Consider the following 60,948-nt stretch of genomic DNA (forward strand, 5'->3'; position numbering starts at 1 on the left):
AAATGAAATTTTCTTCTGAATTTTATTGTATTTTCATGTCTTATCACATCTTCATATCATATCATTCATAACTCTTCATGTAATCTGATACTTATTTTTAGTGTATAGTGTGAGGTGAGGTCCTAAACTGTTTTCTTTACAAATTTTTTTTTCTGATTTTGACTTTTCTACTGTCATACCCACCCCTTCTGTCATGTATTTGTGAATATTCTTTTCTCTTATATAAATACTGTGGTCTAAATAAGGTTAAAAATAGAATGTAATATGAGGTTAAATATGGCAGTTGGGGGTGCATTTCTAAGCCATCCTTTTTATCTGGCTGTTCTTTCTTACACCAGCTCAACAGCTACCATGATTTTAGCAGACATTTGAGCATCTGTTAGTATTAAAATGTATGATAAAATACCACTCCAAATTCTTTATTCTCAAAAGAAATTAAAGAGCATCTTAGGAGTATTTATATGAGGCAATATAAATATATCACTGAATAATCTCAGCAGAAACCGAACATAGATACTTAACATCAAATTTCAAAAAGATCCAGATGCAAAAAAAAAAAAAATTATATGAAAGTAAGAATGACAGAAACACCTGTCTTGGGACAAATTGTTTTTCCATTTCCTTTGGGCCTATAGATAAGCTCAGCCAATTCTTAATTCTTCTGGTTAAATCTGCTACCAAAATGCAGCTGGAACTCATGGGTCATCAATCTCTTATTAGCCATAATTTTAGCCTTGTCCCCAACCCAATGCATTAGCAGAATCTGAACAGAAAGCGTGCTTTGTGTAAACAGCACCTCTCCCTTCCATCTCTAACCATCTTCCCTGGGTAAGTTGTAAACACAGAGATCCTCAGTGTTTCACATGGGCAAGAAACACAGCAGCTAGAGCTCAGATAACTTACCTGGAGCCAGACATCCTGGTGTGTGAAGTTACATGGGCCTTAAGAAGCATCACTACAAACAAAGCTAGTAGAGGTAATGGGATTCCAGTTGAGCTCTTTCAAATCCTAAAAGATAATGCTGTGAAAGTGCTGCATTCAATATGCCAGCAAATTTGGAAAACGCAGCAGTGGCCACAGGACTGGAAAAGGTCAGTTTTCATTCCAATCCCAAAGAAAAGCAATGCCAAAGAATGCTCAAACTACTGCACAATTGCACTCATCTCACAGGCTTCAGAAGTAATGCTCAAATTTCTCCAAGCTAGGTTTCAACAGTACATGAACCAGGAAATTTCGGGTGTTCAAGCTGGGTTTAGAAAAGGCAGAGGAACCAGAGATCAAATTGCCAACATCTGTTGGATCATATAAAAAGCAAGAGAATTCCAGAAAAAACATCTGCTTCATTGATTACGCCAAAGCCTTTGACTGTGTGGATCACAACAAACTGTGGAAAATTCTTCAAGAGATGGGAATACCAGAACACCTTACCTGCCTCCTGAGAAATCTGTATGCAGGTCCAGAAGCAACAGTTAGAACCAGACATGGAGCAACAGACTGGTTCCAGATTGGGAAAGGAGTACTTCAAGGCTGTATATTGTCACCCTGCTTATTTAACTTATATGCAGAGTACTTCGTGTGAAATGCCAGGCTGGATGAGGCACAAGCTGGAATCAAGATTGCCAGGAGAAATATCATAACATCAGATGTGCAGATGACACCACCCTTATGTCAGAACATGAAGAACTAAAGAGCCTCTTGATGAAACTGAAAGAGGAGAGTGAAAAAGTTGGCTTAAAACTCAACATTCAAAAAATGAAGATCATGGCATCTGGTCCCATCACTTCATGGCAAACAGATGGGGAAACAATGGAAACAGTGATAGACTTTATTTTCTTGGACTCCAAAATCACTGCAGATGGTGATTGTAGCCAGGAAATTAAAAAAAAACACTTGCTCCTTCAAAGAAAAGCTATGACCAACCTAGACAGCATATTAAAAAGCAGAGACATTACTTTGCCAACAAAGGTCCGTCTAGTAAAAAGTTTTGATTTTTCCAGTCGTCATGTATGGATGTGAGAGTTGGACCATAAAGAAGGCTGAGCGCCGTAGAATTGATGCTTTGAACTGTGGTGTTGGAGAAGACTCTTCAGAGTCCCTTGCACTGCAAGGAGATCAAACCAGTCAATCCTGAGGGAAATCAATCCTGAATATTCATTGGAAGGACTGATGCTGAAGCTGAAGCTCCAATACTTTGGCCACCTGATGCAAAGAGCCAACTCATTGGAAAAGACCCTGATGCTGGGAAAAATTGAAGGCGGGAGGAGAGGGAGTCAACAGAGGATGAGATGGTTGATGGCATCACCGAGTCGATGGACATGAGTTTGAGCAAGCTCTGGGAGTTGGTGATGGACAGGGAAGCCTGGAGTGCTGCAGCCCATGTGATCACAAAGACTCAGACATGACTGGGCAACTGAACTGAACTGACTGAAAATTCAACTTTTTAGTATACAATGAAGGCCCACAGGCCAAATCTAGCCCACAGATTCTTTGTGTACATACAAAGTTTTAAGAACCGAGTCCCGCTAGTTCTTTCTCTTACTGTCTATGCAATGGCAGAGTTGAACAGTGAGGGGCAACAGAGACCGTGTGGGCTGCAAAGCTGAAAATATTCACTCTCTGTCCCTTTAGAGAAAAAGTTTGCTGATGGTGCTGTGGAACATCTACTTCAGTAGACAATCGCCTTACTGATTGTCGAGACAGACTCTTATTTCTCTTTTACTTTCACCCCAGTAATTCCCATCTGCTTTTAATTAGAATCAAATCCAGACCTCAGCCATTCACATAGAAGACCAGAGGCTAATGCAGTCTCCACTAGGCTGCAGTCAGCAGTGAAATTCAGTCTGATTGTCAAGGTCTGAGACGTGTTCAAGCTAGGAGTAAGAAAAAAAAAATCAAGGTATGGAAATGGAGAAAAGGGCAAGGTGCCTCTTTCATTGTGCTATTTCTGATGTATAAGAGAAGCCTAGTCGAAGGTGAAAATAGCAGTGAGGAAATATCCAAGTTTCAGGATGTCTAAAATAGATGCATTATTTTTAAGTGCATTGCTTCTGTCAGTCTAAAACCTCTTCAGGTAAGAGCCGAGACATTTACAGGCCTTTGCCATCTGCAAGGTAATTGCTGGCTCTATCTAGCCCAAGAGGTTCATCCTGAGCCATAAATTGAGTGACACTTTGTACCAATAATCTTGTGTTTCCATAGCAGTGAATGAGAAGAGCAAACCGAGTGGATGGTGATAATGTTCTGGGCTTACACCCTGTCTCAGACTTCCAAGTCCGAAGCATGTATATTGTTATTCAAATCATTTCCTACAAGCTCAGCCACAACCTTTGGTGAACAAAATTGTAGGAACACTTCATTTATCCTATTTTACCAGAAAATGAGGTGTTCTATATAGGTAAAGTTTCCAAAGAAATAAATGTGGAGTTCAGAATTCTTTTAGTTTGAAAATAATTTTTTTCCCAAAATGTACTACTTTACTTTGTACTAAATGCAAAGCACTAAATTTTTTGTGTGACCAAGGGCCATCACTGGGAGTATTTATGGCTCTGTCAAGAACCATCCTTGCCCTTGGAGGAATTTATAGTTCAGGTGTCAGTAAATATTTTAGGCTTTGTGGGCCACATACAGTCTTTGCTGCATATTCCCTTACTGTGGAGAAATATAGTTCTAGCTGGGGACATTATGCTTTTTGGAGGATCTGAGTTGACTCCTCAAAGGATGAGTGACACATTTTGTTTTCAAAGGTAATTATGTATCCAGAATAGATACAGAACTCTTACAACACAACAACAGAAAGACTAACAACCCTAACTGAAAAAGGGACAAAGGTCTTAAACAGATGTTTCTCTAAAGAAGATATACAAGCAGCCAACAAGCACCTGAAAAGATGTGCAACATCATTAGTCATCAGGGAAATACAAATTGTCATGTTAGTGAGGTGACTTTTATACTACACCTAGGGATGAGGGCTAGTTGCCAGGAGAAACAGCCATGTGACTAGAGGGTTAGAACTTTCAAGTTCATCCCCTGACTTCCAGGGATGGGAGAGGGGCCGAGGATTGAGTTGAATCACCAATAGCCAGTGATTTAATCATCCCTATCTAGATAAGAAAGCCTCCAAGAAAACCCAAAAGGTCAGGATGCAGAGAGCTTCTGGGCTGTTGGTGAGCAGGTGGAGATGCTGGGTGAGTGGGGTGCTCAGAGAGATCATGGAAACTTCAGGCCCTTTCCCCTTCCCTTGCCCTCTGCCTCTCATCCATCTGGCTGTTCTTGAGTTACAACCTTTTGTAATCAACCTAGTGAGTTCTCAGAGCAGTTCTAGTACATTAATGGAACCCAAGGAGGGAGGGATTGGAACCTCTGACATGGGTCTTGGGACTGGTATCTGAGAAAGAAATGAGGGGGAATTCCTGTGGGACTGAGCCTTAACTTGTGAGATCCAATGCTGTCTTTAGGATCGAGAGGATCAGAATTGAGTTGAATTGTAGGACACCCAACTGGTGTCTGAGAATTGCTTGGTGGTATAGGAAACCACCCGCACACACACACACACACATTGGAACTGGGTGTTAATTCATTTCCCTGTTTTTCTAGAAAGGTTTTGCTTTTCTTGTTTCCTAGTCCACCTGGAATTGATGTTTATTTATGGGGAAAATTAGGGCTCTACCTTTAGAAATGAGGAGGACAGCAGATAAGATTATCTCAGAATTTTGCATTTTGTTTGGTTAGTTGGTTAGTTTGGGTTTCGAAATTCAGTTTTCTTTTCAGGGGAGTGAATTTTTCCTTTTTGAAAAAAATATTTTTTATTTCTTTTAATTGAAAAATGATTGCCTTACAATATTGGTTTGATTTCTGCCATACTTTAACATGAACTACCCATAGATGTACATATGTCCCCTCCCTCTTGAGAGTTACTTTTATTCTATTTTTTTCAATTATCTTTGCACATATGTTGCTGTGGAGAATGGTTTTAACTGCAGATTTGCAATAGAATTGATTCAAGAGTAATGTTCAGAGCCTAACATTATGGCCCCTTTCCTTTCCATGGACATCCATCTCTGTTACCAGACTTGGTCCAACGGGGACTTGATCAAGAGTGTACAGCTATAGATGTGAAGAAAATGAAGCTCAAGTCAAAGAATAGGAAGGAAAAATGCCTGAGTGGTGACACCATGATGACATGGGCATTTATCAACATATCAACACTTATCAACAATCCAGATCTATGCCCACTTGACCAAGTCTCATAGAACTTGGATCTGGGACCAAGTTGTTGGGTCCACCATAAAAATTGTTCTTGCATTACAGTGCATGTAGTGCAGATAAAATGTTGGATAACAAGTTCATCCTTGTCCATGGTGAGTCTTAATTCACAAGTTTCAACAAGGAGCAACAGAATGAGGGTGATGGATGCTCAGAGACCTCAGAAAGCACCCAAGTTCTTAGAGCTTTCAACTCCCTTGAACCACTGGCTGGAATCCCCATGTAGACTAGGAAGGTATGGAAAGAAATAGTGAAACTGCCTGCAGTCCTCATACACATCTGGCCTGGCAGGCTGACAGAGCCTTTGTGTCTCCTTTATCTCTTCAGCTTGTGCCTCTTCCTGTGAGATTTAGCTCCAGCCCACTTCATGCCCATCTTTTTTCATTTTTTAATGTATTTTAGTGAAATATAGTTGATTTACAATGTTGTGTTGATTTCAGCTGTATAGCAAGGTGATAGTTATATATATATATGGGGTTCCCTGATAGCTCATTTGGTAAAGAATCTGCCTGCAATGCAGGAGACCCCAGTTCGAATCCTGGGTCAGGAATATCCACTGGAGAAGGGATAGGCTACCCACTCCAGTATACTTGGGCCTCCCTTGTGGCTCAGCTAGTAAAGAATCCGCCTGCAATGCGGGAGATCTGGGTTCGATTCCTGGGTTGGGAAGATCTCCTGGAGGCGGGAGAGACTATCCACTCCAGTATTCTGACCTAGAGAATTCCATGGACTGTATAGTCCATGGGGTCGCAAAGAGTTGGACACGACTGAGTGATTAACACTTTCACATATATGTGAAAGTGAAAGTCGCTCAGTCGTGTCCAACTCTTTGCGATCCCATGGACTATAGCCCACCAGGCTCCTCTGTCCACGGGATTCTCCAGGCAAGAATACCAGAGTGGGTTGCCATTTCCTTCTCCAGGGGATCTTTGCCACCTAAGTATTGAACCCCAGTCTCCCTCATTGCAGGCAGATTCTTTACTATCTGAGCCACCAGGGAAGCCCATATGTATGTATGTGTGTATATATATATATATATATACACACACACATTCTTTTTTATATATTCTTTTCCATTATGGCTTATCACAGGATATTAAATATAGTTCCCTGTGCGGTGTAGTAGGAGCTTGTTGTTTATCTATTTCCTATCTAATAGTTTGCATCTGCTAACCCCAAACTCCCAATTCTTCCCTCCTCCACCTCCCTCCCCCTTGGCAACCACAAATCTGTTCTCTATGTCTGTGAGCCTGTTTCTGTTTCATAGATACGTTCATTTGTGTCATATTTTAGATTCCACATACAAGTGATATCACATGGTATTTGTTTTTGCCTTTCTGACTTATTTCACTTAGGATGATAAACTCTAGGTCCTTCTATGTTGCTGCAAATGGCATAATATTGTTCTTTTTATGGCTGAGTAGTATTCCATTGTGTGTGTGTGTGTGTGTGTGTGTGTGTGTGTGTGTGTGTGTGTGTATTTACCACATCTTTTTAATCTATTGATGGACATTTAGGTTGTTTCCATGTCTTGACTATTGTGAATAATGCTGCTCTGAACATATGGGTGCATGTATCTTTTTGAATATGTCCAGGTATAGGCTTCCCTGGTAGCTCAGTTGGTAAAGAATCCACCTGCAATGCAGGAGACCCTGGTTGGGTCTGGGAAAGACCCTAGACTTTCATTTTCACTTATGTCCAGGTATATGCTCAGGAGTAGGATTGCTGGATCATATGGTAATTCCGTTTTTACTTTTCTGAGGAAACTCCATACTGTTTTCCATAGTGGCTGTACCAACCTACCTATTCACCAACAGTGTAGGAGGGTTCCCTTTTCTCCATACGCTCTCCAGCATTTGTTATTTGTAGAGTTTTTATGATGGCTATTCTGACCTATGTGAGGTGGTACTTCATTGTAGTTTTGATTTGCATTTCTCTAATAATTAGTGATGTTGAGCATCTTTTTATGTGCCTCTTGACCATCTGTATGTCTTCTTTGGAGAAATGTCATTTAGGCCTTCTGCCCATTTTGCAGTTGGGTTGCTTATTATACCCATCTTTATCCCACTGTCTTACTTTCTTTTCATTGAACTACTTTTTGAAAATGTTGCATTTTTAAAAAAACAGATTTCCATGTTGTTATGGGTTGAATTGTGTCCCCTCAAAAGAAACATAGAAGTCTTAACCCCAGGTACCTGTGGATAGTACTGGAATGCAGTAGGCCCTAAATCCAACATGACTGGGGTCCATAAGGAAGGGGGTAATTTGGACACAGACACAGAGAAAGAACACAGCCATGTGAAGACAGAGGCAGAGATTGGGGTTAAGCCACTCAAAGCCAGGAAGCTAAGAAGCTTGGAAGAATGAAGGATTCTTCCCTAGAGCCTTCCTGAGGGCCATGGCCCTGCCTGCTTGGTGATTTAGGACTTCTAGCCTCTAGAACTGTGAGGGATTGGATTTCTGCCATTTTAAGCCACCAAGTTTGTGATATTTTGTTCTAGCAGTCACAAGATCGAATCCACATGTTTACAATCTGTCTTCTACCCAGACCCTGGCCACATCCACCACAAGCATGAAAACAAGGGTGAAGACAGGTCCTGTATGTCCAGTACTTAGAATAGCACCTAATGTATAGTTGGTTCTCATTAAATATTTCTTGGAAAGAGTGACTGTAACATGCTTTGCCAGCACCCTCTTCCTCTTCCTCTCTTCCCATCCCTTGACTCTTGGCAAGTCTGACTCAAGACCCTACCAAGAAGCTCTCCCCAGTGACCTCTAACTGTTTCCATGTAGCTTCAAGCTGTGCTGTCCAGTTCGGTGGTGCATTGGGTTTGCTGAGCACTTGAAATATGCCTTAAGCTCTGGAGGAACTGAATTTTTTATTTTCTATCATTCTAATTAATTTAAATTTAAATATAAAAAGAAATGCTCAATTCAGTTACTGGAAAATGTTTAAGTATGCTTGGAACATCTGGGGTATGTGAATCCACTTTTTTCAACTGTCATTTTCATGAAAACCAAATGCTAAGTGAGGATGTCAGATAAAAATTTAGCATCCAAATTGAGATGTGCTTTGAGTGTAAAAGACACTGAATTTTGAAGATTTCAGATGAAAAAAGAATATGTGTTCTCACTGATAGTTTTATATTGATTGCATTTGGAAATGATAATATCTTGAATATATTGGGTTAAATGAAATAGATTATTAAAATTAGCTTCACCTATTTATGTTTTAATGTGACTACTAGGATATTTAACATTATAGAAGTGGCTCACACTGTAATTCTGTTGGAGAGAGCTGGCTTAAGTTAACAGTTCTACAATTAAATGGAGCCTGGTTTGAGTCTCCACTTACCAGGTCTGTGAACCGGGGCAACCGACACACTTTTCTGAGAGTGGCTTTTGTCATCTATGGCTTGCATGGTCTTGTTACACTTAAAAGAAATAAATAAGGCAATTTGTACAATGAATGGCATAGAAAGACTCGATATGGTAATTCATTCTGAATTGTATTATAATTATCGCTTTTCCTGATGTGAGCATTACAGTGTTTCCACCTGTTCTGACCTGCAACAGGAACCTCCCTGTTAAAAATGATCTTGACTTGATCCTGGTTGGCTAGCTAATTTGCAGGACTCAGTACCAAATGAAAATGTGGGGGAAAAAAGGATCAAGTGCTCTTAAAGTCATTAACATATAAGAAGTTTTCTTTCCTTCACCAGTTCTCTCTCGCCCTGTGGCCATTGTATTTGCTATTCCAAGCCTGGTTCCCCCCGGGGCATTCCTCCAGCATCTGTGGGGTACTCATGATTGAGTACAGGCCCTCCCAGACAAGGGGGACCCTGGCCTTGTAAATGATGTGATCACACATGTTTGTGCACCACCCATTGGCTACCATGTTCCTGCTCCAGCCCTCCACTGGTCAATGTGACGGGCTAGGCCAGGAGGCGGGCAGTCAGTCCATCTCCCCTTCCCAGGGGACTGTCACCACATCCACAGTGGCCAGGCATGCCCCCAAGGGTGAAAGGCTCCAAGCAGGACACACTCAGAACCCGGATTGTGGCATGTTGGGGGAAATGCCCTTCCTCCTGCATTCCCCTCCTACCCTGGGCGATGACAGCCACCCACTCCCACCCCAAGATGGAGATGTCGTTTGGCGCGACTGGCTCCAAGGCTTCCTCCATCCTCCAGGGCTCACAGGGATCAAGCCAAAGCCGGGACTTTCTCATCCTGCACCCTCCCTTTCCACCTCTCCTGGGAGCACTTCCGTAGGAAATCACTTGCTCTCAGATTCTCGTGTCAGGATCTGCTTCTGGGGAACATGAGTTCCGACAGACCTTCCTTTTACTGCTTTTAGATAATAACATCATTTTTGAGGACTGCCATGTACCAAGCATGGTGCTGGACGTTTTATCCTGTATCTGCCTTGGCGTGGAACAGAGCAAGCAATGATGATTTGCTTGGAAAGAAAAGCACAAATGTGAAAGAGCAGTCATCATTTTGCAGAACGGAGCGCTTAAATTAAGGGAGTAAAGTGACACGTCTTCAATTAGCAAGGCTCCCAAGACAGAATTGCCCCGTCATCAGTGTACTGTTTTCAGTGTTATTCAGGCAGTCAGACAGAGCTCCTTAGGATTTAAAGAAGCTGAAGACTTTATTTGCTACCTTTAAGCCAAAATATTCTTAAGATAAACATACAGACTCGCTTAGACATGACCATATGTGACACCAAGAAGCAGAATCGTTTATTTTACTCTAATGGAGTAAATGAAAGAAACTCCACTGGAAAAAATACACTATGTGTGAAGGCAGAGTGCAGTCTTTCTTTTTCTTAAAAGCCACATTTTATTCAGATGAATAGTAATAGTACCAGTTATCCTAGAGAGAACAGAAGAGAAAAAAAAAAATCCTCTCTTTTAAGTAGGCAATTGGATCATCAAAGAATTTCTTTGATCCCCAAGAGTCTACTTAAATTAGAGAATTATGTCTAACGCTCTTCATTCCTGTCATCATCCAGAAAGTAATTTTTCTGCTTTAAAATGAAAGCGCGATTTTTTCCCTTTTCAACTCAAAAAGTGAGCAACTATACTCACAGGAAGGTGAAAATGCTGAACAAAGTGTTTTTTAAAATTGGGCATAGGTATATTTTATGTAAATCTTGACAACTTACAAAAGTTCTGTTATGTTCATTTAATAAGTCTGTATTTTAGGAAGCTTGGAACATATAATCCTAAACAAGTAGGATACAAGGTCAAGACAATTGAAAAGCCTATTTAATCCATTGAGTAGCTAAATAGAATATAATGTCATCATAATTTCTAACCAATTTCCATGTATTTCTATGGATAATTCATCCGGAATGTTTGTTTGATGTGCCCAAAATCTGGCTTCTTTGCAATAGCATCCTGAAAAGGGGCTATAAGGGGTGCAGAAGGTAGTCCAAGAAAAAAATGTTTGTTCACTGTTTATATCTGCATAGGTATTATGTAGATACTTTTAACTTTGTTTTTTGGATACATATTAAATTTTCAAGGTACAAAGTTCAAAGTCACAAAGGAATACACAGCAAAAAGTCACCATGTCCTCACCTACCCATTTCTTCTCCCATGTTATTAGTTTCTTGTGTATCATCCAAAGGTTTTCTCTGCACACACAAGCAAATGGGAATCCATTCTTTCCTTCTCTTTTTATATCCATATCATAAAATGGAATGTCCCTTGCTTTTTTGCACTTAATAATAATGGTCTTTTAAATCAAAGGCTATTAATAAAGTCTTTGAGGGTTTCCCTGGTGGCTCAGTGGTAAAGAGTCCACTGGCCAATGTAGGAGACACAGGTTCGATTCCTGATCCGGGAAGATACCGCATGCCACAGAGCAACGAAGCCTGTGTACCACAGCTCCTGAGCCTGTGCTCTGGAGCCCAAGAGCCACACCTGTTGAGCCATCAGGCCCCAGAGCCCGTGCTCCACATGAGAAAGCACCGCAATGAGAAGCCCGCACACTGCGACTAGAGAGTAGCCCTGCCTTGCCACGAATAGAGAAAAATCCACAAGCAAAATAAATAAATAAGTCTTTGAACCTCAAATTTAATTCAGTACCACAACAGGAGATTCCCAAAGTGACAAGCCCTGGCTGGACAACCAATATCTGAATCACCAAAAGCAGATGTCTCAGCCCAGCTTAGACCTAGAGACTCAGAACTGTGTGTGTGTGACCTGAAGTTATGAGCCAAAGAGCACTGGAGTCAAATAGATATGGGTTAGATTCCAATCCAATCTCTGAGGCAGGAGGGATAATGGTGTCTACCTCCGTGTCCCTGGAAGGGGTAGAGATAAGATGTGTGTTCACAGTAGGACACTGTGTCAGGATCTGACGTGTCAGCCCATAGCCTCCGGGGCTTCCCAGGTAGCGCTAGTGGTAAGGAACCTGCCTGCCAATGCGGGAGACATAAGAGATGTAGGTTTGATCCCTGAATCAGGATGATCCCCTGGAGGAGGAAATGACAACCCACTCCAGTATCCTTACCTGCAGAATCCCATGGACAGAGGAGCCTGCAGGCTGCAGTCCATAGGGTTGCAAAGAGTTGGACATGACTGAAGTGATTTAGCACATGTAGGCACCCACGCCAGTCCTCTCCCTGGAAGTTCTAGCAGCTGCTCCCACCAGTCTCACTTCTGGCCAAGTAGGGAGCTTCTTCCCTGTCCCTCCCTTTCTTGCCAACTTGTCACATTGCCTTGCTGCTGCTCAGTCACCCAGTCGTTTTCAACTCTGCAACCCTATGGACTGTAGCCCGCCAGAGAATCCCTCTGTCCATAGGATTCTCCAGGCAAGAATACTGGAGTGGGTTGCCATTTCCTACACACCCCCTTACCTTACCATTAACTGAAGAGATAGATCGTGAGTAAGAGGTTCATGGGTAGAATTCTTCCAGCACTTTCATTCAGGGGGGTAACAGGCACAAACAAACAAATAAAGTATATATTACCACACAAACTAAAAAGTAAACAAAGAAGATATAAAGAAAGAGAACATTTGCAGGTGGTAGCTGAGAAAATCTCTGAGGAGTTGACATTTCAAGGTCACCAAAAAATTACCAGTTGATGTCAGACTAATGCCCGTGCTGAAAACAATTTGCAGTGTTGAACGTGGAATGGAAAACAACCATTTGAAGGCACCACAGGGTATCTAAGACAAGCAGGGCTGGAAGCTTTGAGAAAAGAGGAGCCCTGAAAGTGAGTTCCACATTCACCTCAGCTTTTCCCTGAGAGCATCTCACATTCATGGCCCCAGTGAGCTGACAGACGGAGTCATGGAGAAGGAGAGATGGAGGTCACAGTCTGAAGCTGCCGGAGTGACTGGAACTTGACAGGGGGAAAGTTTCAGAGAGACTTTGAGCCCAAACTCTGCACAGAATTTCCCCTCAAGGGACTGGCTATCTCTAAGCTGTCTATGCACAGGGTGAAACTCTAGGAAACCCATCAGCAAACAGGAACTGAGGCAATTCCCTGGAGGCCCAGTGGTTAGGACTCAGCGTTTTCACTCCTGGGGCCCAGGTTCAGTCCCCTGAGGGGACTAAAGTATAGCCAGAAAAAGAGAAAATAGCAATTGACAGGCTAAGGAGGCAGGCAGAGGTGGCGGCAGCCACACAGTACTAGAAAGACAGAAGTAAGTGGCAGCTGCAACTCTACCAAGGTAAAGGGGCCTTTAGAAATACCTCGCCCTGGTAAACACTCCTTGGCTATGAGTGAGCACATGCAAATATGCTCTAGGATTAAGGGAAAAACTGAAATAGACCATCCCTCACAAAACCTAAAAACTGAGACTTCATAAGACCTGAGTGAGCCACTGGCATTTTATTTGCCTGCCAACAGAAAAAAGTTCACCCTCTTGGGTAGAGGAGAATATCATTCAGAGCCTCTATAGTTTGTTGCCCACAATATCCAGCATCCACCAAAAAAATTATAGACCATGCTAAAAGTAAAAAAACAGGAGCAATGACCAAAATCCAAGATAAATAAAATGAGCAATTTAAACAGAATGGGTGATTTATGGGTGATTTATGATATTATAATCTTAAAATAATTAAGATTAATAGAATCTTAAAATAATTAATATGAAAAAGATAAAGATTCAGCTGATGGGTTTAATACTAGTTTAGATACATTTGGACAGAGGATGATAAATGAGTTGTAGTTGTTTAGTCACTCAGTCGTGTCCGACTCTTTGCAACCCCATGACTGCAGCACACCAGGCTTTCCTATCCATCACCAACTCCTGGAGCTTCCTCAAACTCATGTCCATTGAGTTGGTGATGCCATCCAACCATCTCATCCTCCATTGTCTCCTTCTTCTCCTGCCTTCTATTCTTCCCAGCATCAGGGTCTTTTCAAATGAGCTGGCTCTTCGCATCAGGTGGCCAAAGTATTGGAGTTTCAGCTTCAGCATCAGTCTTTCCAATGAATATTCAGGACTGATCTCCTTTAGGATGGACTGGCTTAATCTCCTTGCTGTCCAAGGGATTCTCAAAAGTCTTCTCCAACACCACAGTTCAAAAGCATCAATTCTTCGGTGTTCAGCCTTCTTTATGATCCAAGTCTCACATTCTTATATGACTACTGGAAAAACCATAGGTTTGACGATATGGCCAATGAGTAGATATATATAAATTGATGCACAGAATATAAAAAAATAGAAAATACAGAAAGGAGCTTAATAGCCATGTAGAACATAGAAAATAGGCCTAATGCAGGTGTAACTGGACTCCTAGAAAGAAAAGAAATAAAGAGAATGGAATACAACCAATGTTCTAAGCAAAGTGGTAACAGGTAAGAATTTTTCCAATACTGATTAAACCAATGAAAGATGCCAACCCACAGAGTCAAGAAGCTCAGTGAACTCCAAACTGAATAAATGCCAAAAACACATGTAGGCGTATCTTAGTTTAACTGTTAAAATGGAAGCTTCATGGTATATTTTCGGTCTCTGGTTGGGACAAACATCTCCCTCAAGGGAAAAGATGAGAGCTTGTACGATATTTGTGTATCAGATGAGAATATTTCCATAGAACAAGAAGGTCACTTTTACATGTGAGAGAGAAGTAAGGCAGGGGGAGGATGACTGAAGGAGTGAAGTGCTCCAAAAAGGTAGAAGAGGATGGGATCCAGAGCTCAAGTGCAAGGGTTGGAGGGAAGAGAACTATTGCAACCCAGTGGTAGGGCCTATGCATTTGTAAGTGTGTGTGTGTGTGTATGTGGAGTGGGCTTGCAAAAAATGGAGTTATTCTATACATCTTGTTTTGTATCCTACTTTTTAAACTTTATGCATTATAAAGGACTGTGTGAAGTGTTAGTTGCTCAGTCATGTCTGACTTTTTGTGACGCTATGACAGCCCGCCAGGCTCCTCTGTCCACAGGATTCTCTAGGCAAGAATCTGGAGTGGGTTGCCACTCCCTTCTCCAGGGGATCTTCCTGACCCAGGAATCAAACCTAGGCCTCCTGCATTGTAGGTGGATTTCTTACCATCTGAGCCACCAAAGAAGCCCACATAAATGCTATTAGGGCCTCTAGTCCTTAGCACTTCAATGCCTATAACCCACCATCTTCCCGCATCATCTCCTGTATCTCCTTTCCCAGAAGGCTCTCTGTGGCATTGTAGTTGCTCTGACCACCCACTGGCAGACTAGAAGTGCCAGGGAATGAATCCCTCCTAGGAGCAGCTCTCAACAAATGACTGAAAGGAGGTGGTAAGTAAAAATACCTCAGGTCCCTTTCTCCTGAGCTGAGGTAACTCTAAGATATGGTTTTGCATTGGCTTCCAAAATCTCATCACTTCCCATTCATGATACATAGCTTGTTGACCCTTTATTGCCTGCTTCTTTATTCCTGGCTCACTTCCCCATTCTTTACTACAGTTTCCTTCACCGACCCCCCCCCCCAAATAAACTATTTGCATCTGAATTCTTGTCTCAAGAGTCTTCTAAGGGAATCCAATCTAAGACATATTTAGTGAACACCCATAAATTGGAAAATTGCCAGATTGTAATTGGCACTATATGTGTTTGCTATTATTATTACTATTATTATTGTTACTACTATCTCCATTTTTAACTGTTGGTAACCTCACCATTAATAGTTGTCCTAAAATGCCTCCTACCTTGTTTTGCTAAGGGAGAGTTTTATTCACCAGGAAACTGAACTTGCCCCATCATTTCCATTTCCTAGGCTACAGCAGGTCTTTACCCTAGCAAAATTCTTAGAAATTGAATCGCCTGTATCTGAATTACATTTTTTTGTTGTTGTAATCATTCTCCAAAGCCTTCACACTCTTCTCTCTCACTCACATATAAGGCATGCATTATTAATTAAATGACAACGTTATTATAGCCAGTAATTGAATTACCCCATAGCTCCTGCCTGCAGTAATTAACATCTATCAAAATAAAAGAGGAGGAGTTGTGTTGCCCTTATTACAAATGGTTTGGCTTCATGGGGCTTTGACCAAATTAGACAGAATCAAACTAACGGGTGTTTGAATTAAGTGAAAGGCATCATCCTTGCATTGCACTTATTTGTTTCCAGACATGAACAAATATCAAGAGTCAGCTTTAGAGTCCACTAATTTTTCCTTAAGAAACTTCTTCCTTGCAAGTGCAAACCCAGGAACAGGACTATGCTTTTAAACTGACAAATGGTGTTCTCATCAGACTATATTTAGGAGCTGTTCTACACCCAAGAAACTACTTAGAGATAAGTTAAGAATAACCAATTAAATCGAAAAACGATTCTGCAGCCACTATACCAATTATGGGCATAACCAAGGAGCAGTCTGTATGCAAGAATACTTGTAATATCAGGATGGTGTCAGAGTCGGTCAATAGCTATCAATTTTGATTAGCGTAAAGCAAAACAGTAACACGAGGAAGTGCTGAGCAGGCCAAAAACTGAATCAAATGGAAGTTCTCTCATGAATAGGCAAACAGATGGTCTTCCAAACAGAGATGCAATTATATACAGAAAAATCAGTTAAAAAAAAATACAGACCACCCCCAAAATAAAAGAACTTTTCACCAAACCACATCCCCATCAGTATTCAGAGCCCCATGAACCACAAGAATGTAATGAAATCTGTATTTGTAACAATATGCATGACAGCTGTAGACTTCAGCAGAAACAGACTACTTTCCTTCTCTACCTGAATTCACAATGACAAAACCTGCCTTAACTGGAATCTTACTCTCTTTAGACACTGTTTCCTCACTCCAGTGCACAATCATGCATGCTACTATAGCCATCACTCACCGGTTAGTTAATGGCAGCTTAGATGAACTTGTTCTAGTTAGTTCAGGCTGTTTGTACTAGCTGAATGAGGACTAGTCCTATTTCCTCTCAAAAGTGTCCTGATTTGGAAGATAAATTAGGGGTCCTGTGGTGTCCACATCGAAGGATTCCAACATATATTTTCATTCTCTTCTGATATGACATAATAAAGAGTTCTAAATCTCAGTTAGCATTCCTGAACATTTCGGAATTTCCTTTCAGATGGTCGATATCTCAGATGCTAGAGCATGGTAGGCTTAAGGAACAGATTAAGGGGAGAAGAAATGAATTAGGGAATGAAAGAATATCTCTTGGTCCTCATACAAATTTGACATAATTTATACAAGTTTCTTGATGAGGTGTTCCTTCTCTTAATATGTAAATGATGGTCTACTAGATTGAAGGCAGGGATAAGTAGTATGCCTTTATTCTGAACTCTCAGGTGGCTCAATGGTAAAGAAGCCGCCTGCCAATTCAGGAGAAATAAGACATGCAGTTTCAATCCCTGGATCAGGAAGATCCCCTGGAGGAGGGCATGGCAACCCATTCCAGTATTCTTGCCTGGAGAATCTCATGGACAGAGGAGCCTGGCGGGCTCCAGTCTATGTAGTCGCAAAGAGTCAGACACGACTGAAGCAATTTAGTATGCAAACGCAAAGCATTATTATGAAGCTGAGGCGCTTCCATGCTTAAAATTTCTTCAATAATGAAAGGGAGTTGTCCTTAAAGAAAAGTGAGTTTCACATGTACAAACAGCTCTTTAATTTCATCACAAATAATTTGAAAATAAAACTCTGTGACAACCTAGAGGAGTGGGATGGGGTGGGGGGTGGGAGGGAGGTTCAAGAGGGAGGGGGCATATGTGTCCTTATGGCTGATTCACGTTACTGTATGGCAGAAACCAACACAACCTTGTAAAGCAATTATCTTCCAATTAAAATAAAAATAAAATCCTCTAGGACCCATCTCCCAAAATATTGGAAATAAAAGCAAAAATAAACAAATGGGACCTAATTAAAATTAAAAGTTTCTGCATAACAAAGGAAACTATAAGCAAGGTGAAAAGACAGCCTTCAGAATGGGAAAAAGTAATAGCAAATGAAGCAACAGACAAAGAATTAATCTCAAAAATATACAAGCAGCTCCTACAATTCAATTCCAGAAAAATAAATGACCCAATCAAAAAGTGGGCCAAAGAACTAAACAGACATTTCTCCAAAGAAGACATACAGATGGCTAACAAACACATGAAAAGATGCTCAACATCACTCATTATCAGAGAAATGCAAATCAAAACCATAATGAGGTACCATTACATGCCAGTCAGGATGGCTGCTATCCAAAAGTCTACAAACAATAAATGCTGGAGAGGGTGTGGAGAAAAGGGAACCCTCTTAGACTGTTGATGGGAATGCAAACTAGTACAGCCGCTGTGGAGAACAGTGTGGAGATTCCTTAAAAAACTGGAAATAGAACTGCCATATGACCCAGCAATCCCACTTCTGGGCATACACACTTAGGAAACCAGAATTGAAAGAGACACGTGCACCCCAGTGTTCATCGCAGTGCTATTTATAATAGCCAGGACACGGAAGCAACCTAGATGTCCATTGGCAGACGAATGGATAGGGAAGCTATGGTACATATACACCATGGAATATTACTCACTATTAAAAAGAATACATTTGAATCCGTTCTAATGAGGTGGATGAAACTGGAGCCTATTATACAAAGTGAAGTAAGTCAGAAAGAAAAACACCAATACAGTATACTAACGCATATATATGGAATTTAGAAAGATGGTAATGATAACCCTGTATGTGAGACAGCAAAAGAGACACAGATGTATAGAACAGTCTTTTGGACTCTGTGGGAGAGGGCGAGGGTGGGATGATATGGGAGAATGGCATTGAAACATGTAAATTATATGTGAAACAGATCGCCAGTCCAGGTTCGATGCATGAGACAGGGTGCTCGGGGCTGGTGCACTGGGATGACCCAGAGGGATGGGATGGGGAGGGAGGTGAAAGGGGGGTTCAGGATGGGGAACACATGTACACCCATGGCGGATTCATGTCAATGTATGGCAAAACCAACACAATATTGTAAAGTAAAAAAAAATAAGTAAATAAATAAAACTGAAAAAAAATAGATAAAAATAAAAATCTATGACAAATAAAAAATTTTTTAGAAAAGAAAAATTAATAAAAGTAAAAATAAAGCTGCATAAATATCAAATAAGATCAGGTGGATGTAAGAACATTCTAGAAGTCAATAACCTCACTTTTTCCTCAATATAACAGTATTCTATTTGGCATTTACCTGTCTCAACAGGATCTTCTAAGTAATCATCCATCAAGATGATAAAGTATTGAAAGAGGCTGGCTACAGGAAGTAGTGGGCTCTTTGTACCTCGAGGTATACTAGAAGAAAATAAATAACCAGCTCTCCTGAGTGCTATGGACATTCATCTTCTGAACCAGCTGATTTTTCAAGTTACTTTCCAGCCATCCAAACTCAATGATTTGTTGGAACTTTGAAATCTTCTGTAGGCAATAGGCTAATACAAATGATATAGCATTAAATACATTCAAGGAAAATGCGACCTTGCATAGACATAAATTTGCAAATGGCCAAATTAGAAAAATTAAGCTCGTGAGCTTAAACAATAAAACAATTTATTTCTTAAAAATAAATTATAGTCACTCACAGGAGAAAACTTGGAAGACACAGATATAGCAAATAAGAAAAATCACTCACTTCCAACATGGTTAACATTTTAGTTTATGTCTTATGTACAACTGGATGACTAATGTATACACCCATGTGACTTCCACCAGAATCCAGAAGTAGAATATTTGCATTTCCCCCCAGAAGCCACTTGAGGTTCCTTCCAATCAGTCCCACCCTCCATAGGCAAACACTGACCTGATTGCCATAACTGTAGAGTAGTTTTGCCTGCAAACTGCATAAAAATGGAATCCCACAACAAAATGCTCTTGAGATTCATTCACACTGCTGCATATATAAGCAGTTAACTTTTTAAAAATTGCTTAGCCATTTCCCACCATATAAATATAGTGGCATTCCGTTGTATACCCCATTTTGTTTCATCTGTTTCATATCGATAGCCAAGGGTAAGTAGAGTATAGACTCGGTTGTAGAGGAGAGAACTGGAAAGTTCTCAATCCAGCCACAGAGATGAAAGCTATAGTCCTCACTCACTTTCCTCACAAAGGTTTTGGCAGGAAAGGAGATCAACCAGACTTGCAAAGAAGCCGTTCCCAGAAGTGATTATAAAATTCAAGGACATCCGAGCGACACAAAGAATGGATGCTCTGAGGCACCAGCAAGATTCCCTGTAAGGACTGAAGCACTCATTTCACCAACTGCCAGAAGTCCTAGTGGCTGATGACCCTCTCCTGAAGAATGCTGACCTACCCAAGGTTCCAGTCCCTCCCTGGGAGAAGCCAGCAGCCAGTGAGTGGTCAGAATGAGGTATAAAAGCCAGGCCACCTTTACCTCAAGGCAGGGTGGTTCTAAAGGGCTCTCTCTCCATTGCATGATTCCCCGACTGGTCGATTGAAGCAGCCCGTTGCAGCTCTTCAACTTTTCCCTCTGCTTATTTACACTTCTTCACCACTCACGGGTCTTGTTCCTTTGAGTTCTCTCCTGTCAAGCTTCTACAAGCACATGTCACAGTCTCAGAGCCGCTTCTTCGTGGAATCCGAATCACAACGAGCAAGTTTTGAGGTGAGGTAAAGTCTTCCAATTTTGTTCTTCTTTTTCAAGATTGTTTTTATAATTCTAGGTCTGTTGCATTAACATGTAAATTTTAAAATAGGGTCATCTATTTCTACCAAAAAGCCTTCTGGCATTTGGATTGGAATGGTGTGGAGTCTGTGGATCAGTTTGGGGCTGAGGCTAATGTTTTTCCCATATGGATATCCAGCTGTTCCAGGAACTTTTTGAAAAGATTATTCTTGCCTTCATTGAATTACCTTGACATGATCATGTCATCTGCAAATACAAACAATACAATGTTAGATGCAAACTATTTATATAGAGAATGGATAAACAACAAGGACCTACTGTATAGCACAGTGAACTATATCCAATACCCTGTGATAAACTGCTGCTGCTTCTGCTGCTAAGTCGCTTCAGTCATGTCTGACTCTGTGTGACCAAATAGATGGCAGCCCACCAGGCTCCTCTGTCCCTGGGATTCTCCAGACAAGAATATATAATGGAAAAAAATATGAAAAAGAATGTGTGTGTGTGTGTGTGTGTGTGTGTGCGTGTGTGTAACAGAGTCACTTTGCTGTATAGCAGAAGTTAACACAATATTATAAATCAACTATACTTCAGTAAAATAATTTTTAAAAAAATACAATGTGGAATAGAAGTTGTGAGAGCATATATACTTGCCTTCTTTCCAGTTTTTAGAAGAAGCATTTGCTCTTTCACCAGTGAATATGTTAGCTATAGGTTCCCCTACCATGACCACCAAGCAGAAATGCCATTTTTATTAAATACCAAATTCCCCTATATTCATGGGCCTGTTTCCAATGATCTGTCTTTTCACACAATAACATCACCATGTTTTCATCACTATAGTTTTATTGGTCATTTTTATATCAGGTAGATCAAGTTTTTCTTTTTTTATTATTTTCTTGGTTATTCTCCACCTGTTTATTCTTCTAGATAAATTTTAGAATACTATTTATTTGTGCAATTTTTGTTGTTCCTGTTTTTTCTTTCTTGCTGTCTGTGTTAGTCAAATGTTGTTTTATTATTCCATTTTAATTCTTCTTTGACTTTTTATCTATAATTGTATTATTTTTATAGTTATTCTAAACATTATTATATGCATCCTGAACTTATCAAAAACTATGTAGATTTAACATTATACCACTACACATAAAATATAAGACTTTGTAACACTCGAATTCTAATATAATATATTCTTTTCATATATATTATTAATGCCAAAGAAAAATATTACTTTTGCTTTAAAGAGTTAGTTGTATTTTAAAGAAATTAAAATTAAAAACAAAAAGAAAGAGCCTTTGCATTTATGCAAATATCGATCATTTCCAGTTCTCTTTATTCTTTTGTATTTGAGGTAGCCTTTAATGCCATTGACGCTGAAAACTCAGCCTCTGTGCACTGGCTCCAAATGAAATCTTGAAGACAGAGTTTTGGGAGAAGTAGGGAAGAATAGCTTTACTGCTTTACCAGGAAAAGGGGGACACAGTGGACTCCTGCCCTGGAAAACTGTATGTTTCAACCCAGAAGGACTCGATGAAGAGCTTTTATAGTAATGGTTCAGGAATGCGATTGTTAAGATTAGGGCATGTGCAGGGCCTTCCTTAATCTGGTGGGCTCTGGATAAGATTCTTTGGTTCCTTTTATCTGGCCTCAAGTGGTCTTCTCTGAAATGAAGAATGCTACATCTTGCATTTGCTGGGGGTTTTCGGTCTGCGAGGGTTTCCCAGGTGGCCCTAGTAGTAAGGAACCTGCCTGCCAATGCAGAAGATATAAGAGACACGGGTTTGATCCTTGGGTCGGGAAGATCCCCTGGAGGAGGACATGGCAACCCACTGCAGTATTCTTGCCTGGAGAATCCCCAAGGACAGAGGAGCCTGGTGGGCTACAGTCCATGGGGTCGCAGAGTCGGACACGACTGAGTGACTGAGCACACAGCACTTTAGCTTTACAGAAGAGCTCAAAGATCCTGTTCTGTGTATACCAGGCCTCTGCCCCAAGGCTTCTTGGCTGCTCCTCCATTGTCTCTGCATCCCTTCCCTTCCCTGATTAGCAACTGTTAGAATCTGCCCTTTGGAACTTGGAGACCTTGGAGGCTGGAGTCTGTTCCCTACTCATAAGGAACAGGGCTCACAAAAAAAGTTTCCATGCCCAGGAGCCCCACAAGGTCTTGCTCAGTTTCACCATTTCCCTTGGCATAAAGAAATTCCTTTTTTCATTTCCTGTACTTCATTTCTGCTTCGAACATATTCCTTCATCATTTGTTCTTCTCAAAATATATTTTTAATTTTTCCCTTTTATTTTTAAAAGACACTTTCTCTGGATATAGATTTGTGTTAGGGTTTTGTTTTTTTTTACTGAATATAGAATTCTAGTTGAATTTTTTTTTCTTTAGGCTCTTTCAAAATGTCATCCCATGATCTCTCTCTTATATCTGATGAGAAATCAGACATAATTCACATTGCTTTCTGATGTGTCTCCCTCTCCCATACTGCTTTTAGGATTTTCTCTTTACCTTTGGTTCTTTTCATTTTGACTGTAATGTGCATAGATGTAGTTTTCTGTCTAGTTTTCTTTCTTAATGTCCACTGAACCTCTTAGACCTGTAAAGTAATGGTTTTCACCATTGGAAACTTTTCAGCTATTATTTCTTCAGACATTTTTTTTCTGCTCCTTTCTCTCCAAGCCTTCTCAGACACCAATTACACATATGTAAGACCATTTGATATTATCCCACCCGCCATTGAAGGTGGCTCATTTTTTTTCAATCTTCTTTTCACCTTACTCTTCAATTTGATACTTTCTATTGATTTCTCTTTAAAATACATTTATCCTTTCTTTTGCCAATTCCAAGCTGCTATTAAGCCCATCAGTGAATTTTTCATTTCTATTATTGTATTTTACAGTTTTAGAATTTCATTTGGTTCTTCTTTAGGTTTTATTTCTCTGCTTTAGTTTCCCAGCTGCTCAATTATTATAATAATTTTTTATTGAAGTTCTTGGATGTGATTATAATAGCTCCTTCAAAGTTCCTGTCTGCAAATTTTCATCCGTTTCATTCACTGCTGCTTTTTCTGACCATAGGTCACACATTTCTGCTTTTTTTCATATCTTATAATTTTTATTACATATCGGACATTATAGATGACATATGTTAGAGAATCTAGACTCTGTTATCTCCTATGAAATATTGTTGATTTTTGTCTTACCAGGTAGTTAAATTACTGACTGATAACGTTGAACTTCTGGAGGCTTGGTTTTACACTTTCATAAAGAGTAGATCTGTTTTGATTTGTCCTTAGTCTTAGGATTAATTTCTTAGTCCTATGACAATTTTAACACCCTGGGCATGGGCTTTCTGAAGTTTCAGCAGAAATCCAATGTACTTGCCAAACCTATAAAACTTGGCAGGACTCACACTCTAGACTGTCTCCCTGGTTATGAGCTGGAACTTAAATCTCTGACCACATTTTTGATCTTTCCAGTTTTTGCCTTCCACCAGTATACTTGGGTGCTCCCTCCTGATTCAGGAATCAGCCTAGGATGTCAGAGGGGATTGTACACACATTTGTATGAATGTGAGAGATACAGTTATAGGATTTAAGGAGGAATTACATGCAACCACCTCTATGACTCCCTCCTTTCTAGAATTTGCCACTCAAATTCCAGCCAGTCTTGTATCTCCTAATTTGGTCTCCTGACAACTCTAGCCAATATGATGTCAGCTTTCTGTTTGAGTTTTAGCATAGACTAGAGATTGCCTTTCGAGGAAAATCTGTATAAACTTGGATCTTACCCAGTGCAGTTCCCTTGTTTCAAGAGTCAAACCCAACTTCTACAGCCTTTTTGTCACTTTCTAGTATCCTCAAATAATTGCTTTGTTAACATTTTGTCAAACATTTGCAATTTATACATGTAGGAGGGTTAATCCAATCCAAGCTACTCTGTCATCAGTAAAACTGGAACGCCTTTAAATATACTGTTCGATAACTTGCTTTATTCACTTAACGATTTAGCTTGAACATTTTCGCTTACAGTTAGAATTTTCTTCTACAATGTAGCTTTTCAGATTTAAGCATATTTTTTCCAATGAACCTCACTGCATTTGTATCTGAACCATGGAAACTGATAAAATATATAACTTTAGTTTCCTCATAAGATTATGATGCCAGTCTGGTTTGAGGCATCATGGAGATGGTGAGAAAATATTAGTAATCTTTTGTGGAAGTCCAGAATTTCACAAGCTATTCTGCTGAGAGTTCAAATAACTTGTTGGTGATTTCTGTCTTCTGACTGATGAACCAACCTTAGGGATATTAAAAAAACTGTGACTCGCGCTCTAAATGGAAACCTCCTCCAAAAAAAGTAAATGTTCCTTGCACCTCTCAGATATTTTCCATTTCTCATCATGTGCTCTCTTTCTCCACCAGTATTTTCCTCATGGGAGCTCTAGGAAAAGGTGTAAGGAAGAAAAAAATTGACACTAATGACAACCCTTTACCACACATCAGAGCCCACCATTACTTTATATTTCAGACACACTCCATGATTTATAAACACAGTAAAACAAGAGAGCTTGACAGGATGTACTGTCTGTGGGGAACTCGTCATACCTAAAACTGACTTATAAAATCCTATCATTCAGAGACAAACTGGGGTGCTTCTCTTAATACAGTTTTGGCAGCTTTCAGCACTTAGAGTAGATAAAAGTTTCCAGCATTAGTTATCAGCTCTGACAAGATTTATTTTCAGGTTTTATTCTTTAAATTCCAAAGTTTTTTAGGCAATTTCATCTCCTGGAAAAGAAAATATCTCTGTACAGTTTATGTCTGTGTTTATTATTCACCATGGAGAGTAAACTGCTGAAATGAACACTGCTTTTCCTGGATTATTATTCTGCTACTGGGGTTTTAGAAGTGGAGCTGTAGTGGTCTTTACTCAGGCCACCGGAGCCCTTGCATTCAAAATCTAAGCATACTGGAAAATACAAGATTCCCCAGGTCTCAAATCATTAAATATTGAGCATCAGAATCTACAAGCATCCCACCATGGTTCTCTGTCTCTTAGATAGAAATACTGGTTAAAAATTCAGGTAATAAATTTGATGAATTATGCCATCCTACTTATACTAAACTGTTCCTAAAAGAAGTATATATTCTGAGGGACAAAAGGCATGTTTGTCTTTATTTTGATCAACACACTTTCAGTTAGCCACATATGAGTGCATGCATGCTAAGTCTGACTCTTTGCGACTCCCTGGACTATAGTCCACCAGGCTCCTCTATCTGTGGGATTCTCCAGGCAAGAATACTGGAGTGGGTTGCCATGCCTTCCTCCAGGGAATCTTCCCGACACAGGGATTGAACCCACAACTCTTATGTCTCCTGCATTGGCCGGCGGGTTCTTTATCAGTAGCGCCACCTGGGGAGCTGACGAGTGGCTTGGACCAAACACGTGACCGCTTAGAGGTAAGACAGCTGAATTGAAGGTGAGGCGGTCGTTTGGCTTGGTTTTGTTTATGAATGAATAAAACACTTTCATTTGAATCTTCAAGTTTAAGTTACCGCTTTGTCCATGAGGAAAATCAGACATCTCTCTGCTGACCACTAAAGTGGCCTATACCCTATGAATTTCTCACCTGCATTTCTTTTCCAGACCCTCCTCTGAGGCCTATGTTTTCATAGCCAAATGTTCCATCAGGGTATTTTCTCAAATAAGGAGAGTTCTATCCCCAGGAGGAGTTCTGGTATCAGCTGACAAGAAGTAGAGACAAGGGAACCAAGGCTTGAAGAAGTTTAGAAATTTTGCCCCAAGTTAAGCAGGCAGTAAGTGACAGAATCAAGATTCATTCTCTAGGGGCTTCCCTGGTGGCTCAGTGGTAAAGAATCCACCTGCCAATGCAGGAGACACAGGTTCGATCCCTGGTCTTGGAAGACCCCACATGCCACAAAGCCACTAAGCCTGTTTGCCACAACTACTACTGAGCCTGAGCCCTAGAGCCTGGAAGCCACAACTGCTGAAGCCCATGCACCCTAGAGCCTGTGCTCTGCAACAAGAGAAGCCACCCAATGAGAAGCCCACTCACTGCTACTAGAGAATAGCCCCCGCTCGCCACAGCTGGAGAAAAGCCTGTGCAGCAACCAAGACCCAGCACAGCCAAAAATAAATAAGCAAATAAAAATAAAATTTAAAAAAATTCATTCTCTAGAGTTGCACTGTCCAGTACAGAAGCCACTAGTCTCATGTTGCTATTTCAATTTCAAATGGTACTTAATTAAAATTAAATAGAATTAAAATGTCAGTTCCTCACTCTCACCAGTCACATTTCAAATACTCAAGAGCTCGTGTGGCTGGTGGTTCTTGTACTGGACAGTCCAGATACAGAACAGTTCCATCGTCCCAGGAAGTTCTCTGGGACAGGGCTTCCTCAGATGCTATATATACTTCCCAGACTCTGCCATCTCTTGCACAGATGCCGCCATTGGAGATGGTGGCACTTTTGATGTTGGACTGCCATCTGCTGTGCCATTTAGAAATGACAAGAAGCACAGTGCAGAGATACAAGTATGGAGTCTTTGGGAAAAAATCAGCCTTGTTTCTCTGGCAAGTGTGCTCAGGGTGCCTCTCACTCTGCACAGGTGCCCACCTTTAGGTGAGGAAATTGCCAGACCACGCTCTCCAGTGTTGCTGCTGGCCCTGGAAGACTGTTGAGACTGCTTGTCCTCCTTAAACCAAAGTTTCTCTTCATAATCAAGGTACTGGCCGCTTTATGAACCTTACAGGTCTTTTGGACTTCCCAGGTGGCACTAGTGGTAAGGAACCCACCTGCCAATGCAGGAGACGTAAGAGACGTCAGTTCAATCCCTGGGTCAGGAAGATCCCCTGGAGGAGGCCATATCAACCTAGTCTGGTATTCTTGCCTGGAGAACCCCATGGACAGGGGAGCCTGGTGGGCTACAGTCCAGGGCGTTGCACAGAGTCAGAGACGACTGAAGTGACTTAGCATGCATGCAGGTCCTTTAAGAGCAGATGCGTTTCCTGCTCCTGCTACCCCCTTAAAAGATCACACAGAGCAGTCTGAGAGGAGCAGCTATTAATGGTGTCACCTTGATTAAAACATGCCTACTCCCTCCCTCTGTGACAGTCCACACTGGACTCTTTCTGCTTTCTCTCAACTCTTTTGAATTCTCTGATTGTTACTCAAACTGCCACCGTATCTCTCTTTGTGTGTGAGTCTTAATCAAGAGGGTGACATAATCAGATATGCCTTTTTAATTTTTTTTCACTTTTTTAAATGGAAACATACTCAATTTACAATATCATGTTAGTTACAGGTGTCCAGCATAGTGATTCCATATTTTTATAGATATACCCCATCGTACATGATGACAAAACAATGGCTAGGATTCCCTGTGCTGTACAATATATCCATGTTACTTATCTATTTTATATGTAGTAGTTGATATCTCTTAATCTTCTACCCCTAACTTGTCCCTCCCTATCTCTTCATTTGAAGCTTTGACAGCAGGAGGGATGATTCATCGGGATTGAATACCTTTAAGCCAGTGGTTCTCAACTCCCCAGGGCAATCACCTGGGAGCTTGGAAAAACCCCGATGCACAGGCCTTCTCTAAAAGGGAAACAGGAATACAGGTGGCATCTAGAGAATCCTCAGAGAATCCCTATGCCAGTGAACACTATTCCATTCAGAATACAACTTTTCTGCCTCGAGGTCAATCTTTCTCTCTAGCACCCAACCTGTTTCGTGATTGAGTCCACCGTCCCAGCATCTTGCCTTACACACAGGAGGTACTCGGTGAGTGTTTGAATGTGAGTGACTAATATGTAGAAGGATTCCTCTTTTCATAATCTGACATGCAAAGATATTTTTAAAGGTCTACTTTTGATAGTCAAAAAACGTCCCTTCTCTAACAATCAAATTAGTTCGATGGCATATCTTTGCATTTAAAAAGTGGTAAAGTAGAACTTAGGGAAATCATTTAAGTTAGCAGAAGATGGACCTTGCAAGTTGTCTAATTAATGCTTTGGGAATTAATGGCATTCCAATTTTAAATAAATTCTCTGAAGTAAGTGCAAGAGCCCACTGAAACCGCCTTCCACATATTTGGATGAATTTGGCTCTCAAATGCATATAAACTAACCAGAAGACGAATGAAAATAGAAACAAATGTTACTTTTTTTTCAAGGGGATTTCCTTGAAGAACCCCTAGCAGTTTCAGAGCTCAGGGTGGAGGGGGGCGGTCCCTGGCATTTATCAGAACTGCCTGTCGGTGGTTTTTCTCAGGCTTAACCATGGAAGTTTTAGGAGCTCAGAACTGGTAATGATTCAAAGATGCTCATCCACGGACCTTGTAGAAAGAAGCCATGGTTATTTCCAAGAAGAGGGATCTTTCCTTCCTTCCTTTTGCTTATATTTCCTGTTTCTCATACAATAAAAATCTATTATTAGTTAATAATAAATTTACATCTACCAGCTTAATAGTGAATGTTGGGTGTTCTGTTTTTATTCAAGTATAAATTAGGACTTTTCATTTCTATTGAAAGATGGCTTAAGTGGTCAAACTAGTGCTCACTACTTGGTTGGAATCCATCTCTTTATTGGGAGCATTCTTCAAGTTTAAACCTTTGATGATAAATATTAATCCATGATAGAATATTTTGTCCATCACACAAAATTTTCCAGTTGTGTATTCCTTTATTCATTCTTTGTAGATAAAGAAAGACTTCAAAATGGATCTTGCAAGTAGCTTAAGAAAATAATCCAAACATTGAAATTTGGTATGCCAGAAAATCTATCTGTAACGGTAAAAATTTGGAAACAAATGTTCCCAGATAGAAGACGGTCTAGCAAATTATACTGTAGCAATTAAAAGAATATTTTGAAGCCATTTTAAACATTGATTATGAAGAATAACAATCTGGAAAATGCATATCAAATAACATTTTTAAAAAACAATATATCATCAACACCACACTGATATGCCACTTCATACTCACTAGAATGACTAAAATCAAAAAGATGTGTAATAACAAATGTTAAAGAGATGGGAATACCAGAGCATCTGACCTGTCTCCTGAGAAATCTGTATGCAGGTCAAGAAGCAATAGTTAGAATTGGACATGGAACAACAGACTGGTTCCAAATTGGGAAAGGAGTATATCAAGGCTGTATATTGTCACCCTGCTTATTTAACTTATGTGCAGAGTACATCATGAGAAACGCTGGGCTGGATGAAGTACAAGCTGGAATCAAGATTGCCGGGATATCAATAACCTCAGATATGCTGATGACACCACACTTATGGCAGAAAGCAAAGAAGAACTAAAGAGCCTCTTGATGAAAGTGAAAGAGGAGAGTGAAAAAGTTGGCTTAAAACTCAAGATTCAGAAAACTAAGATCATGGCATCCGGTCCCATCACTTCATGGCAAATAGATGGGGAAACAATGGAAACAGTGAGAGTCTTTATTTTGGGGGGCTCCAAAATCACTGCAGATGGTGACTGCAGCCATGAAATTAAAAGATGCTTGCTCCTTGGTAGAAAAGTTATGGCAAACCTAGACAGCATATTAAAAAGCAGAGACATTACTTTACCAACAAAGGTCCATCTAGTCAAAGCTATGGTTTTTCCAGGAGTCATGTATGGATATGAGAGTTGGACTATAAAGAAAGCTGAGCGCCGAAGAATTGATGCTTTTGAGCAGTGGTGTTGGAGAAGACTCTTGAGGGTCCCTTGGACAGCAAGGAGATCCAACCAATCTATCCTAAAGGAAATCAGTCCTGAATATTCACCGGAAGGACTGATGCTGAAGCTGAAACTCCAATACTTTGGCCACCTGATGTGAAGAACTGACTCATTGGAAAAGACCATGATGCTGGGAAACATTGAAGGTGGGAGGAGAAGGCGATGACAGAGGATGAGATGGTTGGATGGCATCACCGACTCAATGGACATGAGTTTGAGTAAGCTCTGGGAGTTGGTGATGGACAGGGAGGCCTGGCATGCTGCAGTCCATGGGGTCGCAAAGAGTCAGATATGACTGAGCGACTGAACTGAACTGAACAAGTGTTGGTGAAAATGTGGAGAAATTTGAACACTCCTGTATTGCTGATTACACAGCCACTTTGGAAAGCATTCTGGCACTTCCTCAAAAAGTGCCATGTGACCCTGCAATTCCACTCCTAGATATATACCCAAAAGAATTGAAAACAAGTGTTCAAATACTTGTACACAAATATTCATAACAGCCCCATTCACAAGAGCCAAAAGGTAGGAAAAAACAAATCTCCATCATCTGATAATGGATAAATAAAATGTGGTCTTTCCATACAATGTTAACTTTAACAGATATAATGCTAAATGTTATACAGCTGTAAAAAGGAGTGAAGTCCTGATACATGCTACAACCTTGAAAACTTTATGCTATGTGAAAGAGGCCAGACACTTAAGACCACATATTGAATTAATCCATTTATATGAAATGCCCAGAATAGGCAGATCTACAGAGACAGAGAATCTCTAGAGCAGGGAGGATTGAAGGGAAATAGGGAGTGATAGCTAATGGGTATAGGATGTCTTTTGGCGGTGATGAAAATGTTCTCAAATTGATTGTGGCAACAGTTACACAACTCTGTAAATATACTAAAAACCATTGAACTGTATACTTTCAATGGGTGAATTGGATGCTATGTGAGTTATATCTCAGTAAGAAAGCTGTTATTAAAAACACACCTAGCTATACGCACAGTATAACTAGAGAAAAGTACATGCGTAGAGAAAAAAAATTGAAATTTTCAAATGTTTTGTAATGTGATTATATAATTATAATGACAGAAGTTTTTAATGAACCCAATTAATGGAGAGCAATTAGCACAGGAATTTCCAAGTTAATTTTGTGAGCACTCCATATGGTCTCCAGTAAAGATTCATTTGATCAGTTTCAAGCCAGACTTAGAACATCTGGAGAGGAGGACTGAAAAAGTAGGAGAGAACTTTCCCTAAAAGTCAAATGTAGAAGACAGATTAGGAAGGTGACTGGCAAGCACGCGGTAGGTCTGCATTCATATTAGCCAAGCAGAGATTTCTCGTGTTACATCTCAGCCCCTTCTCTCTTCTCCCTGGCAGTTTTATTCTCTCCTGTAACTTTGACTCCTTCTGAAGTCATGATCCCAAGGCTGTTTCCAGCATGAAACTCTTTCCTGACTTTCAGACTCCTGTAGCTATCTGCCTCTTGTAAATAATAAAGCTTATTAATAAACCGCATTCATTGCTATTAACCCTCTTCTTTCAGAATCAGCATACTAAGAATATCTTTGACATTTTTTGGACCAAAGGCAAACTTGTTTTTATTTGAACACTCCCCCTCAACACAGGGGCCATGCTAGTGGTAAGATGTGAGGGGAGTGTGAAAGGTGGGGGAAGGAATTTAAAGTGGTCTTCCATTTGGAATCCAAAACAGATACATCTGGAAGACAACCCCACCCTGCAAGCCCTTTCTCACGCCTGTCACCAAGTCAGGAAATATTAACATTGAGATTGTCCACCCACAAACAAATGCTGGAGAGGGTGTGGAGAGAAGAGAACCCTCCTATACTGTTGGTGGGAATGTAGACTGGTACAGCCACGATGGAAACAGTATGGGGGTTTCTTAGAAAATGAAAAATAGAGTTACCATATGACCCTGCAATCCTACTCCTGGGCATGTATCTGGAGAGCAACATGGTCTGAAAGGATACATGCACCCCATTGTTCATTGCGGCACTGTTTACTATAGCCAAGACATGGAAAAACGCAATCTAAATGTCCATGGACAGATGAATGGATAAAAATGTGGTACATATATACAATGCAATATTACTCGGCCATTAGAAAGAATGAAATAATGCCATTTGTCTCAACATGGATGGACCTAGAGAGTGTCATACTGAGCGAAGTAAGTCAGACAGAGAAGGAGAAATATTGTGTGATATCCCTTATATGCAAAATTTAAAAAGACATGATTCAAATGAACTTATTTATATTAAAAAAATAGACTCACAGAGAACAAACTTATGGTTACCAGGGGGGAAGGATGGGGGAAGAGATAATTAGGGAGTTGGGGACAGACATGTACACACTGCTGTATTTAAAATGGATAACCAACAAGGACCTACTGTATAGCACAGGGAACTCTGCTCAATGTTATGTGGCAGCCTGGATGGGAGGGGGATTTGGGGAAGAATGGATACATGTATATGTATGACTGAGTCCCTTTGCTGTCCATCTGAAACTCACAACATTGTTAATCAGCTGTACTCCAATATAAAGTAAAAAATTTGAAAAATAATTGAGGCTGTCAAGAATAGGATCAAACAAATCATCTCAAAGATGCTGACAAGAAGCCACAAATGCCTCAAAATACAAGGAATTTTGGAGATATTTTGGAGATATTTTGCTCCCTGCTCTGTGTTCATGTTCCACACACATTAGCCCATTTAAACCTCGCATCAACTGCAAAGCAGGTGCTAATAACATTCATATATTCAGATGGATCCAGCCCGGCATAGTAAGTTGCTCAAGATTACACAGCTAGGAAGTGAGAGAATGAGATTTCAGGTACAGGCAGTCAGATTCCACTGCCTCACTCTGGAGATCAGAGTCCCTTCACCTCGGCACTAGTGACATTTGGCACCAGAAAATACTGTGCTGTGAAGGATATCCTGTGTATTGTAGGGTGTTTAGTTAGCAGCATTGCTGGCCTCTACCCACTAGATGTCAAAAGCGACAACCTGGTAGTGACAACCAAAAATGACTCCAATGTTGTCCAATGTCTCCTGGGGGTAAAATTACCTCCAGTTGGGAACCACTGCTATAGCCGGGGAGAAGACAAACGAACAAACCTAACTTAAGAGATTAAATAAAGTGCCAATCTGTGATAACTAGTAAACAGTCCAACCTGTATTCAAATTTAGGATGACCTAATGGCATATGCTTGGAGAAGGCAATGGCACCCTGCTCCAGTCCTCTTGCCTGGAAACTCCCATGGACGGAGGGGGAGGAGCCTGGTAGGCTGCAGTCCATGGGTCGCTAAGAGTTGGACATGACTGAGCGACTTCACTTTCACTTTTCACTTTCACTCATTGGAGAAGGAAATGGCAACCCACTCCAGTGTTCTTGCCTGAAAAATCCCAGGGACGGGGGAGCCTGGTGGGCTGTCACCTATGGGGTCGCACAGAGTTGGACATGACTGAAGTGACTTTGCAGCAGCAGCAGCAATGGCATATGCTACATTGATCAGCATGGCAGGAAAACCAAGAGTAGAGAAAAAGACAGGAGGAACAACAGAAAATAAGAGTATTCTTTGGGAACGATTTGCTTTTATTTAAAGGAAAACAAACAGAGTTGTCCCTAAAGACTATTAAAGAAACAGACTGTTAAGAATTGTTCAAGAAGGAGCCCCTAACCTACTTAAGCTTAACTAAGAGTAAGCAGTGTTTTCTAAGCTCCGCTTTGTATTAAAATCACCTTGAGAGCTTTAAAAAATACTGATATCTGAGTCCCAGCCCCTAGAGATTGTAACTTAAATGTTCTGGAATGTGGCCAGGGTTGGTAGTTTTTAAAAGCTCTCCAAGTACTGCTAGTGCGAATCCAAAGCTAAGAACCACTGCTATAATAAATGATTCAGCTAGTACTTTATTCCTATGGGTCTTACCAATTATGCATGTTAAATTGATTGCATTTGTTTAGCTTAAAAGAAAACCAAATGGTTAGCTAATAAATTGAGTATATACATTATTCTCAACAATTATCGAGCTACTGATTGATCATCAAATTTGTAGATGTTCATAGCATCCTATAACCAGAAAGGAAAGTATTCTCTAGTTCCTAACCTTTTCTTGTCCCCTGTCACATTTCCAGTAGAGAAATGAGCCAAAAAAGATGAAAAAGATATTGATTATTTCATAATTTTTCACTACATTGTAAACATGTGATGGAAGAATTTTTAAATTATTGGATAAAATGTAGTTTGGAATTGTTTAAGGGCCCTAAATAGTTTCTTTTGGATTATTCCAATATGTTTGATGAAAATATTTTTTAAAAATTTAACCTTGTCCCTACCATCATGAACAATCCAGAATTCAATAGATGTTTCAGTTTCCAAAATGTGATTTATTCAAATAACAAAAGGACATTGTCATTTTCATTAATATAGCTTTCAAACTATGGAAAAAAGAACCATGTACTCAACTAACTTTCTATCAGACAGTTGTTTTCTAATCTAGACACAACAGTGCTATTCATTCCAAATATATGGCCTTTCATTCCCTGGACAGTCTACACCTGCCCAGAGTAAGCAAGAAAGCAGGTTAGACCTTCCTGTCATTTCTCCAGTACTAATGATTGTTTCTAACCATGGTGAACAAAAATTTATATTTCAACCACTACTCTGAAGAATAGGGGGTGGGTTTGCTCTGTGTGTGTGTGTATGTGTGTGTGTGTGGCTATTGACAATTTTTGTGTGTATTTTTTTAATGAAAAGAAAGTTTAGAAGTGTAATCAGTTCTCCCAGACCCTGGAAGTTCATAAATACCTTCAAGAGTTGGGGTGGAATTCAACAAATTATGATAGAAACTCTCTTCAGAAGGGTGTCTACACACCCAATATGGCCACCGTTGAGTTGAAGTCTTACTTTAGACACCAGAACTAAAACAAAAATAGCACTGGCCCTGGGTAACAGAAATAACCGAATTTATGTACCACATATATTCACTGAGAGTTAAGTGTTATTTAATTTAGTTGATTACATTTAATTCCATTTTAATTGAACAAATGGTCCACTCTACTCCTACAGTTCTTTATTTTACAAAAAAAAAATTGGAGGGAGGAAATATAAATGCATAGTTCTTTTGAGTCTCCATGGCATCTAGCAAACTGCTTTGTATGTTAAAATATGCCTTATATATTCAAAATCTATGCTATTTGGTAGTTGGCTGAGGGAAAAGATCCTTGAATCACATCATTTATTATTCTCCGATTTGTTTCGTGCAGTATCTGCTTTGCCACGTTCCATTGTTCCTTTGTAAACTGGAGGTAAATTTGTGCCGGGATGAAGCCTGTGAATGGCAAGGATGAAGTGGCACAGGGAAAGAATGCAGCAGATGCAAGCGTGGGCTTTTCCTGAGTATTGATTGAATGACTCTGCTTTCAGTTTCCATTGATTTGTTTCCTTTTTTAAAATTTTTTTTTAGTGAAGTATAGTCGATATACAATGTTGTGTTAATTTCTGCTCTACAACAGGGTGACTTGGTTATACACACATCTACATTTTTTAATATTCTTTTCCATTATGGTTTATCCCAGGAGTTTGCATATAGTTCCCTGAGCTCTGCAGTAGGACTGTGCTTTGTTTCTGAGTCTCTATTTTATTTGCCCTGGAGCAGTATCTCCCTTGTGCGTAGGTCATTTCCCTGAGACCTCCGTGTCTCCAGGAAACAGCCGAGAGCTGAGAAGGAAGTCAAAATAACTTCTGAGCAACTAAAATAGATGTGCCTGTGTCTCCACTATCCAAACACACAAAGCCAAAAGCTCTTTGGAGCTCTCTGCACATAATTCTAGCAAACCTGATTGTATGATTTTCTAACAGGGCATATTAGAAGCAGCAAATGTGGTGGGAGATTAGGACAGAAAGGCTGCCAAAGACTGAGATGCTGGCAACCACAAAAATGACACCTGACAGGCGGCAAAAGAGAAAAAGACCGCACAGCAAAAAAAAAGAAAACCCGTCAAAATACATCAAGGAAGTCAAAACTCAGCAGAGATTTGATCATTCCATGTAGAGGCAAATAACCCTATACTTCAGCTACACATGAAAACATCATTGTATTCTAGCATGGGAAAGAAATTGACATTTATTACAGTAAGCATGAGACAGAAAGAAACTAATATGTTCAGGAAATTGTAGAAGAAGGCAGAAGAGTATGCAATACGTTTTAGAAAGATTTCTAGCCAAAACAGTTTTGTGATTGTTTTTGTGTTAAGAGGAATAAGAATCGGTACACAGGAAAAAATCGGATCCATAAGTCATTTACACATGCCACTTCTTTCCTAGCATGCTGGATTCATTAGGCATTATTGTATTTTGAACAAAGCATGAAAATCTCTTTTAAAGTGTCAGGTTCTGCAAATATCACTATGACAGCAAGAATGTGATTTAGGAAGGAGAGAGACAAATACATAGACTGAAATACAGAAAGAAAGAGACTGCTAACTCTCTGCTATGGCAGAGCTTAGTACCATGCCTTTTCACAGCCACATATGCTGTCAATTTCAATTATAACACATAACTCATTCTGCTTTTGAAGAAAGTCATCATTATCATTCATCAGATCATGCACTTATGGAATATTCATAATGTTCATTCTGATGCCTGCCTAATATTCCATGTTCCTAAATTGCTTCCAGTTTCACCAATTACCCATAAACAGTACTGTAATAAACATCTACACATATATAGCTATTATGTCCTTTTATAGTTTTGAATTACTATCAAAAGAGAAAATTCCTCAAACTGACATTAGAAATAGCTCTAAAATGAGAAACTTTCCTGGTGGTCCAACAGCTGAGACTCTGAGGGGGCCCTGGTTGGATCCCTCGTCAGGGAACTAGACCCCACCTGCAACAACTAAAGATTCTGCATGCCCCTTGAAGATCAAAGATCTCGAGTGCCACCACTTAGACCTGGTGCAGCCAAATAGAGAAATCAAAAGAAAGGAAGAAAGAAACATTATCTGAAGAGTGACCTACTTTACAAGGTGGCGGTAAAAAAAGAAAAGTCGTAGCCCTATCAAAGCCCTCTTCCCAGATTAGCAGCGATCTGAACCTCTCACCTGGAGCCTGCTTCCTCCCACCGCCCAAAATTGCCCAAGAACCTGGAGATTCATTCAGTCAACCGCTCCACAGATAGAAAACTGCAGGTTCTGGCTGCCATCTGGTGGACGTTTCATGACAGTGGCTGTTGAATTCAGATCCATGCATCTAAGGAGCTATGGCTGTTACACATTGAGCACAGCCGTGAAGAGGACCCGGTGGGCATCACTGTTCCTCTATTAACAGATGAAGACAGGCTCAAAGAAGTAATGACTAGATCAAGGTCACACAACAAGAAAGGGATAAAGTCAGATCTTCCATCCCCTAGAATAAGTCTTTGTCCATTTCATGAGCTCTTGTGTATGAATACAATTATCCATGCCAAGCAAAATCTGAAAACAGTGGGGGAAACATTATGAATCTGATTTTCTCTTAATCCATATGAGGGATACTGCACAGTATCTGTAGGTAGGTGTGCTTTACTTCTGTGTCATGACCTGTAAGATATCTTGTGAGAACAGAAAACATGCCATGTGTGAAATGAAGCTCTCAGAAACCCTGCCACATTGTTGGGTACCAGTGATTTTAGCCAGGTGAAGTTAACAATATTATTTAGAGATTGGTGGTGTTCAGTCGCTAAGTCTTATCAGGCTATTTGCAACCCCATGGACTGCGGCATGCAAGGCTTCCTTTCCACTGTTTCCCAGAGTTTTTTCTGTTGAGTCAGTGATGCCATTCAACCATCTCTTCCTCTGTCACCCCCTCTCCTTTCCCAGCATCAGGGTCTTTTGCAATCACTTGACTCTTCACATCAGGTGGCCAAAATATTGGAGCTTCAGCATCAGTCCTTCCATTGAATGTTCAGGGCTGATTTCCTTTGGGATTGACTGGTTTGATCTCCTTGCAATCCAAGGAACTCTAAAGAGTCTTCTCCAGCACCACAGCTAGAAGGCATCATTTAGAGATGAATTTTTACCTAATCTTGAGGTTGTTGAAGATAAAATAACTTTAAAAAACAATGTGAAAGAACAGAATTGGAAATTCACTTGGCAAAAAAAATATTATGGAATTTTTGGTGTACAGTTACACTCATTTCAATGTGATGACATATGTCACTCTAGTGTTAGGGCCGTAAGAATAAGGCACTTCCCTTTACATTTCTCCATCAATAGCTATGTACCATGTGCCCTCTGGTGGATGAAGAGGGTACTGTTTTGTGGGTTTAATCCATAGACATAACAGTGCTTTATAATTAGAGCTATTTAAGCAAAATTTTTTATTACTTGAAACCTGGATAACCTTTCATAAAGTGGTTGGTTCTATCCCACACAAATCCCCTAATGATCTTTTTAAATTACTGATAAAGAATTTCATCTACCAAAGATTCAAAACCGTTAAACATGAGCTCAGAAAAAAAACTAAAGTTCCCCCCTCCAAAAAAAAAATCTCAGAATGTTTAGTATGATCAGTTGACCAGGACCCTCATTACTTCTCAAAAAAGTACTGATCGCTTAATATAATAATATAAACAGGGATTAATCTTTTGCTTGTTTTCCACATCTCAAGAAGTTTCATAAGAAGCCCTTCATCATCCTATTTAAGTTTGCAGATATCCAAATAATCACAATTATTGTCCCATTTCATTTCTTTTTTAAAAGTTTACTGAAGTATAGTTGATTTACACTGTTGTGTTAAATTTCTGCTGTATAGCAAAGTGAATCAGTTATACATATATATATATATATACATATATATATATATATATATATATATCCTTTTTCATATTCTTTTCCATTACCTTTTATCACAGGATATTGGGTATAGTTCCTTGTGCTATACAGTAAGACCTTATTGTTTATCCATTCTATATATTAATATAATAGTTTGCATCTCCTAATCCCAAATGCCCAATCCATCTGTCCCCAACCCTGTCCCATTTCATTTTTCCCTTGCACGTAACCAGTATTCATTCCCATGTAGTATGATAGGCTGTAATGACACAGAACCAAATGAGGCCAGGCCCCAGCTCTCGGGTGTTGTCCCATTAAATGAAAGATGCTGAGAAGTAAATGTACAACTGTAGAATCACATGTGTCGCGAGCACTGCATGGCCCAAATCTCCCTTTGATAAAGGACTTGTCCCAGTAGCCGAGAGCCACCTCATCCATTGCCATGCACATTTCCAGGGGCTCAAGTCTACTGACTGCTCTGTGTAGGCAAATATAGGCCTGGCCATCTTGGCCCTACTTCGGACCATTCAGAAGGGTTGTTCTTGCTCCTGAGATGTCTGTGGGGTCCATGAAGACTGCTATTAGGCCACATCCAAGTTCAGCTCTTTTCTCTACCCCAGTGGTTCTTAACTGGCGGTGATTTTGCACCCCCCTCTCAGGGATATTTGGCAGTGTCTGCAGATATTTTTGGTCATCACAACTAAGGGGAAGAGGGGTGGGGTCGGGCTTTGAGGAATGAACTCGAGAATGTTTCCAGGCAAGGGAACTGGCTCCCAGCCAGTTTCTGCACAATACTCAGGTGACAGAGGGGTGCCTGAGGGATCCAAAGAGGCCCACAAGGTTAGCTTTGACTTCCCATACCTGGCGGGATGTTCCCTATTTGTGCATCCCTGAGGGGGGCTCTGGAGCTGGGTGTCACAGCCCAGGATTATTCTGAACTACTTCCATCCCTCCCAGGATTCACTGACAGGAGCCTGCCGTGACATCGGGCTTTAAGGACCGTGGAAGTCAGTGGCTCTCTTTCAAGGAATGGTTCTCAACTGGTGGGGCAAATCTGAACCTCCCCGTCATGGGCGTGGGAAATTTGGCAACCTTTGGTTGTGACAAATGGTGCTACTGGCATGCAATGAATAGAGGCCAAGAATGCTGCTAAAAATCCTACAGTGCCCAGGAGCCTCAGAGGTCAATTGCGCCAAGGGTCAGAAACCCTGCTTTGATGAGTCCCTCCTCTTAAAGAACCCGTTAAAGCTTTGCTAAAATCCAGTTAAGGCTTATTTATAATTTGAGTTTTAGGCCAGAGATTAATGAAAGAAAATATCAGGCAAGAGGGTGAGGAATGGTAGGATTTATTTCCACCAGACGGCGCCAAAAGACAGGTAAAAATATCAGGCAAGAGGGTGAGGAATGGTAGGATTTGTTTCCACCAGATGGCGCCAAAAGACAAAAAATATCTGGCACAAGCATGATGCATGGTAGGATTTATTTCCACCAGATGGCGCCAAAAGACCAGTTTTTAAAAATCCAACCTTCAGAAGCCAGTTTCTCTGCAAGGTTAGATGTCTGGAGTAACAATGACCATCTTTTCAAAAGGGATTGTTACTTTTTAAATGCTTTTTTGTCCTCACCATGGATATTTTCATGCATGTGAGTGACAATTTCATTATTATTATAATGAAAACTCTGCCTGGAAGATGATAAAAACAGGGCCACCTCCTCAGTCAGCTGTGGAATTTGCACTCCCTGTAGCAACCAGTGTGGGGGAGACTCAAGCTATCTTCTCACCTTCTTGATCTCACTTTTAGCTGGCTACCTGGCCAGCAGACAGTTCCAAGACTCCTTTACCCTTAGGATGGCTGAGTGATGACGTTCTGGCCATTAGTGGGATTGGAGTAGAAGTGTAGGAAACAGTAGTAGTTAAAGCAGTGATTCTCAACTGGGAAGAGGTTGTCACTTTGCCCCCAGGGGACATTTGGCACGTCTGGGGACATTTTCTGACTGTCAAAACTGGCGGGGTGGGGGGAGGTGTGTACTGGCATCTAATGGGTAGAAGCCAGTGATGCTGTTAATCAAGGTACGACATACAAGAGAACTCCCAGAATACAGAATTATCCAGCCTCAAATGTGAATTATGTTGAGGTGAGGAAACCATACCTTACCAGTGGTCCCCAACATTTTCAGTACCAGGGACTGGTTTCGTGGAGGACATTTTTGCCATGCACCTGGGCGGGGTGGGGATGGTTTGGGGATGATTCAAACACATTACATTTATGGTGCACTTTATTTATATTATTATTGCATCAGTTCCACCTCAGGTCATCAGTCATTAGATCAAGGAGGTTGGGACCCCTGCCTTAGATGGAAGTGGCTTCACCTTTCTCCCTTCCCACTGGCTAGAAGAAATGTGCAATGGTGTACCATCTTGGACCACGTGTGCCAAGGTAGCAAACCAAGGAGTCTGAACCTATAAGATAGGTGGAATTTGAGTCCCTGGCCTGTCTCCCTTACAATTCTGAACACCTTACATCCAGACAGAGAGACTATATATGAGTGTGTATATACACATATTCACAGTACTATTGTATATAAGTCAGAACTCCAGTAACTACATGACCTGAAACACATCCACTCCAGGTCTGCTTTGTTGTGCTTTTCCTATGTGGGCCCCCTGAGCTCTTTCTCCCTGGTACCTTACCCTTCTCTCTTTCCTTCCTCCCCTGATGTGGTTTCTTCCCTCTGGTAGAGATTGCACCAGGACCCAATTGATTTATCAGATTCTATCCATACCTGGCTTTTCCCAGAAGACACCACATCCCTACTCTCCCCTCATCCTTCTATCCTTAGATATCTTAACTCCTCCCACATCCTCCTTCTGAAGGACAAATCTTGTCTAAAATCAGTTCAGTTCAGTTCAGTCGCATCCGACTCTTTGCGACCCCATGAATCGCAGCACGCCAGGCCTCCCTGTCCATCACCAACTCCCGGAGTTTACTCAAACTCATGTCCATTGAGTCGGTGATGCCATCCAGCCATCTCATCCTCTGTCGTCCCCTTCTCCTGCCCCCAATCCCTCCCAGCATCAGGGTCTTTTCCAATGAGCCAACTCTTCGCATGAGGTGGCCAAAGTATTGGAGTTTCAGCTTCAGCATCAGTCCTTCAAAAACCACCCTCAATATAAACACACTTTCTGGTCCTTACCCAGCTCTATTTTCTGCATAGAACTTACCATTGTGTACAATGATGTTATTTATTGACTGTGCTCTGCTCAGCAGAATGTTCACTATTTGAGGTAAAAAAAAACTGTCTTGTTTACCACTATATATCCAGTAAATGGATTGACACTGTCCCATAGACATATGTAATATGTAATATGCAATATGCATGCCCCATATAGCATGCTGAATGTTCTAGTAGCCACATTAATAAAGTAAAAATATTAAAGGTGAAATTAAATTTAATTTAATCTTATTTAACCTAAATGGTCCTTCCCTAACATGTTGTCACTATTTCAAAGGGAGATAGCTTCCATTCTTTTTCTCAAACGAATTCTGCAATAACCACTGTCTAATTTACCCTTAAAGCCCACCTCAATACAGACTACATCTCAGGCTCTCAACAGCCACACAGGGCAAATGGCTGCAATGGACTGTGCAGATATGGAATTATACCCTACCACAGTGGGCATCCATACAGATTTGTTACTTTTATTCCACAGTATTTGATTCTTCTAGAGTATAAGAATAACATGGTAATAACGTTCACACCATTGATAAAGCCTAATAGAACTAGCCATCTACTCTTATTAGGTATTTGTTTCCAATTTCCAGTTTTTGAAATAATTCTGCAATGAGCATCTGGTTTATCTGTGTTTTTCTTTAGGATAAATTCTCAGAAGTGAACATTCTAGTACAAAAATATGCCCCCTCTCTGCTCTTGCTTCATTTTGCCAAATTACCCCAGGAAGGTATGCGACTTAGATTTCCAGTGATTTGTGCTTGTTTATTATTGATCCTTTGCGACCCCTAACAGCAGAGATATTGCTAATTATTGTGATGATAAAAATGCTAATTAATAGGCACTAATTTTTGTCTGCTATCATACACCAGGCACTGTGCACTGGTATTAGTCACTTTTTCGCGGCAAGAACCCAAGGCTTAGGGAGGCTAGAATCGGACTCAGATGCATCTCTGGATGACTATTTCAAAGTCGGGGTGTTTCCTCCTGGGCCACAACCACGCTCCATTTAAAAAAAAAAAAAAAGGAAAGGTTAACTAAACACAACGGAACGAAGGTGAGAACGTTAACGATAACCCTATGTGCAAGACAGAAAAAGAGACACAGATGCATAGAACAGACTTTTGGACTCTGTGGGAGAAGGCGAGGGTGGGATGATCTGAGAGAATAGCATTGAAACATGTTTGTTATCAATTGTGAAACAGATCGCCAGTCCAGGTTGGATGCATGAGACAAGTGCACAGGGCTGGTGCACTGAGAAGACCCAGAGGGATGGGGAGGGAGGTGGGAGGGAGGTTCAGGATGCGGAACACACGTACACCCATAGCTGATTCACGTCAATGTATGGCAAAAGCCACTACAATATTGTAAAGTAATTAGCCTCCAACTAATATAAATAAATAAAATAAATAAAAACAAAAAAGAGAAGAGCAAAGAGTTAAATGCCAAGAAACTGTTCTGGACACGGGACCCGCGCAGAGACAAGCATACCCCGCCCACTGCCCGATCCCACCCGAGTGCCGCGATCCGGTCACTCTAACGGCGGTCCCCACGCTCCGCCTCAAGAGGAGGAGCCCCATTCCGCGCCACGCCCCTTGCGTGGTGCGGAACGTGGTGCTGATGTGACGTCACCGAGGGGAGGGCGGGAGTTCCGGCGCGTCGCAGCACGTGATCCTCGCCGGAAACTTTCTTGTAGTCAGTCCGGCAACGGCCTCCCACTAGCCTCAGCAGCATTCCTAACGGAAATAGGTCCCAGCTCGCCCACCGCGCAGGATTTGCAAGCTACGAGCCCTCGAGGTGACGCGTCCCCTCCGGGACGGTTGGGTTTCATTTGGGGAGTGAAGGAAGTGAAGGAGGCCCCTGAGCCTGACTTCCTCTAAGGCCAGGAGAGCTTAGAGTTTGGCTATCACATTGTCGTATTTATCACCACCCTGCGGCAAAAGGTGGGCCAGAGGCCCATGAGACCCCCCCCTAAATCAGTGAGAGGGAACGGGTTCCAGAGCCTCTCAGCTCTGCCGTGCATCAGAAATCACTGGATGGCTTTAAAATGCCCGGGCCTCCATCCCAGACCAGTTAAGTTAAAATCTCTCGAAGTGGGGCCCAGGTATCGGTTATTTTTATGAAAGCCCCCCATGCGATTCTGATGTGCCAGGTAACACTTTAAGCTAGGTCTGAAAGGTGAACTCGCTTTGTCCACCCAGCCCCCTATTGGAACAGAAGATAGCCCAGGTCAGCCTCGTTCTTAGAAGGATGTCTAGGATACTGGCCCGTCTACTCAAAAATTGGGATTTTCTCTTTTCCCTTGCATGTTGAACTCTATGGGAGATCAGAGGTTTTGATGGAAGTTATCTGGAGAATATTTGGCGCCTACAGTCTTCTCTGCTCCTTACCTGTGGAGGTGGAGAAGGTCTTTTCCCTCTTTTCTTCCTCAGTAATTAAGTGAAGTCAAACCAGTGGCCAACAAAGTACGTTTTAGCTCTGAAATCTTGAGAGTTCCTTAGTATAGACCAGATGGTTCTGAACAATCTTTTTTTTTTCAGGAATGATTTTTAAAGTTGTTTCACAGGATAGGTTCTGTATTCAGCTGTTTTTCACCTTAAGTCAGAACATTACTTGAAAGTCTAGACTGAAGATTAATAACACAAATCACATTTCTGGCATTACTTTCAGAGTTCCCATGAATTGTGGGGTGGGTGTAACCTTTACAAATACAGTTAATACTAATACAGTTTATAGGAACAGTCCCTTTGGGATGGCATTGTGAACAGAAATCGTGTATTTTCAGACTGTTAGCTAGTAACTCTGGATTGGCATAACTGAAGGCAAGTTCACAGTTAAGTTCACAGATCTCTGATTATTCATTGCTGTGCTGGGCAAGTATATAAACTAAAGCTCCAGAGAGAATTTTCATTCTAAAAGTGTTTTATAGATGGCAAAGGATTATTTTGTTTTTTAGGGTGCAACAGTCAAGGATAGGGTGAGATGAGAAGGATAGGAAGAAAAATTGAACAAATAAGCATAGCGTAGAGGTTGGAAAATTCACAAAATAGATGCAGAGCTCTTGGAACTTCATTCTAAGTAACTATTTCCAAGTGACTGGTTCCAAATAACTAGTCATGGTTAGAGCTTTTTTGGTTAATTTCCCATTGCCTGTTTTGTTCATGAGTCAGGAGTTAATTTTGTTTGGGGGCGTCCTCATATTTCACACAGGGAATTGGTGAGTTAGTGACATGGGGATTGGTGAACTTGGGAATAAATACATTCACAAATCCCTCACCCTTGCTGACAAATGAAACAGTGCCATTCAGTGGGTGCAATATGATTTGTATGAAACAGAAGAATTGTTAACTGTCCTTTCAGCCTTTCTGCTTCCCCACCTGTGCCTTCTTTGTGATATTGCTTCTTTCTGCAACAACCAGAAGAGTAAACTGGGGTTTGGGATGGAGGGAATGAAGAGGAAATTAAACTCAGGTTTGGGGCTCCTTCACCCATCAGTTTGAACTGTTAGAGGCAGAGAGGGGCAGGCCTTCTGAACCCCAGTTCGTGGGCTTGTAGGAGGCCTGTTCCTGGCAGAAATGGAGCTTGGCCTGCTGAGGGTGGGAAAAGGCTGTTGAGACTTGAGCCATCTCTGATGTCCAAATCACTGAGCCGCGACCATGCCAAGCCGCAGGAGGGAGCCTCTGAGGGCAGCAAGCCAGATGAATTTGCCAGCCTCAGATTGTAGCTAGGGGTGACAACAAGAAGCTGTGCTCCCAAAAAACCTCCTTTTCTCATTTATATTAGTTGAGGAAGTTGCTACCAGCATGTTTGTTATTGGGAGACATCTTTGTAGGGTTACTATCTCTTAATCCAGAGATTCCGTACAACTGCATGTGACTCAGTGGCTGTATTTCAGATTCCTCTACCATGCAGTCATTCATTTTGAGCAGTCTTCAGCAGACCCGGTTTTTTCAACCTTGAAACAATATAAACTGAAGGCCTAATTAGATCCCCCAAATTCTATGGTTGCCTCGAGAACCAAATTAGTGAGAGCCTTATGAGGAAACTCGCATAACTTATTTAATGACCAACACTGAATGTGTTTCTTTGCAAAACTCACAAAGTAGAGGAGTCTTCTTGTATTTAATCGTCAGAATCCTAGTGGGAAAGCAGGATAGAGAGGAAAATCCAGTTAGAGAATATCCATTATCATTTCAAAGGCAAATTGCGTTTCATCTATCTGGTTGCTATGATGTGTCCTAGACCCTATATTTATAAGAATCTAAATAGGCAGTTAAAAAGATTGTATACAGTGTGACTATCTCTCAACAAAGCCACATTGCTTATCGGTGGAAATTTGCAACCACTTGGTGGAAATTTTCAAGGACTCAATGGAAATAGTCACGATTTATTCATTGAAAACCAAAAAGCTCTTGTCTGTTGTTGGTCCTGTATAGTTAGGCATTTTTAAATGTATCTCTCAGGATAAGCAGAGTCATTGAAGAATGAGTGCATTTTTTAAGAAGGGCTATATGGGAAAATGTATCATTCAAGACTCAGAGGCACTGTCTTTCGCCTGTGGGCCTCGGCAGTGTTTCGTGAATGACCTCAATGCTGTTTTTTTCCTTCCTCTGTTGGCTGAGGACAGACAATGAATTGGGTCTCTGTGCTCGCCTGGGCTCAGCTGGGCAGTGACTATTGTGCCATTGTCCTCCCTGGGGAGGGCTGCCCAGTTGGTAGGGCTGTGGGTCCCAGCCTCCCCTGACATCGACCCTCTCTTTTCTTTCAACTCCACCTCCCACTAGGAGAAGAGTTGCCACGCAATCCACGAAGCCAGGCGCCATAAAAGTACAAGACGCTCCTGGGAAGGTGGGGAAAGATCGAATTAAAGACCACTGAAAGGGCATCTACCGTCTGCTGTTCCCATAAGCTTTCTTTTCTTTGAGATGGTAGTAATGTGTGAAAGTGCTGTGGTAGTATCAAGAATTCTTTTAATGTTGGCTTTTCAGAAGCCCCAGCAGTTTTATTAGGTCCTTAAGCTCTCTGCGTAGAAGGAGTACCCAGTTTTAAAAAGTTAACAGGGCCCGTTACTCAAGGAGGTTCTCACCTTCCTTTGGGTGTCGACAGATGCGGACAGCTGGGAAGGATATGGGTTCCTTCTTCCAGAGAATAGACACTCAAAATTCTTTCCTGCTTCCTATCCCTTGTTGGGTTCCTGCTAGGCCCGGCAACTTGTAGGATCTCCATCAGAAATCGGGGCACTGCATATACTTTCTAAGCCCTGTTGATTGATCCTGTTTTCCAGGAGTTAGAATTTTGTTTTGTTTTGTTCTTAATTAAGTCTTTAAGGTCTATTTAGCTCTTTAAGAAATAGTCTGATTTGCTTATTTAGTTACAGACAGGGTTCTTTTGTCCCCAGTATTAGGAACTGGTCACCATGATTGCTATTGGTCATAATCAGTTTTCTGTTTTGCACTGGTCTTATTCTGAGCCTGATAGCTTCTGAGCTGTGTGAGAATCTCAGTTCTTCCACTGATTTCTAAGTGCAAAGCGAGGAACAGGTGCGATGCTCAGCATACTGAAGGCAGGGTCTCTACAGCATCATAATGGATTAACATTAGGCAGAGGTGGGCAAGTGATGGTCCATGACTAAGAATGCTGTTTACATTGTTACAGGGTGGTCTTTTTAATTAAAAAAAAGTGGGGGTAAGGCTGTGTAGCAGGATATATGGCCTACAGGCCCAGAGTATTTGGTCCTTTAGAGAAAAAAATTTGCTGGTATAAAATATCAAGAGTAATACTGGAAATAGCCAGCTAACAATAGTTATAAAGGTCTCTGCAAGCTATTCTTTCTTTAGACATGTTTTTCCATACTTTATCGTATTTGATTTGAGAGAGAGAATTGATTAATTTGTCATTCATTCTCAGGGACTATTTTTTCAACCTAAAGAAAACTTTTTTATTTATTATTTTTATTGAAGTATAGTTGATTTACAATGTTGTGTTACTTTCAGGTATTCAGCAGTGACTCAGTCATATATTCTTTTTCAGATTCATTTCCTTTATAGGCTATTACAAAATATTGGGTAGAGTTCCCTGTGCTATACAGTAAGTCCATGTTGGTTATCTGTTTTATATATAGTAATGTGTATATGTTAATCCCAAACTTGTAATTTATCCCTCCCCTCATTTCCCCTTTGATAACCATAAGCTTGTGTGGGTCTCTTTCCGTTTTGTATATAAGTTAATTTGTATTATTATTTTTTTAGATTCCGCATGTAATCAATACTCTTTTTAATTGAGTATCTATAGGATTTTAGGAACCTTAAAGATACTTAAAATGTAAAAGGATATGACACATAGGTTTTGGAATATGAGAAGGGAAAATAATAAAGCCAAGGACAGAATGAGCAGCATATTGAACATAGAGCCTGAGGACTCTAAACATGCTGGAAGATGGCAGCAGATTTGACTATAAGTGTCCCAGTGGCCAGACAATGAGGAAAGCATAATCCGTAAAATCGACAAAGTTGCCTGTATTCCCTGATGGATGTAAATTCATCTTTCCTTCATGGCCTGGGTCTTAAAAGAGGCCAGCCTCTCGGCAGATGAATTAATACGCTTTATAGATAGTCGGTACCCAGGGCTGAATCTGAGTGACTTCTGATCCAAGTGCAGGAACTGGCTTTCTTCATCCCCGCCCCTTGTCCTAGCTGCTTTCTTAGAAAGTGCTCAGAGTGCCTTTTGTGATTTCTGAGGTAGTGGGACATGGCAGTCCTTCTGTCAAATTATTTGTTGAGTCAAATGCATACGTAAGTAACCACTTCTCAAATTAGCACTCCCATCCCTTTTTGATCACAGCCATTGACATTTGAACTGCCCGGCAAACATGATGAATTACACTCGAACCTCTTAAACAGTTGTCTACTCTGTCACACATGCCTGACTTCTTGCTCTGCAGAGGGGAGCCTCTCATAAGCCATCTTGTGTATTTGCAGAATATTGGTACTACTGCTTCTAAAGCCAGACTGGACTTTCCTAATTATAAATAAAAACAGGGTTGTCCAGGATCTGCAGTAGTGTTCAATCACAGTAATATTTATTACATATTGGAAGATGTCAGATCTCCCAGTTTGAAATAATTAATATTTACATTGATCTGGTTCTGAGTATGTATTTTCTAAGGTATAGAAGTCTGGATTCAAAACTCTTAATTTCCCCAAGATGCACAGATGTCTCCTAGGCTTTTCTAATTTAATTCCTATGCTAATTGTTAATCTCTGAAACAAATTTTATTAAGAATCACATGGAGTTCACTGTAATGTCATTATGTGGTTCAGGCACTCAGAAAACTGTTCAGATTTCAGTGGTGGAGATAGAAAACCCGAGGGGAGTGAATTAGCCACTTAAAGGCTACACCTTACCCTTTAGCACTCAAGTATTAATATACACTGATTTCTACTATAATTTCTCTTGTGTTCATTTTACTTCTATAGGTGGTTAGCTCCTTAATTGTATTGATTGTTTTCATATATATTTCTTCAGTAGCCTATAAAGCATATAGCAGTTAGCCACACTTTCAGATACTTGCTCATGTTTTAAGCCTTTATAGTTTCAAACTAATGTGAACATTAGTTTACACTTGTATTTTCACTGCATTTGTTCACTTTCCCCCAGTTTACATTTACTATGTGTGTGTGAATTTAGAACAGGTAACAAGAAGTGTGGGCTGTGTTTAAGATAAATTTACAGAAGACCATGTCAGCCCTCTTGGAAATACTCTATTTGAAACCTTATTATATTTAAAAAACGTGAATCATTCTGTTTAGGCTAAATCTTAAAAGATATGGTTGATTTAACTTACCAGTTTTCCACATTAACCATAGCAAAACATCTGATGGAGATTACAGAATAAATCGAGTTTACTTCTTAAGGCTTGAAGATTTTCAAGTTCTACTCTATGATTAAGTGAATTAGGAGAAATAGGACTCCTTCAGTATCTGATTTCCAGAGTTTCAAAACCCAAGTACCTGTTTGCTCAGCATCACGTTGTGTTAGGGGTTTCATCTCATAGATGCTTAAATTCTCATGCGTTACAGGCTATTGCTTTTGTTTAACTTTTTTCTTAGGTACATTCTGGTGTATGCTGGCGCTTTGAGCATCTCTGAACCCTTCCTTGAATAGGAGGGGGAAATTTTAAGTCTTTTAAATAGGTTGTAAAAGGTGCAGCTGCAAATTAAACTTTACCTTGAGGTGTTTCCTGCCATATCAATAAATCACAAGAGGTAGATATTGGGGAAATAGCCACAAATCTCACACCACTGGACTGACCAGATGTCTGCCCTGGACTTGTTCTTTTCTAGTTTCGGGGCTCAGTTTGGACGTTCACAGTCAGAGATGGAGGCAAAGGTAAGATTTTTCTTTTTAACTCATGAGAGGGAAAAAGGTACATTTTCACTTTTAGAAGTCTTAGTGTCTAATTGCATGATGGAATAGACCAAAGGGATACATCAGAAAGCTATAAGTAAAACACCATGGGGTGCATGGCTAGTCAGCTTCAGTCCCAGGCACTGAGGGCCCACAGGTGTTTAGGGGCCAGAGAGGGAGGGACCAGAGAACATCATCCTCAGTAACCCCCGTGCTTCTTGGCAGGCATTTCTAACTTGGAATCAGTCAGTTCATTACAGCAGATTGAAAGGTCCAGGATGATAGGCAGTGGCTCCTCATTGCTCCCTGCGTGTCATCTAAAAATGATTATTATTAGCTTCTGTCCCTAGTTTATCATGGGCTGTCACCTCAGACTAATTGTTCAGTGCCAACCTTGTGTGCAACAAGTACTTCAGAACAAGTGTGCACTCATGGGTGTGGACCTGTCTTATATCCTCTTTGGCCCCCAGGCATCCTAATGAGGAGGAGGTATTCAGTAGATACACAGTAAAAAGGTTAGCTGATTGACTGTTTGAAGGTTTCTCTTGAGGCTGAACCCGTGTGGTGTCTAGCCTGCAGTCTCCGTTTTTCGTAGCCGGCACCCGCAGAAGATCCCAAGTCTTGGTCCTCTCATCCAGTCTATGCAAGGTACTGGCAGCATTACCATCAAGCCATGGCGTGGATGTACTGCCACCAGAGTGCCTATCAGAAGGCGGTGGAATCAATCCTCACTTCCCCGTGGTACCCAGCCACTGGCCTCGCCCAGAGTGCTGCCGCCAAGGGTAGCAGAAGCTCCAAGCCTCCCTCAGCCTCTGGGGACGCCTGCTGCGGGCGTTCACGTCCCGGCAAGCCGGGACCACGACGACGCAGCACAGAAAAGCCAGCCCAGTTCGCAGAGGACAACGAGAGCGAGTCCGACGACGGCGGCATAGTGTGCGACCTGAGCAACATGGTGATCACGGACGAGCTGCGCCAGTACTTCGCGCAGACCGAGCGGCACCGGGAGGAGCGCCGTAAGTACAGCCCGCCCCACCTCAGGCCTGTCTTCCTGCCCTCATGTGCGAACTTCTAACCCCTTGCTTGGGTCCAGGTAATATTCAAACCCAATCCTAAGTCTGGAAAAGCTCTCGTGATGTGGTACCTCATTTACATTAGTTTTCCAGAGTTGTTTCAATATAGGACTTTCTTTTAAAAAATTCTTGTGGTAGTGGTGGTGGTTGTTTAGTGGCTGGCTCTGTCATGTCCGACTCTGCAAGCCCATGGACTGTAGCCTGCCAGGCTTCTCTGTCCATGGGATTCTGCAGGCAAGAATACTGGAGTGGGTTGCCATTCTCTTCTCCAGGAGATCTTCCCCACCCAGGGATCAAACCTGCATCTGCGGTGTCTTCTGGGTCAGCAGGCAGATTCTGGACCACTGAGCCACTGGGGAAGCCCTTTTTAAATTCTAAAACAAAACTTATCCTAATAGTACCTCTATCACTTACTAAATTTTAGGCAGCACACTGGATGGAGTATTTGCATGCGTGTGTGTATGTGTGCATTCCCTAACCTACACAACAGTCCCTCAGGGCTTTAAGCCCATTTCACACATGAGGAAACTGGACTTTTCTCACATGTGAAACCTCAGGTTTCTGGACTTGTTCTATGATACCAACTAGTAATTTGCCATTAGGATTCAAACCAAAGTCTGTCCAATCCCTGTGCTTTTTCATCTAGCACAAGCTTAGGAAGTAGATTTTGTCCCTGAGACCATTAGGTTCCTAAAGTACTGTTGCCAGCTCACTGGTACACAACTGAGAGACTGCCCTGGTGCTGCAAAGCCACCAAATCTTAAATCTCAAGCTCCCTTCAGAATGGAGACCAGTGAGAACCTAAACAGAGTAACAAAATGCCTGGTACTTACCCTCTCTTGTTTGATCCTTCACTGTGGCTGTCTGTCCCTAGGGTTAGAGAATTGTGATAATGGTCTTATATCTTCAGTTGGAAAGTAGGAATTTTCTTTTTTTAATTCCTTACTAACTTGCCACCAAAAACTAAAGTTGCTCTTTGTACTTTGCTTACTATTAAGATTCACCAACCCATTTACATTTTAAGTGTCTCTAACAGACATACAAATGCTTTTCTCCCTATGACAACCAGTGTGTGTGCTTTGTTGCTCAGTTGTGTCCTACTCTCTGCGACCCCATGGACTGTAGCCTCCAAGGCTCCTCTGTCCATGGGGATTCTCCAGGCAAGGATCCTGGAGTGGGTTGCCATGCCCTCCTCCAGGGGGATCTTCCCAACCCAGGGATCCAACCCAGGTCTCCTGCATTGTATGCTGATACTTTACCGTCTGAACCACCAGGGAAGCCCATTACAACCAGTAGGCAGTCTCAATATTGTTTTTATTGCATTCTAATCATATATATTTTACTTAGAATTTTCTAGTAAACAGGGGCATAGAAACCTGGGGATGTGTGATTTTCATTTACATCTTGATTGATCTGTATTTTCCTAATGATGGGTGGGCATTTACTGATGCCCCCTGAGTGCAAGGAACTGAGCAGTGGGCTGTGTGTAAAGCCTCATGGCTTTTAGTGTCTGCCTGTGGTTCTCACTAAACTATTCATTCAGTTGGTTTACTTCCCTTCTTTTGATTAAACTGTTGACTTCTTTTTGCATATCAGAAAGTACATCCAAACAAGTCTTTTTAAAACTACTTTCTACTACACACAGAATACATGTCTTTCCATGATCTTCAGAAATAAATTTTAACTTTTTTCAAAATACATTGGAAATAACCATTAGTCTAATTTAAAAGTATATAAACAGATGAGGGAGGGTTGTCACTGGAGCATGTCCACTTGTGTTTGGAATGCTGTTACAGGCTTTTGAAAAAGAAAATATGAGGAAGCCAGTGCTTATTTCTCTTGTCCTTATCCAAGGCAGAAGAACATGCTTTTCCTGCCAGAAAGAGTGCTACTTTTGTGATAGAAGTTGTAATTAAGGATGGGAGCAAAACCCAGCCATCTAAAAGGCCATTTTGAATGACCTGCTAATTTAAAATAAACCTGAAATATCATCTATACCCAAGTGAGGAGTTAGAAGTTTATGAATGAGTGTAGAAGACAAGAGCATCTGCCCTGGAAGCATTGTCAGGTCCCCGGGAGGCATGAGAGTTGTCTGGCGAGGGTGAGAACAGGCTTTGGTGTCAGAATTGAATCTTCTCACGAAAGACATGGTCTCTCTGAGAAGGAGCTGCCGGGGCCTGATGCTGCCCCTCCAAAAATAATGGGCATGGCTTCACCAGCGCTAGGTTTTCCACCAGCTCTTTCAGTGGTATACAGGATCAATATGTGATCCTCAGAGCAGTCATGAATGATGGCACTCAGATGTAAGTAATTGGAATGCCCACAGTGCTTTCCAATCCATTACCTCTGCTAGAAATGCTCACGGAGGTTCAGTTAGACACACAGCTGGGAGATGTTTGAATAAAGAAATGAGGGACCTGCGTCATGTGAATACTTGGTTGACGTTGTTTTGCTCTTGAGCCACTAGAAGCTATTTATTCAATCAGGGCAAACCCAGCCCTGCACATGAATCATTTAGAGAACATAGATTGTATCAGATATTACTAGCAAGGGAAAACGTAGATAAATTTGAAAGATTTAGCTTTTTCTGGATTACTCACCTCCACAAGAACTTACACATTTTACAGTTTAGTGTCATCTGAGTCTTATTTAATGTTTTCTTAGGATAAAATCCTTTAGCATGGACAGCGTGTTCTTATTTGTGATTACTGTTTTTCCAGAGAATCTCTAATTTCACATATTTCCATGATAAAAATTTTTTTTAAAAATTAACTAGGATAAATAAAGAACTCCTATTGTGCAGGGGTAACAGGCATGCTTTTGATGGTTATATATCACATTTCCTTAATGGATATTTCTGTTATTTAAAACTTCACTGGTAATATTACTTAGGGAAAATTAGATGGTTGTGAAGTTTTAAAAGGTTGACTGTGTTGTCAGGTATTTCTTAGGAAAAATAACTGTTAGGTTAATAAAGGCATCATTTTTAGTCATAAATAACCATGAGCTGAGACTGTGATGTCCTCATCCTAATACTTAGAGAAGGAAGCCCCCCAAAACAAACACCACTGTTGTCTCACCGAGAACCAGTCCGATATTTTGGGGGTAGATGTCAGGTGCAAACAGGGACATTGTCTCAAAGAGCATAAACCGGTGTGGGAAGAGAGGACAAAAATCAAGTTTAAAAGGATAGTAGAAGAGCTCTCTGGGGTGCGGGTCATGGGTAGCTTTGCAAATGAGGGGAAGAGCCAGTGGGCTCAGCTGTCAGAGGAGTTCCACCAGGTGATTGTGGAGAAACTCAGCTGCCAGAGGAGTTCCACCAGGTGATTGTGGAGAAACGGAGTGTGCACTCAGTTTTGAGGTACTGGATCCGTGTGCAATGAGAGGGAAAGAAAGGGGTAAGTGCACACCTGTGCAGCACTCCAAGTGCTGTTCTTACCGAAGGGCCCAGATGTGGTTCGTGTACATGTGATGGGCGCATCTGCTCCACTCTTGGGTACCTACACCCACTCCTCACCCACTACCCCGAGCAGGAAGGTGTAGACTCTAGGCTTCCTAGTGAGCCTTCAGTCAGTCTGCTGGAACCCCCAGCCCACTGTCCCTGGAAAACCTGGAGGATATAGCGAAGTCTACAGCCCGGTGTTTAGTGAGCCATCCTGGTTTCACCAGTGAGGTTCAAGTATAGGAGCAAGCTGATGGAGTACAATTCCACCATGTGTGTCTCATCTAGTCCAGATGTTCAGATGGGCATCGACCAGTCTGTGAGAGGACATGTGTGAATGGCCATAGAAAAATGGAAGGGAGGGCCGGAAGTGCACTTTCATTCTAAAACTAAGCTGCCCAGCTAGCTCAGTTGGTAGAGCATGAGACTCTTATTCTAAAAGTAAACATGGAGATTGCCCTTGGACTTCGGGATTACATTTGTCATGGAGTCAGGGATGCGGGCTGAGGAGGGAAGAAGACCCATCAGAAATGGCCTCAGCTCTTGGCAAGTACCTGTGTTCTGGGTGTGCTGCTGACGAGCCAGAAACAAGGCATTAGTGATATAAATCAAGTCTGTGCTTTCGCTCAGTTGTGCTGAGGTCATTAATCCTGGCAACACAGCAGAGAATATAACCAGACATGCTAATCCTAGAAAAATGGGGGAAAATCACATTCTTTAACACTCATTTGTCTTAGTGCTTTGTCCTCCAAAATGTTCTGCCTTTGGGCTAATTATCTGTGGAATACTGAATAAATGTTTTCCTGCTATGTCAGGGTCTCTGAAGTCCAAGTCACCTCCCATGATAGTTTTCTCCTTTATAGACTTTAAGTCTACATTGGTAGCATCACGTGAATGTGTAGATTGAGGTGAAAATATCAAGGTTATATATCCTGAACCCAGATGGAGTCCAGTAGAGTTTCTCCCTGATGCTGTTTTTCCTGTTTTAGCTCTATATGCATGTTAAATTAACTCTGGAATTAGTTTCCTAGTACTGTTGTAACAGATTACAGAAACTGTGTGATTTAAAACTACAGAGTTTATTCTCTCACAGTTCTGGAGGCCAGAAGGACAAAGTCAAGGTGTCACCAGTGCCACACCTCCAAAGGTTCTACGGCCTGCCTCCTCCAGCTCCTGGCAGCTCCTGGCTTTCAGTGGCTTCTGGTAACAAGGGTGCCGTCTCTGCTGCTATTTTACCATGGTTTCCCCTGTGTCTGTATGTGCCCTGTTCTGTCTCACATAAGGATACTCTCATTGGATTTGGGATCCACTCTAATCCAAAATCATCTCAATCCTTAGTTACATCCCCAAAGTCCCTGAGCTTCTGAGGTTTTGGGTAGCTGGAAATTTGTAGGCTGTTTACCCTGCTACAACCCTGTTTTAAAGGTGGACTCAAGAAAGATACTCCAGTTTGTTTTAAAGCAAGTTGCCTTGGGCAAATGCCCTGCACGAAAAAAAGTGCTTAGTAACACTGAGTCCCACAACTGTTTTCAGGAAAAATGACTGACCTCTGTGTGACAAGGGCCAGTTGTGTCTGAAGTGTGATGTTCAACTCCTCTGCTTGTCAGCCATCTGGTTGGCTGAGCCCTCACCTTGTTTTGACAGAAAGAAAAATGGCCAGTGATTGACAATCCTTTCCTTCACTGGGACGGAGGAAGCAATAAATAGAACCCAGAATAAGTGGATGCCCTCAAATGAGTATTGAATCCTGAGGTTTGCTTGGATCCCTGGGTCAGTGTGCACTAAAATACTTTCAGGCGCCACCTGTAGCCTCCAGTCCAGCCAGTCTGAACGTGGTTGGTTTTAAGCTGACCAGGTTTCAAGTCTGTATTAATAGTCTAATGTTAGAACTTGGGTGTGTGTATGTAAGTAAAGGTAAAGCAACTCAAATGTAAGGGAACAAAATCAGACTACAACTCAGTAGTGCCTCTCCCCAGGGAGATTCAAAGGCCCTCTGGGAGAGGCTCTGCCCAGTGCCTTTTGAGAGTTGAGCATCTGTTTCTCTATCACTGGGTTGTCATTTTTCTCCAACAGCATCTGGAAGGAACAGTTGTTTACAAAGAATAATGTATGGCCTTTGCCCGAGCTTTCTGTTGACAACCATTTCTGACCACCTGCTTTGGGTCAGGCATTGCAGCCTCCCCCAGGGCTGGGGAGATGGGGTGAGTAAAGGCCAAAGTGCCCTCCCCAGGGTGTACTCCCACAGGTAGGCCTCTGGTGCCTGGGGACCTGCTTCCTGTCTCTCTGCTCTATGTTTGAGGGCAACTACCCACTGTGCAGGCTTCCTAGGTGACACTGGTGGTAAAGAATCCACCTCCCAATGCAGGAGACATAAGAGATGTGGGTTCAATCCCTGGTTCAGGAAGATCGCCTGGAGAAGGAAATGGCAACCCACTCCAGTATTCTTGCCTGGAGAACCCCATGGACAGAGGAGCCTGACAGGCTACAGTCCCTAGGATCACAAAGAGTTAGCCATGACTGAAGCGACTTAGCACTCACGATGTCCATGAGATAGTTTTTGTCAGAAGGGCAACAGAAGAAGCATCATAATAGTCATGGTAAGTTATAAGGAAAACAAATAAAGATGCAAAAGTAAAAAGGTTAAATTCACATTTCTGACAGCAGAGAGCAACACTCAAGACCGCGAAGGTTCCAGTGTTTTTTTAAACTTGTAAATGCAGAGACTGATTTCAACAGGAAGTTCAACATCTGTTGTGTCACTAAACCTGTTGGTGAGAATGATGGTAGTCTTAGGACAGGCTTGAGAGTGAAAGGCCCAGGGTCTGGGGACTACTGCCCTCCATATGCACAGGCTCTGAGGGACTGTGTGAAACTGTTTTCTCAGGGCCTGAGGACTATTAAAGTGTCCTAGGCTGTCACAGGCAGCAAAGGGACTCTGGTATCCCTGGCTTGGGTGGAGATGCCAAGCCTTCAGAAGAGAAGTCCCTGGCCATGATGGGGGGGGTGGGGGTGGGGTTAGAATTGAAACACCCATATACCCATATGAGAATTGAACATCTTAAATCCTGAAGTTTCAGATTTGCCAGAAAGACCAGAAATGAGACACAAATGCCTGTCGACCTCCCATTCATTTGTACATCAGGCCAATATTTTGGTTTAGTTCTGCCTTTTACACTGGGTCAATTCTATCTTTTGTATGGATAAGGTAACAGTTATATTGTATTTCTTTTGCTTGACAGTCATTTGGATTATCCACATACTACCTCCTTGTATAAAAATAAGCTGTAGGTATGCTAAGACAGAAATGGCCACATGCATTTTTAACATTTCCAAGCTTATAAAACTCCTCTCCAGCTCCACGGTGTGATTTATAAATGAATGAGATTTGTGAGTGTCTGTACCTAGCCACATAAATAGCATAGGCACATAAATATCTTGCCATTCACTTGGTGTGCTCATTCTTGTGTTCCCTTCCATACTGAGCTTTCATTCTTTCTTTTTTTTTTTTTTACCAAGGACAAAATGATTTATATCATTGTTTTATTCCCTACAGCCATCTTCAGTCCTTACTAAGTAGCATTTCTCTTGGTAGCAGCAGTGGCTACAAAGGTGTGCATTCTCTGTTCTTGCCAGTCACTTACAAAAATCTCTGAAGTTGGCTAAAATTTGACTTAGGTTTTGTTGACATCTTTATGTTGTTTCTAGTTTACATAAGAATAAAAGTTATGCTACTAGGACTTGTTATGGTAAAAACAGAGAGGAGAGGATAACCTGAGTAAATATGTGTTGCTTTACAAGAATCCATTTAGATGAGATCAGAGCGTTTAACCCACTGTCATGAAGTTGAGCTTAAGCTGCCTGGAGTGAAGGGACAAGCCCCGTCTATCCCTAAGGAAGGCAGCTGGCGGGCTGCTGCAGGCAGCACAGAGGCCTTCCTGCCATCTGAAGAAGCATGCTTTCTCGGCCCTGTCCTACCTTTGGCCAGCCTTGAAGCCCGTTCACCTTTCCTCATGTGGTGTGATTTGTGTTGAGGAGGTGTGCGGGGATCGTCACTCATCCTTGAGTTCTCTAGCTGCTAGCACTCACCCTTTCCCAGATGACCTCAAACCCATACCTCTTCCACAGACGTGATTCTTTTTCCCCCAGCAGCTTATTTGTGGTGGGAATTACTGCTACCTACAGCCCTGGACTTGGCAGGGAGTGTTCCCTTTCCCAGCTGGTCAGGTCCATCCAGTGTTTGAACCCACGGGAGTACCACTGGCTACGCCTCACGGGGCAGCTTGTGGGCAGCCGTGTGGACCCAGAGAGACCCGAGGGGCTGCATTTTTCTCCTCTGTTTTTCAGGCCCATTGCTGAACGTGGATAGTTTGGGGTGCTGAGTGAGTGAGAGATGTGCTTCCTAAAGGAGATAGTGATCACCCCACGTGGGTTATGCCTTAGAGTCTGAGAAGCTCCCAGCCAGTGGGTTAGGGCCAGGTGCCCTGGCAGTTAGAAACGGAAGGCAAAGAGAAGCGAGGGCCAGCTGAGACGACGCGGCTCACGGAACATGTTGCTTGCTTCCCAGGGCGGCAGCAGCAGCTGGACGCAGCGCGCCTGAAAGACTACGTGAATGCTGACCACGGCCTGTACTGCGACAAGCGTGGCCGCTCCGCGCTGCCCCCAGCCGAGCGACCTGGAGAGCGGCGCCAGGCTGAGATGCAGCGCCTGTACGGGGCCAGTGCCGCCAAGATCCAGGCTATGGAGACGGCCATGCAGCTCAGCTTTGACAAGCACTGTGACCGCAAGCAGCCCAAGTACTGGCCTGTCATCCCACTCAAGTTCTGAGCCCCTTCCAGGGGGCCCCCGCCTGCCTCTGCCTCTGGTTGCCTTTCATGGTCACCTTCTCCCCCTCTCCCATGGCTCTTCTCAGGGAAAGGGGGCTCGATGCTGACAACTGAGCACGTTCACCAAAGTCCCCTGGGGGCAGTGATAAGGCCAGCCACCTGGGAGTGGGCAGAACACGTCCTGTTGCAAGTGAGGTTTTCTTTTGATATAAAATGATAATTTCATATCCATCCCATTGGTTTTGAATGTTAATAAGAGTGACCAGTTCATTAAAGTTCTTACTTGGAGATCCTGCCTAGTCATTATGTTTCTCTTTTCTTTTTTCTTTAACCCAAGTGAACTAGGCAAAAGTTTTCAGGGGCCCAGATGTCCCCCCCCCAACCCCAAGTCCTCTAGCCCTGATGCTAAACGATGCAAACCTGCTGGCCTAGCAGCACAGAGCTCATCAGAGTGTGTGTGCTGTCAAGGGCTGGAGTTCGTAGTTCGGGCTTTCAGGCCGCATGGTCTGTGTCCCGACTCCTCAGTTCTGCCCTTGCAGGAGGAAGACAGCCAGAGATGGTGAGTAAAGGCCTGGGCATGGCTGCATGCCAATAAAACTTTATTGATGAAAACAGGCCAGGTTTGGCCAGTGGGTGGTAGCTTGCCAGCTCCTGCTCTAAAGGAATGAGAATCCGTGTCTGACGCCCTTCTGGTTACCTGCTTGTCTCGACAGAACTTGAAAGTCATCCAGAATTGAAAGCTGAGGACAGTGATTCCCAAACCTGCTCACCTCTGCAGTCTCCTCGGTGGTAGAAAAGGTGTCATTGAACCCTTACTACATATAGCGAATACTGTTTTGATAAGAGAATATATTTCAGGGAACAAAAACCTAAAAATGGATGTCTCAGACCATTTATAAAAGCCAGCTGCCTCTTAAATAAGTTATTTTGGTGCATTGCCAGGGTGAACCATGCTGACCTGCGAAGATTAGCACATCCATCAAAGGTTGGTGAAAAGATAGAGTATTGACATGTTTCTCCCTCGAAACACTTAG

At 41.6% G+C, this 60,948-nt stretch overlaps 1 protein-coding gene across 2 annotated transcripts; it reads left to right on the forward strand.

The window, feature by feature from the left end:
* Positions 1 to 43,822: 43,822 nt before the first annotated feature.
* On the forward strand, positions 43,823 to 60,202 carry GEMIN8 (gem nuclear organelle associated protein 8). 2 transcript variants are annotated; one of them, XM_043897053.1, is made up of 4 exons: positions 43,823 to 43,970; positions 50,516 to 50,561; positions 51,175 to 51,592; positions 59,656 to 60,202. In XM_043897053.1, exons 2-4 carry the CDS (start codon positions 50,550 to 50,552, stop codon positions 59,913 to 59,915), a joined length of 690 nt encoding a protein of 229 aa, XP_043752988.1. In that variant the 5' UTR covers positions 43,823 to 43,970; positions 50,516 to 50,549; the 3' UTR covers positions 59,916 to 60,202. The 2 variants fall into 2 exon arrangements, with proteins under 2 accessions (XP_043752988.1, XP_043752989.1); XM_043897054.1 differs by having other exon boundaries at positions 43,832 to 43,970; positions 51,130 to 51,592.
* The last annotated feature ends 746 nt before the right edge of the window (positions 60,203 to 60,948 follow it).

The sequence above is a fragment of the Cervus elaphus genome, chromosome X (genome assembly GCF_910594005.1).
Source record: "Cervus elaphus chromosome X, mCerEla1.1, whole genome shotgun sequence".
Lineage (NCBI taxonomy): Eukaryota > Metazoa > Chordata > Mammalia > Artiodactyla > Cervidae > Cervus > Cervus elaphus.

Bases quoted from the DNA above. Each gene is read 5' to 3' on its own strand.
- GEMIN8 (XM_043897053.1), top strand. The intron at 51,593-59,655 runs GTAAGTACAGCC...CTTGCTTCCCAG, and splicing joins GCGGCACCGGGAGGAGCGCC to GGCGGCAGCAGCAGCTGGAC.